Source organism: Nuphar pumila, chromosome 16, assembly GCF_984573655.1.
Source record: "Nuphar pumila chromosome 16, dmNupPumi1.hap1.1, whole genome shotgun sequence".
Taxonomy (NCBI): Eukaryota; Viridiplantae; Streptophyta; class Magnoliopsida; order Nymphaeales; family Nymphaeaceae; genus Nuphar; species Nuphar pumila.
In genome coordinates, this window is record NC_143264.1 from 1,641,883 (window position 1) to 1,713,971 (window position 72,089).

General features: G+C 40.0%; 4 protein-coding genes across 6 annotated transcripts; 1 reads left to right on the forward strand and 3 right to left on the reverse strand.

Annotated features, from left to right (window-relative positions):
* The first annotated feature begins 2,353 nt into the window (after nt 1-2,353).
* LOC149812629 (uncharacterized) lies at nt 2,354-11,736 on the forward strand. Of its 2 annotated transcripts, none has more exons than XM_089990935.1 (4): nt 2,354-2,714; nt 2,797-2,987; nt 3,078-3,150; nt 11,427-11,736. In XM_089990935.1, the coding sequence occupies exons 1-4, from the start codon at nt 2,489-2,491 to the stop codon at nt 11,582-11,584; spliced, it is 648 nt and encodes a 215-aa protein (XP_089847061.1). In that variant the 5' UTR covers nt 2,354-2,488; the 3' UTR covers nt 11,585-11,736. The 2 variants fall into 2 exon arrangements, with proteins under 2 accessions (XP_089847061.1, XP_089847062.1); XM_089990936.1 differs by having other exon boundaries at nt 3,078-3,146.
* A 9,803-nt stretch (nt 11,737-21,539) lies between these two features.
* On the reverse strand, nt 21,540-26,673 carry LOC149812630 (putative galacturonosyltransferase 4). Of its 2 annotated transcripts, none has more exons than XM_089991955.1 (9): nt 26,359-26,673; nt 25,219-25,253; nt 25,051-25,092; nt 24,852-24,948; nt 24,355-24,701; nt 23,314-23,564; nt 22,845-23,202; nt 22,154-22,729; nt 21,540-22,028 (listed from the first exon to the last, which is right to left on the reverse strand). In XM_089991955.1, exons 1-9 carry the CDS (start codon nt 26,474-26,476, stop codon nt 21,753-21,755), a joined length of 2,100 nt encoding a protein of 699 aa, XP_089848081.1. In that variant the 5' UTR covers nt 26,477-26,673; the 3' UTR covers nt 21,540-21,752. The 2 variants fall into 2 exon arrangements, with proteins under 2 accessions (XP_089848081.1, XP_089848080.1); XM_089991954.1 differs by having other exon boundaries at nt 24,355-24,719; nt 26,359-26,670.
* Nucleotides 26,674-41,671: 14,998 nt separating this feature from the next.
* LOC149812631 (oleosin H1-like) lies at nt 41,672-42,073 on the reverse strand. The gene has a single exon (XM_089992262.1). It carries the CDS (start codon nt 42,071-42,073, stop codon nt 41,672-41,674), a length of 402 nt encoding a protein of 133 aa, XP_089848388.1.
* Nucleotides 42,074-59,408: 17,335 nt separating this feature from the next.
* LOC149812632 (putative galactinol--sucrose galactosyltransferase 1) lies at nt 59,409-66,752 on the reverse strand. Its single transcript, XM_089992263.1, has 7 exons — nt 66,548-66,752; nt 66,321-66,411; nt 64,225-64,626; nt 62,473-62,607; nt 62,157-62,374; nt 61,664-62,025; nt 59,409-59,480 (listed from the first exon to the last, which is right to left on the reverse strand). The coding sequence occupies exons 1-7, from the start codon at nt 66,750-66,752 to the stop codon at nt 59,409-59,411; spliced, it is 1,485 nt and encodes a 494-aa protein (XP_089848389.1).
* Between the last annotated feature and the right edge of the window lie 5,337 nt (nt 66,753-72,089).

The following is a 72,089-nucleotide window of genomic DNA, read 5'->3' on the forward strand; positions in this document are numbered from 1 at the left end:
ATATCAATTAGTGTTTGCAGCAAAATAGCAAACAAATCGATATTAACTAACAAAGATATATCTCACAAAAATAGGAGTATGTTACTAATACAGGGGTTTGAGATACAATGCATATAATGAGTGAATGTAGGATACCTGATGGGGTAGAGGCCTTTCCTAGCACGTGTAAACAAGCATTCTTGTCAACAGGTCCCAGCGTCTTACAAATATCGATAAGTTTCCAACCATCGTAAGAACAAGATCTACCTGCAATAACCAAACAATGCCTTAATGGCACACAAGACGACATGCCTTCTTCATCGATAGCATGATGAGATGGAAAGCTACTCACGCCGCCTTAATGGCACTGGTTGGAATGTTTGTGCATAATTGCTTTCTTCCATAATGCCTAACAACAACGAAAAAGAAGAGAAAAAAGTGGAATGTTTTGTAAGCAATATATCAAGCGCATACGTTTACTATGATTTAATCAGGATGCATATAACAACAGATACCGATAAGGTTAAGCAAGTCAAAGCAATGATTTAATGAATGACAGTATCAAAGCAAGTGTGGTTTGATATTTGCTTATACTGAGCATAGAGTTGTCACTTACCGTGCCAATAAAAGATACATGTCGTACATGTGTGTTGACGATAACGCTCTCATTATATCCACGAGGCTGTAAAGCGAGTTCAATAGAAATCATTGACAGAGCAGCGGTATGAATGCGAAAATCGCCCCCGCATGCGTGTAACGATGTGTTTCTGCACGCACACATTTTCATAGTCTGTGTACAAATATCTTAGAAATACATATTACAAAATATATAATATCTTACAAAGCGGTATGAATATCGAATAATATATTGAAAATCGATACGACAGTTCAGCATAATAACTTACAACTCGACAATACAAAACCATAATATCTAAAAGGTCGATAAATATATCGCACAATAAATTACAAATCGATACGGAAGAAATCGAGCAAAATAGTAAACAAATCGATATTAACTAACAAAGATATATCTCACAAAAATGGGAGTATGTTACTAATACAGGGGTTTGAGATACAATGCATATAATGAGTGAATGTAGGATACCGGATGGGGTAGAGGCCCTTCCTAGCACGTGTAAACAAGAATTCTTGTCAACAGGTCCCAACGTCTTACAAATATCGATAAGTTTCCAACCATCGTAAGAAAAAAATCTACCTGCAATAACCAAACAATGCCTTAATGACACACAAGACGACATGCCTTCTTCATCGATAGCATGATGAGATGGAAAGCTACTCACGCCGCCTTAATGGCACTGGTTGGAATGTTTGTGCATCATTGTTTTCTTCCATAATGCCTAACAACAACGAAAAAGAAGAGAAGAAAGTGGAATGTTTTGTAACACAAGGTAGGCACGAGAAGGCGACAATGTGTTGTAAAACAGGATAAAAAACAAGGCGGAAACCTCGACTGGAGACGAAGGCAAAGTTTGGGTTGATAATGAGAGTTACTGTTACAACAAATGGCGCATGAGTTTAATGAATAGGGAACGTCTCCACTTTAAATTGTTAACATCAAACTTTCTAGATGGAGGATTTTTTTGTCCTTTTCTCGAACCGTAGTTTCCCAACTTTTGAATAAAGGATATTTTTGTCATTTCCTCGAACCATCATTTCAGGTCAAGAAAAGCAAGTAAGGGTGATTAAGTCTTTGCAACAACACCAGAGTCCGATGCAAAGTTATGTCATCATACACGGGAATACGAGCCCCATATGCATAAATACGTGGCGCTCATTCGACCCCCGAACACAAACGTGGGATTCAATGAATCATCGGGGGCGAACATACACCACCCTCTCCCACCATCCTGTTTTCTTTCGGATAGACTTCTCTATATCGGCCCTCTAGATTTTCACCCTCAATGTCACCGGCAATTGTCTGCACATCGTCACCAAACAACAGACATTTGGCACATAGCATTTGAGTACGGTCCAAATAAATATTGAACTTGAAACTGATAGAAAAGAACTAATGTTCTGTTGTCTTTTTTGGTCATTTAGTTATTCATTGGACAAGTCTTCAAACATACCTTGATCACCTGCATAGTATATCCATGAAAATATTTTGGACCAGTCAATTATATGATCACATCACGGAAGTAAAATTTCTGAAAAGCTTTAAAAAAAACAATTACAATTTACAGGGATAGATCGGTCACATGAACTTGACAACCTCGCCTCTCTACTAGAAGGTACGGTACAATCGAGTGCACCAACAACGATCGAGATGAAATGAAAATGGAGAGCCACAGAATATGTTTAAGGATCGCAATCCACAAGGAATTCAAGCCACTCGTTTTTGTCCTTTGAGAGAGAGAGAGAGAACCCGGAAAGTTTCAACACCAACAGTATCTCAACTTTCACCAGCAACAGATGCTGCCGGAATTCCAAATCTAAATCCGACCACTCTTTTTTCCGGCGTGATTTTCCGGTGCGGAGAGACCGGCAAATGGCCACCCATTCAATAAACGTCCACTCCCCATCTTTAAGATGCGCCAAGTTGGGAAGACCAACCGGTCTCCCGGCCACCTCTTCCTGTTTTCCGTCAAACGAAGACCACAGATGCAGGGGACTCAGAACATCCCGAAAAGCGATGGTGGTATCCTGGCAACGGATTCGCACTGAAGCCTTCGTCTGCTCTGCTGTACAGCAAGAGTCCTCATCGGCTTCAACTGGTAAGATGACGGGAATATGCCTTGACTTTTGCTGTTTCAGAAGATCGACCCTTACAATTTCGTTTATGGCATGATCTTTTAGTTGCCGAGGCGAAGGAAGAGAAGCTGGCCGTGAAAGAAGCTCCGGCGAAGCTGAAGCGTGCACCTCCGGCGAAGCTTCCGGAGAAGCCCTTGCCGGAGCTGATGGTGGAAGACGTCATCCCTCCTCTGAAGGCGATACTTGAGGCAGAGGAGGAGCTCTCGGAAGTGGAGCTCTCCTTCCATGACAATCAGGTTGGTCGCTGTTGGTCTCTTCTTTTCTTGTTTTGTGAGTGTTTGGTTGCTCTGTTTTCAGTGTTTTAACTCCTGTTGGTGGTGTTGCAGTTAGAGGGTTCGTTTGTGAACAATGGTGTGCGTTATACTTTTTGGGCGTTCTTCCCTAGTGGTGCTCTTGTAGGTACTGCTCTCTCTCTCTCTCTCTCTCTCTCTCTCTCTCTCTATATATATATATATATATATATATATATATATATATATATATAGATTAAAGAATTGCATCTTCATGTAGTTGCATTTATGCATATACTGAAATGGTTTTAATGGGAAACTGTTAGCTACACTACAAAGTTACCAAGAAATAAAATTGATATAAGAAGCAAGTGGCACAAAAGAGAGAGCGTTAGAAAGTAGTGTGAAGCGGAAAGTAGGACATACAGGCATATTAGCATAAACAAAACCTAAATATAAATGCATACCTGTAGACACCATTAAAACAATGAGTGTGTACTAGGCATTCTCCTCGGCCTATCAACACCCACGATGAGCTTAGGCCTTAGGTCAATGATGAGGAGGACCCTGAACCCAATATTAATACTAGAATGTGAGCAATATGGATGTTGGTGGCTGATGGCTCTCATCATACGCATAACCCCACCCCTCTTTTTTTATAATGGGAGATAAGAGTGGTTACATGAATGTGGTCTCTCCACATTCACGTAACCTCTACCCACTAACTCTTCTTAACTCTTCACTAACCAGCCCACTAATAGTGTCAAATCGGGTCACTTGATGGGTTGGACTCAGACCTCAAATGTTTAACATTTTCCCACTTGACCCATTGACACTAAAAGTGCACTAAATCGAGGTCACTACAGTTATCTCGATTTAATGGGTTCACATGTTATCCTGTATCATAAGAAATGAATCATAAGTTATGGAGATGAACATCTTTTTATGAAATATCATATTTTCATGTACTATAATATAATTCATTTTCAATGCTTTAACATGTTAAGATTACCTTTATGAATAGGTTGGTCTCTAACCCATTTTATTGATCATTTAATATTGTTATTCTGTTATTCTCTCTAACCAAATGAGAGATCCTTTATGCAAAATCAATAATACATAATCCAATTAATATTGTTATTCTGCTATTCTCTTTAACCATATGAGAGATCCTTTATGCAATATCAACAATACATAAAGTCATAGAGAATTCATTCACAAATGGGATCACATATAATGTATTGTTATACATCAGAAAGAATAAAAAAAGACACATCTCCTTTACATGTTGAGAATACAATCTCGGTGCTAACCCTTTAGTAAGGAGATATGCAGTCATTTCTTTCGTACCAATTATATCAATATATGCAAGATGATTCTCAGTCCTTTCTTGAATAATAAAATATTTTAACTCAATGTGACGTTACGAGGTTGAGCAATTGTTATTTGAGAAGAACACGACTGCTTCATTATCACAAAAGATCTTTAGTGGTCTCTCAATAGAATTCACAATAACAAGACCCATAATGAAGTTTCTTATCCAAATGGCCTAAAACGAAGTCTTGTATAGAGCAATAAATTTTGCCTCCATGGTATGAGCAACAATTATAGATTGCTTTTCACTTCTCCATGAGACGACACCACCTGCTAATAGGAAGATGTATCCAGTAGTGGATTTTCTACTGTCAAGACATTCTCCTAAGTTCGCATTAGAGTATCCAATGACCTCTAGGTAGTCAGCTTTTCTTTAGGTCAACATGTAGTCCTTCGTTTCTTGTAGATAGCGCATGACTTTTTTCACTGCTTTCTAGTACGCAATGCATGAGTTTGACTCATATCAAACAAACATTCTTACAACAAATGCTATATCAGGTCGTGTGCAGGTCTGCGCGTACTGCAAACTCCCAACCGTTGTAGCATATGGGACAATTGTCATCTAAGCATTTTTATTATCATCTTGAGAACAATCCTTTAAGCTCAATTTATCTCCTTTCACTATGGGTGACGAACCACGAGAACAATTCTCTATCCCATATCCTTTAAGAACCTTAAGGATATAAGATTTTTGAGAGAAGCCAAGAACACCCTTAGTTATGTCACAACAAATATTGAATCTAAGGATATAAGTGGCCTCACCCATGTTCTTCATATCAAAATAAGAAAAAAAAAATCTTTTGTCTCGTGTAATAAACTTAAATTATTAGTTACAAGAAAAATATCGTCAACGTATAAAATCAAAATTATGAACTTACTCCCACTAGTCTTTATATAAATACACTAATCAACAATATTTTTAGTGAATCCAAAGTTCATAATTACCTGATTGAACTTTTTATACCACTGGTGGGAGGCCTATTTAAGTCTATAAATTGACTTATTCAATTTGTAAACTAAATGATTTGAGTCATCTACACTGACACCATGAGGTTTTTGCATGTATACCTCATCTTTCAGATTCTGATTCAGGAAGACAGTTTTTACATCTATTTGATGTAGCTTTAAGTCAAAATGAGTTACGAGGGTCATGATTATTCTCAATGATTCCTTAGTTGAGACAGGAGAAAAAGTTTCATTATAATCAATGCTCTCTATCTGTGTGAAATATTTTGCAACAAACCTAACCTTGTATCTCTTCACTTAACCTTTAGAGTATGTTTTAGTCTTATATACCCACTTACAACAAACAAGTCTAACTCCATCAGGTTGAGGTGCAAGATCTCATACTTGATTATTTGTCATAAAGTAAAGTTCTTTCTTCATGGCATTGATTCAATGTGTTAATCTTTCACTTTTAATGGTTTCTGCAAAGGTAAATGAATCATCATCAATATCTATGAAATTATTACTCTTGCAAATACAACACATAGTTTGGATGGAAAGCAGATTTTTTGGTCTTCATAGACCTCCATACACGTGCTATAGGTGGTTAAAAATGAACTTATGTATCATGTTGTTGTTGTATATTCTCATGAATAACTTGCTCTATTTAGGATTGATGTTCATTGACTGAACTTTCACTACAAGAAAATCATGGATTAGCGACGGCTTATATCCATCGTTAATCCATCGCTAAGCCGTCGCTAAACAGTTTAGCTACGGATTAGCGACGGATTAGCGATGGATAGAGGCCATCGCGAATTTTTGCTCGCTAATTAGCGAAAAAACTTATTTGTCGTTAATTCCGTCGCTAATTTGCGACAGATTAGCGACGGACATTATCCGTCGCTAATCCGTCGCTAAATTTAAAAAATAAAAAATAAAAAAAAATGATCCCTGTCGGGCGGTATTCCGGCAGCAATAAGCCGGACTTATACCGCACCCGACAGGCATCGTCGTCCTCTGTGAACCAGCGTCGTCGTCCTCCGTGAACCGGAGGACGACGACGCCGAAGGCAGACCTTGCGTGGCACCGCCTTCGGGGGCAAGGGCTCGCACCCCTTGATCATCAGCCGCTGCGCAAAGATGTCGTCCGCCGGGCACGTCCCCCCGATGTCGTACGACATGTACTGCTTCAGCTCCTCCTGGAACCGTCGGCAGGCGTGACCCACCGGTGGGTAGATCTCCTCGGAGCCGAAGGTGGGCGAGAAACCCAGCGGCAGCTTGTGCGGACCCACCACGTTCCTCACCTCGTCGGGGACATCGGGGCCCCAACCAGCCAGGTGATCTGTCTTGGCACCATCATATTGTTCAAGGACCACGGGGTCGTTCTGGCCGCTATTGCTCCCCCGTTCCGGCAGCGACTCCTTCAGCCGAGCCAGCTCCGTGAGCAGGTTCTCGAGGAGGGTGTTGGAGGAGTGAAGCTGGTTCTGCACCTCGGAGAGATGGGCCTCGGTCGTGACGAGGCGATTTTGCGTGGTGTTGAGCTCATGGAGAAGCTCATGGGCGTCAAGCACGATTTCCTTCCCTTTCCTGCTTTTCAACACCGCGGCCTGCTTCGTTGAATGCAACACGCCGATGAGTCCGCCCTCGTTCACTTCACAAAAAGGAAAGCGATCTGTTGAATAATAATAATAAAGAAAGAGATCGAGTGCGATCGATTTAAATCGAGTGTGATCGATTTAAATTTCGAAAGGGAGAGAGGGAAAATTTCGCGCTCGGTTTAAATCGAAAATTAGCGAGGGATTTAGCGACGGAATTTTTCCGTCGCTAATCCGTCGCTAATTAGCGACGGATTAGCGACGGAAAAATTCCGTCGCTAAATCCCTCGCTAAAATGTTTTTTCGGTATTGAGAATTAGCGACGAAACAATTGTTGTCGTTAATCCGTCGCTAATTAGCGACGGATTAGCTAGAGAAAACTTTCATCGCTAATCTGTCGCTACTTAGCGACGGATTCATGAAGAAAGTTTTCTCTAGCTAATCCGTCGCTAATTTGCGACGGAAAAAATCCGTCGCAAATTTCCGTCGCTAATTAACATTTTTCTTGTAGTGTTTCTCTAACATTATCTAAATGAACAATGACAAGAAAACTAGGTTATTCTCCTTTGCAGGTATGGAACCTGAATCCTGCATTTTCTCAAAATCAATATTTTGAGGTGCATCTATCTCAATAGAACTATTGTCAAGAAATCTCGCTTTATCTATTTTCACTATCGATGGTGTATGAGATGGACAATAAAACCTAAAACTCTTTGACCTTCCTAGATATGTGCATATATGATAAAATCCACTAATCGTCTTAGGATCAAAAGCTTTTATATGTGGATTATACAATTTAGCTTCAGCTGGACATCCCCATATGCACATATATGATAAAGAAGGTTCTCTACCTTTCCATAACTCGTAAGGAGTCTTCTGAACAATCTTCGTAGGAACCTTATTCAAAATATGCAATGTTGTCTTAAGAGCTTCACCCCACAAGGTCAGGGGAAGGTTTGAGTGATTTAATATCACTTGAACTATTTCTGGTAAGCCCTACCAGGCATGGTATATTGAGGTACAATGCTTTTCTCTTTTAGAAACCGCGCTAATGACCCTATAACCCAATATAGATGTATTTGTATGAACAAAACTGAAATATAAATGCATACCTATAGATGTCATTAAAATGATGTGCGAGTGCTCAACGTTCTCTTCAATCTATCAACGCCCACGATGAGCCTAGGCCTTAAGTCGATGGTGAGCAGGACCCTGAACCCAATACTAATACCAGAATGTGGGCAATATGGGTGTTGGTGGCTGACGGCTCTCATCATATGTACAACCCCACCCTTCTCCTTTTATAATGGGAGATAGGGGTGGTTATGTGAATGTGTTCTCACCACATTCACTTAACCTCCACCCACCAACTCCTCTTAACTCCCCGGATGGGTTGGACCCATACCCAAAATGTCCAACAGGACACGCATGAAAAATGAAAAGAAAATATATACAAAGCAATATGAAGAGGGGGGCAGAAGTAAATAAGAAATGATAAGAACACAATGTGCAAAATGTAAGAAGTGAGGGAAAACTTTAAGAAAGCACAGTGAAATCAATTTAGGAAACGAAGAGGAAATGAGCTTCCCATTAAAGAGAAACAAGTTTCTCATCTTTTGAAAGCATGTTTCCCAAAGCTTTCCTTCTTTTTGGGAAAGCCAGAAGTTTTCTGCTTCTAAAGCTTCGGGTAAGCAAGTTTTCCCATGTAGCAGGAAGTTTCAGGTTATTATAATATGAGGTAAAATACTCTTTGGCTGAATCTTTCATGTGCGACCTTTATTTGACCAATTTGACCCCACCATTGTATTCAACGTGGTCCATTTATCAGGACATGCACTTTCAATAAGGTGGTTTTGATGAAAAAGTATGATTGCTTTAATACTGAAATTTTGATGCATTGTACTTTTGATTTTTGTAGTCCTTAAAATATCAGTTCACACAACACAATTGAATGATCTAAACATGTTTTTGACGGAAAAAATAATATAGATCATATTCGTAAAGCTTGATCCACAAAAAAATATGTGAATGAATGGGTTAAATCCTCCTAGAGAGTACGGTACACTCGAGGGTAGTTCCCTTGTCACTCAATAGATTGGCGTGCCCTCAAGATAATGTTTGATGCCAAGAGAGAATTTTGACTTGTTTTCGTCTTGGCATGATTTAATTACTTGAGAGATGTCAGCCTTTGTAGGTTCCCAAATAGCCTAGACGTAAAACAGAGTAAAAAAGAAGCATAGAAGATCTATAGTAGCGTGTTTGATTCATTTGAATTGAACAGCTCATTTCATGGAATAGAGAATTTTATCCCTCTCAAATACCTAGAAGTACAGAATTCCTGATTTAAGGAAAGATGGCAACCTTAGGAGCTGGTTAAGAATGCATTCCCTCGTTTTCCATGGGATGTTGAGCTCAAAATAAATGCTAGAAAATCTCTTTATTGGCTCGAAAATCTCTCCAATAAAGAGATTTTTATTGGTAAAGGCTTTACTGACAAGATCTACTATGGCGTAGCACGAGTAAAGCCTTTTACTGGCGTTAGCCATGCCTTTACTGGCGTGATTTTCGTGCCAATAAAGATGAAATTTTTTGTAGTGAAAGTTTCTTTCCTTGGAATTTGCTTTGAATCTAAAGGTCCCAAAAGGGAGGAGGCCTAAGGTGCTTGAAAAATTGGAAGGAGGTTATGACAGGCTGTATGAAATGAAGACAAGTGGAATGATTCAAATGTTTTATACATAGGAAAGGAGAGAGAATCGACTAGATGAGTGTATCACTTGTAGATGGAAAAAGGCATGATGATGATGATGATGATGATAAACCCGTATATAATTGTCCTCAACCAAAAGGATATTGCATAATTCTCGGTTCTTTTTTTGCCAGTGGTTGGTTAGTTCAATCTATAGTTTTGTCTTTAAGATTCCACCATGGGAAAACTAAACCTCCCAAGCTTTGGAGCCACAACATCTTGCCTGTTCTTCATCTTGTTTCAATTGATTATATTTGATTGTAGATCTAGACTAGCCCTTATAGATGCAATTTTCAAAGGAAAGTTAATTTCCTCAAGCTAAAACGTTGTAGTTTGTGTTATAGTTGCATTGGTACTCAATACACCCATATCAGGCATACTTTCACCTGATAACGTTATGAAACTCACTTTGGAAACTGTAAATGGAAGTATCGAACTTTTAAGAAACTCATTCCAATTATTCAACCAGCACGTACCATCTGCCATAGAAACTTGTTTCTATTACATTATAAATGACTATCAAAATCGTTTCTATTAACATCTCTGCATGCAAACAATGCTTTTTATTTTATGAAGACACTATTTTCAGTAAGACTTCTAAATGTTATGATTTATTAAGAATTTACTGTACAATAATGAATGATTTTATATGTATATTTAATTATTTTAATTTATATGCATCTTTACAAGAATATATACTTTGTATGAGCTTTTTAGAAACTTGTACCAATTCTTTTAGAAACCATATCAATGTTTGTTATAAACTCATTTCAATATGCGTTTCAAATAAAAACGTACCTGAAACTTTTTAAGCTCTCATGTACCCATACCTTGCACTCGTGTGACAACTATGGTTTGTACCAAGGTTATCAGACTAGAAAGTGGAAGCAAAAAAGATACTGGCAGTGAAAGCGAGAAATGCTGCATTTTAAAATGTATAGAAAACAGAAGACGAGGAATCAAAAAAGAAATATAAGAATTGAATGGGAATCAAAATGAAATACAAATAAAAACTAAAATAAAAGTGACTAATATTATATTTCATGATTTTTTTAGTGTAAGAATTAAATTTTAACAAAATCTAAAAATGACAACTACTTAAAGAAAGCGAGTGGAAGTGAGTGAGAAGAGAGAAAATACATAAAAAACATAAAAAGTTGAGTAAGAGAACATATGAAAAGAATAGATAAAGCGTGTGAAAAGTATAGGAGAAGCCTGAGGGAATCGAGGTTCTCATCAAGTTTCAAAAGCGAGGAGTACCGCGCTTCCAAAACGAGTTTCCGGGAAGTGAGCTTCCTACCTATCTAAGAAGCTTCCCAACTGGTTTGTACTTAAATAATCTTTGCTGCTGAGATAAAAATGAACAGCTAAGTTTACTTCGTTGAACAATCGTGCAGATTCTTAGCCTCTTTATTAGCAGTAGCAACATGACAGTAGCTGGTACACTTCCTAAAGCCTCCACGATAGTAGCTTTTGATGTGAACAACTTTCCAGAGTATGAGACGTTATTAAGCTCAAAACTGAAGAAACCAAAAACTCTCACAATAGGCTGTGTTTCATTAGTAAAGGAATGGTTAATGACAGAATTTACAACAGTAATAACTCACATATTCCTTAAAGTTCTCTTTAAAATAGGCTCTGTAGGGTCCTTTTCCCATCCTATATTCCTTTGTGACAGCTTCTGACAGATCAGTAATACTTCAAGCAATTAATTTGAATGCTTTGTGTGTGTGTGTGTGTGTGTGTGTGTGTGCGTTCCCCTCACTTGTGCTGTTACTGGCAGGTCCAAAAGGGTTTTCCTTGTCTTCATATGGTTCTGGACCTAGCACTGTAGAGCCCTTCCTGGTTGATGAAAAGAAAATCACTGCCAAACATGTAATCTTCTGGGTGGAGAAAAGGTTGGCTGCTCAAGGCATTCTCTCCGTTTGGAGAGAGACATAATCAGCTTGTCTGTGGACAGGGAAGATGAAAAGGTTTCATATGATATGTATAAATGTTGGTGATTATTCACATTGTTTCCTTTTGTAATATCTACTTCAAATCATACAATGAGAAAAAGAAAATCCAATCACTTTATTTTTTTTGCTCTCTTTATCACTCTCCCAAGTCTTTAAAGTCCTTAATGGTTTCATGATCCACTTCTCCAGATCCAAAACTCGAGCACCATTCAATTCCATGTAGATTTGGATCCTGACCTTATCAAAACCTTTATAAAGATGAGAAGTATGCTGTGTTTTTGCAATCAGGCCAAAATTTTATGGGTCCATATTGAGTCAAAATGGATCTAGTTCGTTTTAAAACCATGCCATCATCAGCCCGAATTCAGGTTCTATTTGTGCAGGCAAGACATCAGAGTACCGACGGGGCCTCCACGTGATTGGTAGGAGCTGTCAGTGCACGTCTCTTTGTAGTGGGACATTGCAGGTTCAAACCCCAGTGGTACGTTAAATAATAACTGGCAGGGGTCTGCCTAACCGGAGCTTGCCTTTCAAAAAAATGGTCACGAGAGATATGCCACTCTTATTGCGTATAGAAAATTTGCATTCAATCGGCTCATGAGGGCTACATTCATCTGGTGGGACCAACTTGTGAATGTTACTAAGCTGAAGGGATGTCATGAGTTCAAAAACCCATGAGTGCACGTCATTTGCAGCAAGACTAAAGTTGGGTGTACTCCCTGGTGGGTGAAGGAGACCTAGAGCTTTTTACACCAATGAGCTCACGAGTGAGTGAAGTTACTTTCTCTAGTTATCCAAAAAAGTAAAAAAAATAAAAATGAGCATTCAACCAGGTGCATTGCTATTCAGAGCAAGGATTGGGATCCATAACCAAAAAGCACACAACCAATCGAGTGCCAGTATTTCATCAAACCAGCAAGTGTATTTTGGGGTGTCAACGGGTCAGGTTTGGTTCAGACCCAGGTGGAACCAGACCTAGCCTCGATTTTCGGGTATAGTATCAGTTCTGAACCCAAGTCTAATCGGAGTCACCATAAGTGAAACCATACCCGGACCCGATAAGAACTACATGAACCAGACCCAGGTCATATCTTGTAAAACAATATTTGTTTATCATGTTTACATGCCAGCATTGCATGAGGCCCACAGTTTCAGAGTGCAGGCCTCACATGAAATGCTGTGGCTATGGCACTTAGCCATGGCACATAGCCCCTCCCTGGATCCCTGCTCATATCTTTCCTACCCTACCACTTGAATTGGGGGTTATTTGGTATTTAAGTAGGTTCGGGTGCATGACGGGTTGGATGCCCAACTTATTGACAGCCCTAAATCTTGGTCATAGTTGGCGATAATCTTCTAATAAGTACCATTATCCACAATTATTGCCTCCACCATTATCACCACCACTTGTGGCTATCTGTAGCTCGCCTGTTACTCCATTTCAAAATTATTGTTTTTTTATGACAAAGGAACCTTCACCGAGATCCAGGTCACTTAATGGGTAAAACTCCGGGTTGAGGACACGATCGGTGGGGTCATCGACACCCAAGACCTCACGGAGTCCACCAGTTGAAAGCACCTGCACACAAGTAGGGCTGGTAAATGAACCAAGCGGATGCAGGAGCGAAGCAATGCAAACCTAGTCTAGTAGGGTGCATTCAGATCCATCTTAGATATGGGTTATTTTATTGTTCAGAACTTTGTATTTGGATATTGGATCATTGTGGCTGATTCATATTTTTAGGATAAGTTTTATCTTTAAAGCAGACTAAGAAGCTTTGAACCTCACCGAGGACATGGCATTGGATAGAAATGATTGGAGGAGAAGGATTCATGTGGAAGACCCAGAATGATTTTCTTTTTTGGTTCATATCGCCGACCCCAATTGTTTTGGGATGAAGGTGTTGTTGTTGTTGTTGTTGGATAGGTAAGAGATTTTGTAGTTAATCAGTTGATTGAATTCAGTTTTACTTTAATCTCTCATTATTTTCCTAAATTAATTTCAGTTATTTTTCTGCATTTTCTTTCATAGCTAGTTCCTGTTTTTTCCTAAATAACCTCGTAGTTGGTTAGATTTTTATGTAAATCTGAGATCAGATTTACATTAGTTGGTATTAGAGTGGGTTTGTCACCTCGATTCATTTGCACGAACGATTCGAGGGATGGTCCTGTTGGATTTTTAGATTCATCAAGCAAACTCATCGCATCAAACCATGGCAACTTCCCAGAGCCGTACCTATGTTTTATGGGGCCTGAGACGGAAGGAAAAAATGGGTCCCCTATTAATAGTAGGAGTTCGGGGGCAGCGCCTCCGAATTTTTTTTAAAGAATCAAAATAACAATAAGATTTGCATTCACATTAAACAAATATAATATTCCAAATATTTATATTATATTAAATAAAAATAGGGGAGCTCGGACCTTAAAAATGGGCCCCTAAAATTTTTTTGGGCCCAGGGGCCCTGAGGCCCAAGCCTCATTGGCCTCTTTACAGGTCCATCTGTCATTGTTGCTGGTCTTCTTTCATGGCAAATTAGTTCGTGCAAGGGCATTCTAAAGTTGCAGCAGCAAGCCAATCTTTGGTGCCCGCTTTCCTGATTGGGGCCAACCTTGGTCCCCAACGTAATGGCCTGCATGGGCTAGTGCTGTTCTAATCAACCCCAACACCTACCTATACACCTATCCGATATGCCCTAAATATAGCTCAAATCCCTATCCAACCCAACTAGATCAAGCCAATAAAAAAAAAACCGTTGTGGACTCAAGCCCTTGCACCGTCACGGCGGATAGCATCCGTCGCCATTGCGTATTTTTCTTGCAGTGCTACTTGTTCAAGCCCTAACCCGATTCAAGATCGGCCCGGGTTTACCTTGTAGGGGCAGGCCCATTAAGTGACCCGGTTCTTGGTGAGGGTACTTCGCCATAAAAAAAAAAAAAACTCCTTGTCACCCTGACTAGGCTGAAATTAGGGTGGCAATCGGGTCGGGTTGGCGGGTTGGCGTGTCAGCATACCTCAACCCGAACTCGACCCGTTTATTAAACGGGTCGGCTGTGGCAAACACGAACCCGACCCATTTAATAAACGGGTAACCCGACACGACCCGCCAACCCATTTAATAAATGGGTTGGGTCGGGTAAACGGGTTTTCAGGTTGGCGGGTTGACGGATCGGGTTGGCAGGTAGGCAGGTTGGCGGGTCGGGTTGACGGGTTGACGGGTCGGGTTGATGGGTCGGGCAGGCGGGTTGGCGGGTCGGGTTGGCGGGTCGGGCAGACGGGTTGGCGGGTTGACCCACCCGCCTAACCCGTTTATTAAACGGGTCAGCCGGGTTGGCATACCCCCAACCCGAACCCGACCTGTTTAATAAACGGGTTACGCGGGTCGACCCGTTTATTAAACGGGTTGGCTTAAGCCCAACCCGAACCCGCCTAAGAGGCGGGTTGGCGGGTCGTGTCAGAAATTGCCACCCCTAGCTGAAATATAGGCCAGGACTATTCCAAGTTCCCCAAGGGGTCTTGCCAATGCCAAACACGCCTCAAGTTTTTAGGTCAAACACACATTCCATTTTAGGAGCATAGGTTAGTAGATCTATTAGACCGGGTGGATTTTGGTATTAACCAGTATTGGATCATGACCCATAGGCCATGGTCAACAGCACGCCAAGTCAACTGCTTGACTCAGGATAGATGGACCCGGTCTCTCCATTAACCAAGTCTTCAGATATCTTGGTCTTAATTTTGACTTCAACCTACGACAACAATTTCATTTGTATCGAAGTACTTGAACGAGTCCTAATCTATGTATGTTTTAACACATTATCAGCAAGCACTTTTTCACTGCAGAAGCCTTAATGATCTGTTTGGAAACCGGTAGCTGGGATTGAATCGAGTTTAAGCATTTGGTAAAAACTTGGTCCAACTACCTTAGTCGTGGCTGTTTGGAAGGATGACGTTGAGGAGGCAGTTTATGCATTTATAAAAGGAGGTGAGACCATTTCCCCCCTTGTATTTGAACTAAAATCTGGATTTTGGTAACCACCACCTCCCATAGTTGGTAGTTGCCAAATCCAGGAATTTGCAGCTGCCACTTTTCCAAATGCGTAAATCTTCTTATGACAGTAAATCAGCCTGAGCCTGATAAAAGGACCACTTGCTCGGACCTGACTTGGGTGGATGGACCTGCCAGTATGGCAGGCAAAGCCAGCGCGGTTAGGTCTCTGTTCTTGAGGGTGGTTTCTCTGTGTAAATATCAAAAAAAAAATGTAGGTCTGTCAACAAATTGAACCTGATCCGGAACAGGTGGATCCAAATCCAGACAAAGGTCCACCTCTGCTCGGATCTTGTGGATTCAAACCAATTAATTGTCAGACCCATTACATTAAGCCCAAATCTGGGTATCCAATCTGGATCAGTATATCTGTCATACTTGACCCATTAACAGCCTAGGTCCATAACCCATAAGATTCAGATATGGACCCTATATATCGGATCATCTATTCTTGATCCTACTCATTCAATCATCCATTTTCCACCACAAAAACAAACGCATTATCTGAATACCGTATATGATAGAGTCAAGCCCTAAACCATATCCGTATCTCTAAAACCGTATACCTGGACCATACGTCGGCAGAAAAGCAGAAAATGACAGTTATGTCCCCACAGGGAATTTGAGCGAGACAGAATCCCTGGGGCCCCACCACCAGGAGGTGGGACCGTTGGAGCTGACAGGTTCAACGACAAACACAGCAAGAGGGTCCGGCCCACACAATTTTAGTAAGCATGTGTGGGCCCACCCTTGTGGTCCAGGTTGCCCGGAACTGCATGTGACTGATGCTTTTGCATTGAATCTAATCGAACAATCTGTCACTTGGCCCTACTCTTTCTCTCTCTCTCTTAATTTTTTTTCTGTAGGGATGGCAGTGGATTTGAGGAAACGGATATTAGTCTAAACCCGTTCGCCATGGGGCTGAGAAGGAGGACATGAAATGGAGAATGGATCAGGAATGGAGGTGAAAATCAAAACCCGTGCAGGGACGAAAGAGAGGTTGGACTTACTCTTTCCCCCACCCCGATCCCCGTTATTAAAATTATTAATATACTTTTAATATTTTACAAAATAATATTTAAATCTTATATATATATATATATTCATTTTTTAACTTTAAGTGTCACGATTCTTTTCTCTCATCTTTCCTCCCTCCAACAAGTCTGACCTAGTGACCAGTGTTGTGAGAGGCGTACGCCTCAGTACCTGAAGCGTACGCCTCAGAGGCGAGGCGCACGCTCAAGGTGATGCGCAAATTGCCCCTCATCAACTTTCAGAACCCCCTCCTTCATTCCCAAGTCTTCCTCCTCCGCCCGATTCGTCGGCTGTGCTAACCCCAAGTGCCGGTGGATCCACCGCCACGTGACAGCCAACTGCTCCTCCGCCGCTCCCTGCCTCCCCTCCCACCGCTTCACTTCCATACCAGTTGTGAGAGGCGTACGCCTCAGAGGCGAAGCGAGGCGTTCGCTTCGCCTCATCGCATTTAACAACCTTGCTAGTGACATAGGGATGGCAGTGGACCGAAGAAAAAACGAAGATCCATCTAAATCTGCTTCGTTTGGAACGAAGATGAAGGACATGAAACGAAGAATGAACCGAGGATGGAGGTGAAAATCAAAACTCATGAAAAGGCAAAATTTTGAGACGGAACAGGGGTGGAGAGCTTGTCCCCCACACAGCCGCGGTCCACTGCCACCCCTATTTTTTAAGAAAAGAGGCTTACACTATATTTCTCTCTCAAAACCTAAATCATGCTTACTAAATATTTTTTATGTGAAAATAAACCTAAACCCAAACCCAAACCCAAACCCAAACCAAAACCATGTTTATTAAATAGTTGACAACATTGTAATTTATACTGTTTAGAAAAAGTATATGCACGGGGGTATTAATTGGAAAATTATTCTCTTTACGGCTGTTTTTAAACCGACATGTCACGTTAAAACATTTAAAGAAATTTTGAATTTATGTAGTCCTTACTCTTATAGAAAAGATGTTACCCGCGTCCTCCTACCCAGAAGGCACACAACTACTATTTATTATTATTTTATTTTCATTTTGACTAAAATATTGCATATTTTTTGAGGCACTTCCCTACGAAAGGGGCTCTATTAATAGGAAATAGGGCATTTTTTTAAGGCAAGTTGGGGCTAGTCTGTACCTACCAGTTATACAACTGTACCATTGGGTTTTGAATCTACAACGTCCCAATTAATGTTATCAGTATCGGTGTCTATAGCCTGTATCGGTATAGGCCTAGTTTTGATAAGCTGCAGACCTGAATCTGCTATTTTTTAATAAATATAAAAATATATAAAAAATATTTTTTAATATTATTCTAAGAATTTTAACATGTGTCATGTAATGATTGACACAATCATTTTTTATTATTTTTGAGTATCAGTATCCGATACAGCTGAATCGGTGGCCCAACGATTGAGGGCTGATACTGATACAGATAACATTGGTCCGAACTAGCTGCTCCTACCAGAAAAGTGGAGCCCTTCTACAAAGATAAAACAAACATATTTATGATCAAATATGATGAACTCATACAATAAATGCAAAAAAAAAAAACAGTTTTTTTATCAAAAAAGGTTCATACCTCTCTTCCTAGAGAAGCACTTTCTCAATAAGCCTTTCAAAAGAAAGAGGCTTCCTCTTGAGTGGGAGGTAACAAACGCCCCACAAGAGCCCCCTAGCACTTCATGAGCATTAATATTTTTTTATACAGTTTTTAACATGGTTGCTTCAAAGAGCTCTCTCTCTCTCTCTCTCTCTCTCTCTCTCTCCTGTGGACAGGTGAAGGTTGGACAAGAAAGCCTTATAGGTTTTTTAAAATTTTGCTACAGTTTTCTTGTACTTAATCAAATGGCATAAAAATGCATTATTTAATTTTATTTTGTTTAATAACAAAGAAAACCACTTCACTCACTCGTTAGTAAAATACAATCTCGTTTTTTCATGAGAAACTGAAAAACCACCTCCCAGATAATAGACCTAATTGCGCTAGCTATGCCTCTTGCTGCACTTACTGTTGTTTTCTCAGCGATGTAAACATGTGATGAACCCTTGTCCTAGAGAGTCGCCTTGCTTGGGCACCAGCAAAAAACATAATGCCCTTGCACCTTCTTCTATGCAAAGGGGTCTAATTAGGGGTGTCAACTGGTCGGGTTTGGTTTGGACCCAAGTAGAACTAAACTTAGGCCCAATTTTCGGGTATGGTATCGGGTCTAGACTAGAGTCTAATCGGATCCACTAAAAGAGAAACCATACCCAAACCCGATATGAACTACATGAACCAGACCCAGACCATATCCACTAAAATAATATTTTTTATCATTTTTACATTGAAAATTTACGGGTCTTAATCGAAACTCGGGTCGAGCCCAGGTCTAATATAAAATTTCACAAACTATACCCGAATCCATGTATTAATCAGACATTTGGGTCCGGACCCAGGTCTTTATTGGGTCTTATTATTTATCACCTTACTCGGACCCTGTAGGGTTTGGTCAGGGTAAACCAGACCCGTTGACACCCCTAGGTCTAATGGCCAAGGCCCCCTCCCACTACAACAAACCCCTTGAGGCTTTTAAAAAAAATCCCCTTGCCCACCAACCGAAGAGGACACCCACCCAGCTTTTGGCCTTGAAGCAAGGTACACAAACCAGTGGATCTTAAACAAGTGTGATCTCTTCAACTTTGATGACATTCATGGGTTGCCCCTGCTAGATGAGTGGAGCCCACATGAATGATTTCAATTTGCTTCAATCTTTCTTTTGTTAGCGATGTAACTTTAATCATTTGATTTTTCATCTAAACGAAAGTTTTGCTTAGTTACAAGTAATCAATCCCTTCTTTCAATAGCTAGGTTAGAATAATTACTTGCAGTGGATGCTATGATATGCAATCAAACAAATCCACAGAAAAAGAGAAACCCATATTCTCTGGTTAGTGTCTAATTAATGTGATTCCTTATGAGAACACAATACTTAATTTGTAAAAATGACGGTAGAAACAGTTTGACAAATTCATAGACCCACCTATGCCACCTTGTTATGAAAACTTTTGTAGTTTTCTTGTGTTCAATCTGCCTCTGACACAATACATAATTTTTAACACATTATTGGAATGGACAGTATGTACAGATGGCCTTTCTGGTACCAAAGACTTGGCTAATAATAATTGTGAAGAAATGCAAAATTGCTTGTTGAAGAAAGATACAAGAGAAGCAGAAGGAAAACCAATAAAACTTTGGCGTGTCTGAAAAGATGATCCAGGACTCCCTGCAGTGAAAAGAAGGGTGCAGTGGATCAGGTAGAATTGAATATGAATTTCAAAAGATGAACACCACAAACTGTTGGAGAAGAAGGTACCAATCTTGTGTCATTTATTGCCATCATACTATTATACCTTTTACAACACCCTCCTGTTTATTACTCCTCAACAGTATCATACAATTTTAAAGAAGGGATCATGAAATAGGAGTGGTGGTTAAGCGGCTGCTTCTGAACATAATAGATGTGATCATGACATAGGAGAATGGTTAGACCAGAAGGGTTTTACAGTCTGCCATTGAGGGTCCACACCTGTACCCTAATTTACTGGCTTAGTGTTGACGCCACCATATGCCTCATGAGCTGGGTTAGAATATAATATACATGTTTGATATCACAGAATAACAGAATTGATTCACTTAAGCAGCTACTTCTGACCATTGATCCCCATTATATTATAGTCCCAAGGTTTCAACCTTTTCTTGGAGAGAGAGAGAGAGAGAAACGAAAGTAAAGTAAAAGATAAGGAAGAAATCAAGTTGTCAATCAGATCTTTTATAAAGTATATGGAGGAAGGACAATGAAATTTAAGAAATCAAGTGGTCAGATTATCAAACAAATATCTTGAGAAAGTTCAACGATTACCTTCCCAATACAAAATTGTTGTAGAGAGTCTATAAGTCTGTAAGATTATACAGAATTCAGAATGAACATTTGAGGAAGTAAATACTCATTAAAAAGAAAAAGAGGATAAGGTTACCATCATCATCGTCATCAAGAACCACAAGCAATAATCACATCAACATCTACCCATTATCCGAGTAGACTAAGTTTACAATCATTCTTAAATCTGTGTGCAGCTCTACTTTCCCTACTCGCTTCTATTGTGACAAATATCTCGTTAAATCTCATGAAAATATTGCAAGAAATAAACCAAAAGTTTTAAACTTTTATTTATCACGATATTTTCAAAATATCGGACGCTTTTCCTTAAAAACATAAATATCATGTTTAAAACCCGATATTTATGTTTTTATCTGCTATTTATCGTTTAAAAATGTGTTTTATTTTTTTTAATTTATTTGTATTTATTTGTAAAAAAATATTTTTATATTTTTAACTTACCTTTTATTGATGATGTTTTGCCAAAAAAAAACTCAAGATTTCAAAAAAATCTATTTCTTGCGAGATTTTGGCTGCCGATATTTTGCATTTTTTAACTTTTGTCACTATGCTCACTTCTCAAAGTCTGTGTCCCCTTTCTCATTGTCTAACTGTTGCTGGTTCAACGGAATGCGTTGGGGTTAAAAGAAATTCTGAATTTCTAGAAATCACATGGATAAAATGACAAAGATCACAATGTCAACATATTTAATTACTGTGATTTGGGCTATGACCTTAAGCTTGACAAAAACAGTATTCAGCCAAACGCAATTCACAAAACAAAAAGCTAAAAACTGGCCTAAGCTGAAACCCAGAACAATTATCAACAATTTACAATCTTATCTGCACTTTCGGAAGAACAGAAGCAAAAAATATTACAGAAATTAGATTAAAGGTCGAATAAGGGCTGTAGACACAAATCAATAAAGGGCATCTGCATGATCAAGATAAAAAAAGAAGATTTTGATGAACTAGAGCTCTCAATTCTCAAATATACACAAGGAAACCAAACCTGCAAAGTTATAAATTCTTGGCGCCACAAATATCTAAAAGAAAAGAATCCACGATGCCTCACGGATTGATAGTGCAGTTCCGAAGACATACTTGGTCATAACTGACCGATGGTGGCAGTACACAATGATCTAAAAGGATCCACGATGCCTCACGGATTGATATTGCAGTCCCGAAGATATGCTTGGTTATAGTTGACATACTTCGACCAATAATCGCGATATTTTGGCATGCCGATCTCCAGCCAGGGCTTCATGTTTCCATTGTAGTGTATGACTGCTGCGTGCTCAATTTCCTTTTGATCAACATTTGGATTATAACCAAGGCCCAGAACATGCCATGACTTATCCAACACATATGTTCGCTTCCAAAATGTTATCAAACCCGGTGGCAATGTTCCCAGTTTCCATAGCTGCCTTTCACGATTCTGCAAAAATCAAGCCATACTATGAGATCATCTTAAATACGATTCTTTTAATGCTCAAAGCTCAAAACATACTCAGACTGCATATTAGGGATGAAAAAATGTCACAGTGAAACCCAATTTCTTACCAGTTTCTGCCATGAATGATACACCTCTGTCACTTTCTGCTTCTTCCATTCTTCCAAATCAAAGATGTTCATTCCATAAGCCCAACCACATGAACGAGGATTGAAGTTCTTGGCAATTAGGGGATTTGAAAAGTTGAGATATCTATCAAACCGATGAAAGCTCTCTTGACATGTTTCGACTGCCCCATTGATCATGCCTTTCAGATCAATCTTCCAAAGTGCAGTCAGATCCTTGTGAACAACAATGTCATCATCCAAGAAAAGCACCTTGTAGAGTTTTGGGAAGATCTCAGGCAGATAGAACCGGAGATGGTTTAGGATTGAAAGGTACTTTGGATTCCGAAACTTCAAGTTTGAATCAGAATTTGCACGGTGAGTTCTGAAGTAATAATCCATCATAGCTGAGGAAGAAAGTTGCTTGAGAACTGGGCTGTAACTTGAATTCAGCCATGTAAATTCATCCACATTTTGAACCTGGATGGCAGCTTTGCCAGGGGGATTGGCCAGAAACCACATCCTCATAGCCGCATAGTTTAGCTTATCGGTAACAACATGGAAAACATGCTTCTCAGGTTCCTGCAAAACAAATGAGAAACGTGTACCATTTTGTGAGAATTTGGTTCCACACAGGCTGTCAAAGAAACAACTGTACATTCTTGTAGAAACAAGCAGCTTCCTATTAGCTTAGTACCTTAGCATGACTTATAGTTGAGTTCACGACTACAGAGGCAGCCAATATGTTATCTGAGAATAATGCATAATGATAGAGTGTGGAGTCTTCCAGCTTCTCTTTGTTGGGGAATTCACGCTGGCTCAAATTCAGTGAGTAGTATTCTGTAGAAAGACGGAGTGGGAGGCAGTGAAGGCCTTTTGGAAGTGTTTTTGCAGCAAGCTGAGTTAAAAACATAGCCTGCTTTTTATGCGCTCGCAGCTGCTCTTCTGTAGAGTGAAGCATGGCTCGGAGTTTTTTCACAACAGAAGAGCAATCATCCTGAATCTGCTTACCCTTCTCCAACGTCTGCTCCATTGCCTTCAGTTTATCATAGGCACTACACAAGAAAAGCATCATCAAGAACTTAAGATTAACATTAACTAAACAAAAACACTACTATGTTTTTTCATGAACCGCATTATTAACATGGATCAAAGAACCTGCTTACTTTCTGGGCAGCTCAGAGTCTTTTGTTGCATCACCAAGTGCGCGCTGAACTTCCCTTATCCTAAGTCTAAGCTCCCTAATAAAGTGAGGATTGTTTCGGGTTGGTCCAAGACTTTGATAAACCCTTGCCCTGATCAACTGATCTCTCATCTGCCGAACACGAACATCTGTCATCGGTGGTGGATTGCTTTGTCTTTCATTACTGACCTTCTGAGATCCTCTTCGGCCACCTTTCTCCAATTTAGTTTCTTCCTGCTACCCATGACAAGGACAAGGTTGTTGTCAATGCAAGAAAACCAGTATTTAACTTTATGTCTAGGAATTTAGTGTTCAACTGAATTTCTACATAAGCATGATCTTATTTAGTGCATGGCATTTTAACTGGCATACCAGCAATGTCCACATATATAAATATATGCATGTGTGCGTGGAGATGAAGCAGGTAAAGGAAAACAAAGCCCAAGTTCATGTTTATAAATAAACTTAGAAAATCATAATCACAAAAAGAATATCCATTCGATATCCAAGTGAGAAACAAGGCAAAACAAAGCATCAAACAAAGTGAACCAAAATCAACACAGAAAACCTATGTTAACAAGAAAGAAAAGATTTGACAACAGCATCAGTGAAGAAGACAATTGTCATTTATCATAATTTGATATCGACATGCTTCTTACTATGTTAGGCCCTTATTTTCCTTGTTCAAAAACAATGTGCCCTGGACCAATCCATGGTCCATCTCCAACAAGGGGAGGACAACATGTGTATGTTGTGCAGTGTCACTCCCTTTTGAGATTGAGAACAGTGTATTTTGGGATTGACAATAGATTATAAGATGAAGTAAAAATTCATCGCTAAAATTTATTTGATTTAGTTCAACATTTTCGTAATCACAAATTGCACCTGGTTTTGTTGGGAACACGCATGGTATGTTGTCAATATCCTAGTTTTGAGGATTCAACATACTTTACACCCCCAATAGAAACTGCAGTATGACCAACGAACACAACTACATGGAGAGGCAGGAAATGATAAACTTTACCATTTTTGTAGGCGTGACTTTAGCTGTCGGTTCTGCTTTCTGTGTGTTTGGAAGAACTTCAAGTGCCACTACCTTTTCTTCCTTATTTTCTTCATCCCCGGAAGAGAGATCCTCCTTTTCTTTGCTCTCCTCTCCAGAAAAACCAAATGATTCTTTACTTTCTTCCTCAATTTCTGCAACTGCATCAGATTCTTGTTCACTATGAACTCGATCCGTTACTTGTTCAATATGTGCATTCTCCTCAATTTTGTCTGTTACTTGCTCGTTATGATTTTCACCTTCATTAGTGGTCCTGCCTGACTGTACACCATCAGCAGCAGCAGACAAAACCCTAGATTTGTGATCTCCTGAATTTAAAGCAGAATCTGAAAATTTAAGAACATATTTAACACAAAGCAGTAAGAAGGAAATCTCTATTATGATAACAAAATTACAGAAACCAATAAGTAAATGTCTAAAATCATCAGAAACCAATAAGAAAATGTCTGCAAATATACCATTTTCCACCAAGTTCTCCTTAGAACTCAATAAGGAATCACCCGACTTCTCCAGATAAACAATTCCAATAGGCTCTTTCACCTTACTTTGGGACTCCTGCGTAACAATAAAAAAGGAATTAAGCCAAAATGTACGATTTAGACAAATGGATCTGCAATTTAAACTGGGTTTAGTGAAAAGAATCTGTAAAAGAAATACCTGTTGAACTGCATTCAATCTGTCGGTTTCGCTCCCAAAGCTCTGAAAAATTAATTAAAAGGAACAAGAAAATATTTAATTTGATCAATATCAAGTATTCCTCAAACCAGTAATCAAGAATCAACATAAACAGATAAGATCAAGAACTGGCACAAGGAATGGACTTACCACCGCTGAGATCTCTTCACCAAATCCTTGGTTCGCTGAAAACAGCCAACGAAACAAAAATGAGAAATTCGTCAATTTTTCGAACCAGATGGAAAAAATGGAGTTGCAAATCAACGCGTAAGATCCCTTTACCAAAAACCAAAATTGAAATAGAAAATAAATTACAAATATTTTAAAGATCTAAAGTTGAAAACAGAATGAAGGAAAATGTTCATCAAACTCCCCCAAATCTATTTAATTAGAATAAAAATAGAATCAAAAGCGGAAAAAGGAAATTTGCAAAAGGAACGAAGAAAAATTCGCTAGAATCTTCATTTTATTCCGCCTAAATTTAGGGGGGGGGGGGGGGGGGGAGAAGGTAGAAAGAGATGCTGAAAGACGAAAAAAGGAAAGAGATGTTGAAAGACGAGAGGAGGAAGCTTACACCCTAAGATTCCAGTTTATCCCTTTCCAAAAATCAAAATTTATGAAGTAACAAACAACGCAATTTTTACGAACCCTACTCTATTTTATCTGCATTCTCAGCAAGAAATCTCAGAAAAAAATCACATAAAATAAGTTAAAAATACTTTTAAAAAGCCTACAATAAAAGATTTTTATGCAAAATTAAAAGATATATAATTTGTATGAATTTAATCCCTTCACTCAGAGAAGGAACTACTGGGCGCAAAAATCACAAACAAGAAACAGATTTTTTTTTTAATAAACTGCCTAAAACAACAAAACGGAATTGATGCTATTTCTGCATGTTCTAAAGTCTAAACACGTGTAATCACCAAAATGACTACCGGAAGTTCCAAATCTCTGTAACAGAGATAGAAATAAGAACCCGGATAAGAAAGAAAACAAACAGAAAAATTGTCACAAACAAGGGGACAGAAGGTGAGCTAAAACCTCCTAATTCCCTCCAAATCACGAACTTTATCCTATTTCCTTGAATCCAGACCCATTCGTTCACAGAAACAACAACTCAACGCTCCTAATCTCCAGAAGAAGAGATAAAAGCAGGAAATCCGAAAGAAAACACATGCAGAAAAAGTTAAATCACGAACAGAGCAAAGAAACCGCCCAAGACTCCCTAATGCCCACCAAAACGCGAAAATTTACGCGATTTCTGTACATCAGGGTCCCTTCACTCACCGAAAGAGGAAGTGAACGTCCCTAGTCTCTCTGTGAAGAGAACGATAGGAGAGACGACGGTGATGAAGAGCAAGAACAAGACGAGCTTCCTCGAAATCATGCTTCCTCCCTTTCCCATCTCCTCTCCGCCACAAAACCGCTCGCGATGTCTTCGCCTCAACTAGAAACCACTTACGGAGACCTCTGTGAGGCCAAGACCAGTCATGTTCCGGGAGGGATACGACTGAAAACCGCTCCGGCAAACCGCCTCTCTCTCTCTCTCTCCGGAGCCACTTATGTGCTGGACTCCTCTCTCTCTCTCTCTCTCTCTCTCTCTCTCTGGAGTAAAATGAATCGGATCCGGTCCGGTGAATGGCTGATATTGATCCATAGCTTGCGTTTTTGGAATGGATCCGAATCTGGATCAATGACACAGCGTGACGAATGCAACCGTGTGTTGTTTTGGATCTAGATGTGGTAATCCAGAATGTCAGCAAAAATGAATCCGGATTTCATAGGTCCTTCCGGATATGAATGCAAACGGATTGGATATGGTCAGATATCTGATCCGTGTTTGACAAGTTTTTCCAGATTAAGTAAGATCGGAATGTACATTCGGATCGGATTCCAATTCGTTCAATAGGATTACTTCCGGATTCAGATCATCATTTTAAGTCGGATCTCCAAATGAACCGATCTAAAATCCCAACCGATTACATTTTTTTACACGTAAATGTCTAGCTTATGTTCTATTTTTTCAGATCCAGTATTACCACATGTATTTTGGATTTGGATTCAACGCTGTCATCTGGTAAGGAAAGATAGCAATCAGATTTGGATCTGGTAAGAAGCCATGGAAGTCCGAAATTAGATCCTAACCATTTAAATCGGTTGTTACAAAGAAAAAATCATTGGATCCATTTTGGTTTTGACAGTACGCAGACTGGAAACCAAAGTACTATCATATAAGACATATGCAAGCCAGATCCAAATAATGGTGAAAACGGATCAACTAACACCTAATCCAAATTTTAAGTACTGCATTTGAATCTGAATCCGAACCCAAAATTAATCCGATAAAGTAGTTCTTAATACTGATCCAAAAACTCTACGCAGCTGTCGCATCTGGAAAAAATAGGTTGAAAGCATGCACGTTTTATTAAATGATATTATGGATCGGATTTATCCATGATCCAAACATAGATCAGAGATGAAATGTTGATCAAATCGTAGTCTGTCTGAAAAAGAGTCCACCCGTGAAACTCTGAATTCGATCCAGAAAAAAACACATCTGGGTTAGAAAACAGTGTATTGGATTCGGGTCAAAGAAGAAAAAAATCCGATCCATTTTATCCCAGAACCGAATATGCAGAACTGCAGATGAACTGAAACTCTATTTCCTGGTCCACATCTGGAAAAGGGATGTCGGTTTCGGGTCAGAAACCAGTCAAACCCGATCCGATTTAGCCGCGATTGCCGCCGGAGGCGGCGTGCATTCATTCACTGCCAGCTCAGCGCAAAACAACCGTTGGGAGCCCATGGACGTCCCACGTCAGCGTTGACGTATACTACGGATTCGTATGTATTGGATGCGTATCCATACGTAGAGCGTATGGAATAGCGTGCCGTCGGCAGAGACTGTCGGCGAAGATAATGTTGATGAGCGCACGCTCGGTATGGTCCACATCCTCTTTACACCCCCCACAAAAAGTTATTAAAACGGGTCGGATATGGGTCGGGTCATGCTCATTTCAAACTAGATCTAATTTGAAAAGCAAGTCGCTTTTTGGATCTGGATTTGATTATGATCCCATGGTAGAGGCCAGTATCTCATTATGATTAGGGGTATCAATGGGCCTGGTTTACCCGGACCCGACCCAAACTAAACCCTATAGGGTCTGGGTATGGTGATAAATAATAAGACCCGAGTTCAGACCCAAAGGTTCGATTAATACATAGACCCAGTATAGTTTGTGAAATTTTATACCAGACCTAGACACGACCTGAGTTCTGATTAAGACCCACAAATTTTCAATGTAAAAATGATAAAAAATATGTTTTTACCGTGTATGGTTCAGGTCTAGTTCATGTATTTCTTATTGGTTCTCGGTATGATTTTTCTTATAGTGGACCTGATTAAAACCGAGTCTGAACCTGATACCATACCCGAAAACCAAGTCAAAGTCTAGTTCCACTTAGGTCCAAACCAAACCAGACCCCTTAACACCCCTAGTTATGATATTAAGAACCATCACACTGGATCCACTGAAAACAAACAGGTAAAATCTATTGGCTTTTGACCCAAGGGGTTTGGAGTAGTGGGATGGGTCCTAGGCTGCTTGACGGGCAGTTTAGGTTCAAATCCCATGGGTATCACCCCCTGCGTATGCCCGAAGCTTGGCGACTCCCTGGGGTGGATCTATTAAGTCAACTGGTTCTCAGTGAGGGTTCTTACTTGACATAAAAAAAAAAAACTATTGCTTTTCAAAGTAAAAAGATGAAATGGGCTGGGTTATGCTCAATATCAATATGGATCCGAGTGTTTATTTTTGACCTGATTACAACCCGGATCTCAATAGACCCGACTAAATCAGCTCCAAAGTCGGCAAGAATTGGGATGTATATACTATCCGGAGCCAACAATATGGGATGTATACTAATTACCCACTAAGTTGTGTCGATCGGTCAGATTTGGAATTCCATTTTTTCGGTTAGATAGAACCCAAATCCAAAACCAAATGGTTGTTGCTTGAGTGAGTTTTCAGTAGGGGTGTAACTTTGTTGGGTATACCCGACCTGAGCCGCTGTCTCAAATAGGGGTGACAATCGGCTCGGGTTGGCGGGTTGGCGGGTCGGGTTGACGGGTTGGCGTGTCAGCATACCTCAACCCGAACCCGACCCGTTTATTAAATGGGTCGGCTGTGGCAAACACGAACCCGACCCGTTTAATAAACGGGTAACCCGACACGACCCGCCAACCCATTTAATAAATGGGTTGGGTCGGGTAAACGGGTTTTCAGGTTGGCGGGTCAGGTTGGCGGGTCGGGTTGGCGGGTTGACCCACCCGCCTAACCCATTTATTAAACGGGTCAGCCGGGTTGGCATACCCCCAACCCGAACCCGACCTGTTTAATAAACGGGTTACACGGGTCGACCCGTTTATTAAACGGGTTGGCTTAAGCCCAACCCGAACCCGCCTAAGAGGCGGGTTGGCGGGTGGTGTCAGAAATTGCCACCCCTAGTCTCAAACAGATTATACTTTACCCGAACTGATATTAGTGGACCCATGAGTTTGAGCAGGGTCCAAAATATAGACTCATACAGTCATACTGAAAACATGTTGGGTCTTGGGTATTGTAAATGAAGAACCGAATCCAACCCAATTATGTACCCAAACTCAAATAATTTTTCATATTATAAAACAGAACCGACCCTTTGTACCTGAACTGACCCGTTCCCAAACACAAGCAGTCCGATCCATCTGAAAGTTTCTAAAATGATTGGTTGGCATGAAAACATTTTTTTATATTGAGATTTTGACATTATTGAGAATAGTTAATAAGTTTTTGATTTGTGAGCATATAATTTTAATAAATAGTTTATTCTATTAATTTACATATTTTTTTATTAACCAGTAATTAAGTCTAGAATACCAATCATATCACGACCTAAACCGATATTGGTGGACCCAGATGGGCCTACTTTTTCAGTCATGCCCAGACCCAAACCCAAACCCAACCCAAATCAAAATGGATCTATTAAAGACCCTAATAATGAATACCCAAACCTGTTAACCCATATGGACCCATAGTTTCTACATGTACGAATGAGTTTGGATCAGATTTGGGTCTTACTTTTAGACCTGATTCAAAATCAGATCTGATAAGACCTGACCCGGTTACACTCTAGTTTTTAGTTCACTCTGATGGCAAGGCAAACCCAATTGACAACCCTAAATTTGTTATGGTGCTACAAAGCTATCCCCCATCTGCCATATGTGAGAGATTGGACTTCCCAAACGTGGAATTTATGTGGGATCTTAGTGTTTGCGTAGCCATGGTGGGGCCCATGAAAACTCGTGCTTTGTGCATTTCTGCGAAAACCCCGATGTTTTCATAGGACACAAATGTGCCTAGAAATTAAATACCACATAGGAGAGAAAACTTTTTTTCAGGGTTTTATTTGATGCATGACATGAGATACATAATCCACATTACGTGAAAGAATAAAGGGGAGTTTTGTTAGGAAAAGCAACATGGAGGTGCCATTAAGGATGTAAATGGGTTGGATCTAGACATTTACCAAATCAGACTTAAACAAATTTAGACATTTGGCGACTAATGATGCTTCAGTTAGAACGATGGAGAAATGAGAAAATATATTAGTTAAAAGAGGTCGGGGTAGGCCTAGGAAGACATGGATAGAGGTGATAGGAAAGGATTTGAATGCTTTGAACCTCACCGAGGACATGGCATTGGATAGAAATGATTGGAGGAGAAGGATTCATGTGAAAGACCCAGAATGATTTTCTTGTTTGGTTTATATCACCGACTCCAATTATTTTGAGATGAAGGCGTAGTTGTTGTTGTAGCCTTAATCAAACCTAGTCATATGGATCCAGCAGAATCTGGCATTTACATTTACATTTTACTCAAAGTCTCGCTTTGTTTCATTCAACACTTCATTCATCGTGCCCAAAGACATAAGACAAAGGTATTTCCCCAAACCAAAATCTAATTTAAGACTAATGAATGTTTCACGTTCATTGTGGATAAAGAAAAACCACGTTTGGCATATGCTTTGGAAGGCAGGAAAGCTATGGTACCCGGACACTCAATTTTGCCCTTTGTACCCGTGTCAACACGAGTATCCCCGTGTCGACACCCGGACACGCCATTTTACCTTCCGTACATAAAAGTTTGTATTCAATTTATAATTTATAATTTATAATTATATTTTCAGTATATAATATATATTTTAGATATAGCATATATATTTAAATGATATCCAGTTTATTTTTGAATTTATGTGATATATATATATATATATATATATATATATATATATATATATATATATATATATATATATATATATATATATATATATATATATATATATATATATATATGCTTCGTTTGCACATCTGTGGTGGGTAATAAACCTCCAAGATTTGTAAATCTCCTCCCAAAAGTTTCAATCATATTATATAGCCCGCAAAAAAAGTGCATATTATAAAACAGTTTTTTGGTGTAGCTGAGATTCATAAAAAATGTGATGAAATATCTTGCTTAGCATTAATTTTGAAGTTCATTTAAACTATCACTAGATGGGCCCAATGGGTGATAAGTGTAAGATGCTCAAAACAGCAAATGCTTGCAAGTGACACAGGTGCAATCACATTACACACTTTAGTGTGCTGCTGCACCTAATATGTCCTCAGTTGACGGGTTGTACCCCACAGATGGTCAGCGGCGCATTCAAAGTGTGCAATGTGATTGTACCTGATTTGCCCTCTTTGCAAGCTTAGTTGCGGGATAGCATTCACAATCTAAGAGAAATACAAGTATATATATATATATATGTGTGTGTGTTTTAATGTGAGAACCCGTGTTTATTTTTTTGGATTTATAACTCGAAACTGTTGATATGTTATAGACCTCATGGGTGCAACTCAAATAACTAATGCTATCCATTTCATTGGTTTCAATTTTAGTTCTATTAGACATTGATCGGGATGGTGTGATTGGTCGAAACCCGATCCATTGACATATTCACTCATATTGATAGACATATGGTCCTAACTGATGCATCAAAGAGTAAGATGTTGGAAATTGGTTTCTGACCCTAATTGATCTTCAAAATGATTTAGGGAATCGGCCGCTGCTCGCCAACTTGAATCGGGCCGAGTAAGTTGATTTATTTTTTAAATTCAAAAAATCATAGCAATTTACAAGAAAAGGGACTGATTCAATCTTGAATCAGCTTGAACTGGGGCGATTCAGCCCAATTCGGATGATTTCAGATTGAATCAGCGAAATTTTAAGTAGGGCTTGATTCAACCTTGAAGCCAATCGATGTGGTGTGGTGGCTATTTGATTTGGTTCTGATAATATCTCATAAGAGAGTTGCAAATGGGTTTGAGACGTTGACCTGGCATTGGATCAAGCTTTCAATGATTGGGTCAAGTTTGTATCTGGATCTGACTTGCAACACATGCTAGAATTCTGGATACAAACACAATTGACCATACATGGACATGACAGTAGAGAAGGATGGAAATGGTGTCGGGAAGCGGCGGATTCTGGCATCGTTGGAGCACAAGCTGCACTATGCGACGAAGAGGGCATAGGCGGAGGAAATGAGAAAGAAGACGTTTGTACCCGACATCAAACAACGGATATTTGAAACATAGCATCTAAGTACAGTCCAAACAAACGTTGGACTTAGAACAGTTGTTACTGAACAAAGAGAACCAATGTTCAGTTCTATCTTTTTTTGTTCGTTTCATGGACAAGCCATCAAACATACCCTTGCTTAACCTATAGGTGAGATCAAGTGGCACACCAAATTATGCAATGTGATTGCACATGATCTGCACTCCCTTTCCTCAGTGAGTGGACCGTGTACCTTGCAAGGTACTTGGTATAATGACTAGATCGAGAGGGTGGTGTATGTTCTCCCTCGATGATTCACTGAATCCCACGTCTGTGTTTGGGGGTCTGAATAAGCATCACATATACAAACACATGGGGCTCGTATTCCCATGTATGTTGACATCACTTAGCATTGAAGTCTGGTGTGATTGCAAAGACTTAAGTACCCTTTCTTGCTATTCTTCTCATAAAACGATGGTTTGAGAAAATGACAAAAATGCCCTTCATTCAAAAAAAAAATGGTTCAAAAAAAGGACAAACATGTCCTCCATCCAGAAAGTCGAGGATGATGTTGACTCTTCAAAGTCTACACAGTGAAACGAACCTTAATCGTTTCGCCGATGGTGATCCGGCGAAACGAACCAGAGCCATCAAAAATATCTGTTTGAACTTTTCATCGTCATCTTCTTCCTCTTCCTTCTCCGTAAAACATTGTAAAACTCTCTCTCTCTCTCTCTCTCTCTCTCTCTCTCTCTCTCTCTCTCTCTCTTTCTCTTTCTCTCTCTAGAGGAGAAATCAAGAGAGGCAAAGAGTTCCCCCTAGAGAAGGCTATGAACATCAACCCTCTCACTCTCTATCCCTTCTCTTTCTACTTCTGTGCACATCCAACAGACGATCCTACATTGCTCCATCAAACACCGACTGACCTGCACACTGACTGTAGCATCCTTCAACTTGATGAGTTGTGGAGCTTGATTCAGAGTTTTTGCCCTTACAAGAGGGGGGTCCGGGGGCTCCTCCCCGGCACAGGTTCCGTTGCGCGGTCAACAAGTGAGGGTCAGGGGGGCTGCCCCTGGCGGGGGGCAGCGCCCCCCAGACCAAAATGTTTTGGGGCCTTGTATAATTTTGATTTATAGTGTTATTTGGCCTTTCAACAACGATTTGTAGTATTATCGGGCCTTTCTATAGCGATTTGTACTGTTTTAGGGTCTCCAACAAGCCTCACAACGATTTATAATGTTATTCGGTCTTCCAACAGCGATTTGTAGTGTCTTCCGCAAATCACTATAGCGATTTGTAGTATTTTTGGGTCTTCATCGAGCCCCACAACGATTTATAGTGTTGTTAGATCTCACTATAGCGATTTGTAGTGTCTTTCGCAAATCACTATAGCGATTTGTAGTGTAATTCAGTAAGCAAATCGCTACTCGAATTAGGACCAACTTGTCAGGGTCATATCTCCCTAACCGGAGGTCATATTCCAAATCCTTAAAAAGTGGTGTCTTCGTTATTGAGTCTAGTTTATTCTTGTAAATTTCAGTGATTTCTATGGTCATTTCATTCTCTATTTTAACTAAAAACCAGACCCATATTATTTTGTGTTGTGCAACCCACGCTAGAAGGAGCCCCCAAACCCTCCTCCTGAAAGGGCAAAAACTCTAAATCAGGCTCCACAAGTCATCAAGTTGAATGATGCTATCCACGCTGGGAGGAGCCCCCAAACCCTTCTCCTGTAAAGGCAAAAAATTCTGAATCAGGCTCCACAACTCATCAAGTTGAATGATGCTATCCACGCTGGGAGGAGCCCCCAAACCCTCCTCCTGTAAGGGCAAAAACTCTGAATCAAACTCCACAACTCATCAAGTTGAATGATGCTACACACGCTGGGAGGAGCCATCAGACCTCTCTTCTGTAAGGGTAAAAACTCTGAATCAGGCTCCACAACTCTTCAAGTTGAATGATGCTACCCACGCTAGAAGGAGCCCTCAGACCCCTCTCCTGTAAGGGTAAAAACTCTGAATCAGGATCCGCGACTCATTTAGTTGAATGATGCTACCTACGCTGGGAGGAGCCCTCAAACCCTCCTCCTGTAAGGGTAAAAACTCGGAATCAGACTCTACAACAGTCAATGTACAGGTCAGTCGGTGCTTGATGGAGCAATGTAGGATCTTCTGCTGGATGTGCACAGAAGCAGAAAGAGAACAGAGAGAGTGTGTGAGAGGGTTGATGTTCATGGCCTCCTCCAGGGGAGATTTCTTTCTCGGATAATCCTACGGTGCAGAGACTGAGTCTTAAATAATCATCTTCGGGGGCACTTAAGTCTTTACAATCATTCATTTTCTAGAATCGTCATTTTTTTGGCACCAATGGAGGAGAGGGTACTTAAGTCTTTGCAATCGCATCAAACTCCAACGCTAATTAATGCTGACAAACATGGGGATACGAGACGCTCTTGCTTAAATACGTGGTGCTTTTTGGGACCCCCGAGCATGAGATGCCCTGTTCGGGGGGGGTTAACATATAACCTGCTTCGGACTAGATCTCTAAATTGTCCCATAGCGTGCACCCTTTCTCAAAAATTGAAACTCGTGCTATGTCCACCTTGAGATAGCAAACATGAAAAGTTGTATGCAGCTCATGCTTATTAAATTTAAATTTGATTAATCACTTAAAAAATTTTGTTGGGTCCCTAAATAATGAGCAGTTTAGATCTCAAAAAGCAATATTGGGATAGAAAAATGTAAGTTCTTCTCAAATTAGTTCCAAATACAAAAACCAAGCACACCATCGAGGTGGTATCCCATGTGGTAACCGGGGTCCTGTGCCAAGCTAAAGGCTCAAGATCAAATCCCTTAGCCACATGGGGCAGCGGTTGTTCTGGTAGGAGTCCGTTAGAGCTACACTTTGGAGGATGTTTGGAATCAGGGAATTGGGAAAAACTTTTCAGCCACAAAGAAGAATTTAGAAAATTAAAATTTCAATTGCACTGAATTTGTTGAAACCAAACACCTTATGGGACAAGGAAGGTTTGAAGCAACCCAATTTTTTTGCTTTTTCTTGGAGATCATGCCAACTGGGATAAACCATTAAAGCTTTCTCTTCATCTTTATTTCTGTCACTAACTTTCCCAACAAAGTAGATAATCCAAAAGAATTGGTAACTTAAATCCTTTGAGGAACAATTCCCTCCAAATAATTTTCATCAATTCTCTCCACCTACCTCTTCTCACCAAGTAGAACTCCCAAGAAACCATCCTTGTAGGTACTAAACTCGTGACGCCTTTACAACTTGAAACTATATACTAAATGAAACCCTAGCAAAAGGTGTGAGCCCTTGTTATAAATATAGGGAAATGAAAACCTACGAAATGGGCACACAATGCTAAATGAAACATGCTATTGAAATTTTGATATTTTTTTGAAATGTTGACCCCATAGATGTGTTCAGCGTGATTAATTTACTAGAAATCGATACTTGGATCATGAATTTTGAATGAAAAAAATGATATTTAGAGCCTCAAAATTTTATAAAAATTGTAGACCATTGATTTTGAAACCTTATAAAAACCTATCCATTCATTCAAAATGCAACAAGCATATAGTTCACATCTGTACGGTCAAAATCTTGAAAAAACACCAAAAATCAAATAACATGTTTCATTTAGCACGACACTCATTTTGTAGGTTTTCATTTCCACACACACACACACACACACACACACACACACACACATATATATATATAGGTTTATGTTTGCTTCGGTCATTTGTTAATGCAGACTAGCAAATGGGGGTAGAACCCATTTGTTTGGGGTTTTTCTCACATATAACATCAATGTGATCTACAGGTTTTGTTTAGTGGGAACCTGTTTTTTGAATAGCCAGAATCCGAACTGTAGAAAGGCTTTTCGATGATTCAAATACTAATGGCTACGAAGGCATCAATGTTTTTCAACTCATAAAAATATGTTTTTTCGTCAAAAAAATATGATCCAAGAATTGCCAAAAAGAGAAATGGAAATGCATAGGAAACATCTTGGAAAACAGTAACGGGAAATAAGATTTTCAGGAGCATGTGAAATGGGAAATGAACCGGAAAACACATGGAAAATGTTTAAGAAAAAGTAATATAATAAATTAATAAAACAAAAAATAAAAAATATGTATCTCACTAAAGGAAAATGCTTGGGAAATATGAGGAAAACACATGGGTACAATTTTTCATAGTATGAGAAATGTGTTTCCCAAATATGAGATGAGAAACACATTTTGCAGAGCATGGGAAACACGTTTCCCATTGGTTTTTGGGTGTTTCCCAAAAGTTTCAGAAACACAGTGTTTCCAGTTTTCGAAATGGTTTCCCAAAAAATGTGTTTCCCACTCTCGTATGGTGTTTCCTATAACTATGTGGAAGAGTTTACCACCATCAAGTTTGTTGTTAAATGTGGAGGACGAGCTAGAGCTTGGCTCATGGGAGAGAGAGAGATTATGCATGGAAAGGACGACGATGGAAGAGAGATGAACGGGATGGCAGGAGAGACGGCTAGCAATAGCGGAAGTTCAGACCATGTTTTTTGGCCTCCCTTGGGTGGCTCTAACGCATTGAAGAAGGAAGTTAAAGCCCTTACGGAAAAGGATAGTGAGAAAGTTAATGCTGCAACCCCCTCCCTCACAATACATCAATAAGACTTGGGCATAGGGATGGCAGTGGACCGGGGGAAAGCGGGGCCCCGCCTTGCCCCGTTTGGATCGAGGATGAAGTGTATGAAACAGGGATGGAGGCAGGGACGAAGGTTAAAATCCATCCCCGCATGGGGATGGACGTACACTTTTCCCCACCCCGCCCCGTTCCCGCCACTTTTCCTCGCAATAGTCCCGTCCCGCCTCATCCCCGTTTGAACCGGGGATGGAGGACATGAAACGGGGATGAAGGCGGGGGTGGAGGTTAAAATCCATCCTCGTGTGGGGATGGAGGCGGGGATGGAGGTTCTAATCTTAAGGCGGTGTGGGGGTGGAGACCTTCTCACCCGCCCCGCCCCACCCCACTGCCATCCCTACTTGGGCAAATATTATAGAAGGGTATGGTGATTCAGTGCCTGATTTTGTCATGGTTGTTAAGGTGGATGTTGTCACGGTATATTCGAAGATCAAAATCTCAGCTAACCGATAAAATCCATCCCCGTTCGGGGATGGAGGCGGGGATGGACTTACACTTTTCCCCGCCCCGCCCCGCCTCGCCCCGTCCCCGCCACGATCCCCGCCCCGCCCCAGCCCCAGTCCTTCTAAAGGATGGCAATAGACTACGGGGAAACGGAGCCCCGCCCCGCCTCATCCCCGTTTGAACCGGGGATGGAGGACATGAAATGGGGATGAAGGCAGCGGTGGAGGTTAAAATCCATCCCCGTGCTGAGATGGAGGCGGGGATGAAGGTTCTAATCTTGAGACGGGGAGGGGGTGAAGACCCTGTCCCCCGCCCCCGCCCCGGTCCATTGCCATCCCTACCCTTAACTGCCCCAGAGAGGGTTGACGTAGTGGGGTGAGGCCTTGGCTGGGCAGTCAAGATTCGATTCTCATGAGTGTCATCTCTCAAAACAAGACAACGCCTAGCATAAACCCCGGGAGTAAAGGTCCCAGCCTTGGAGTTTTATGTTGTCGGCACGATGAACATATGTATGAAAAGCTGAGCCAGTGGCAGCGCCACCAGGTCTTGGTGCCAGGTGTGGCTTCTTCGGGCCAACTGAAACTTATCAATAACTATATCAACCAAGCCCCCAACTGATTCTTACCCGAAGCCCACAAAGGGTTGCTACTTTCGGGCCATGGGTTGTTTTCTAAAATAAAATGACAGTTCAAATCCCAAACTACAAGCATTATCCCTTACCGGAAAGGAAAAGAAGATCGGATCAAGTGATATACCCATATTCTTTCAAATATAAATAAATAAATAATATATATATAACAAAGGTCACCCTGCCTACTGGCAAGCTCCTGCGTTCCAAACTTGTGAATTGGTGACATTCACAAATCGCCTTTACCATATGAGTGAAACCCTTCTTTTATCACCATTAGGTATGGCAGTGGGGCGGGGCGGGGGACAAGGTCTCCACCCCCGCCCCGCCTCAAAATTTTATCCTCCACCCCCGCCTTCATCCCCGTTTCATGTCCTCCATCCCCGGTTCAAACGGGGATGAGGCGGGGCGGGGCGGGGATATTGCGGGGAAAAGTGGTCGAGGCGAGGATCGTGGCGGGGACGGGATGGGGCGGGGCGGGGAAAAGTGCATGTCCATCCCCGCCTCCATCCCCGGTCCAAACGGGGCGAGGCAGGGTGGGGCCCGGCTTTCCACCGGTCCACTGCCATCCCTAATCACCATTAATTGTGCAAATAGTTAAATCCATACTTACCAGAAAATAAAATGGGTATTAAAAGCTATGTGTGAAGCAGAAGCCAGTGCTAAAAAGTGGTATGAAGCGAAAGCAGGACACACGGTTATGAAGTGATTACGCAAGTGCATGAAAGGTAAATATAACACATAAAAAACAATATGGAGCATGGGTGAAAGCAAACAAGAAATGACATAAACACAAATATAATACGATGCAAAACCAACATGCATATAATTTTTTAATATGAAAATGTAGAAAGTGTAGGAAAAGCTTATAATTTTTTAATATGAAAATGTAGAAAGTGAAGGAAAAGTTAGTGAAAAGTGACGGAAAGAAAGTGAGATAGAACCAACATGCGAGCTTGTTATAAAAAACTTATAATTTTCTAATATGAAAAATGTAAAAAGTCAAGGAAAAGTGAGTGGAAAGTGACATAAAGTGAGAGATAAACTGTAATAAAACTAAAAAAAATCTATTTGAAGCAAGCTTCTCACTAAAAGAAATCTAAGTTTCCAATATTCCCAAAGTTTTATCAAGTTTTTCCACCTTTAGAAAAGGCAAGGTGTTTCCTGCTTCAGAAATGAGCTTCTAAGAAAGAAGAGTTAATTTCTCCTTGTAGCAAAAGCTTCTGGTAACTCACCACCGAGGTGGTATCCCATGTGGTAAGACGGGTCCTGTGCCAAGCTGAAGGCCCAGGTTCGAATCCCTCTCCCACATGGGGGCTTAAGAGGTATCTGGTAGGGGTCTGCCTAACCCCAGCTTGCCTATAAAAAAAAAACATCTGGTAACTCGGGTTAAATCCACCCAAAAAATGACAATATGCCATCAAAGAAGGTGTTGATGAAAGCCACGAAAGCTTTAGTGGTAACTGGTGACCTCAAAACACAAATATATATATATATATAATGTATTTTTAGCATATCACATGATTCGATCTCAAGTACGTCGATAATAGAAAAGATGGTGTTTTACAACCCCAAAGGCTACAAATATGTGGTTGGTGACTAAAAGATTTTCCTTGGCTTATCTCCCGAAAAACTAAAACAAAAAATTAAATTCCTACCCTAATTTGATTGTGTCGGCTAAAAGATATCAATATATCGGATTTTATCCGATATCCGACCAACTCGGACTCCATTTAATGGATCTTTTTTCTTTTTTTTAAATAGAGAAAAAAAACATAATGCTAAGTTAGAATTATGGAGACAGACATTGGAAGCAAAAGATTTTAAGTTGAGTAAGAGTAAGACAGAATACATGGAATGTCGATTTAGTAAGCAACGAAGTAGTGATGGGAGTGTAGTGAAGCTTGGTGAGCACGAAATACCGGTAGATGATTCTTTCAAATATTTGGGATCTATCATTCAAAAGTATGGAGAAATTGATGGAGATGTAAATCATAGGATAAAGGTTGGGTGGATGAAATGGAAGAGTGCAACTGGAGTGTTGTGCGATCGTAGAATGCTATTGCGGTTGAAGAGAAAGTTTTATAGGATGACTATTAGGCCCGCTTTATTATATAGTACGGAATGTTGTGCTGCCAAGAGACACCATATTCAAAAAATGAGTGTAGCTGAGATGCATATGCTGAGATGGATGTGTGAAAATACAATAAAAGATAAGATTCGGAACGAGGAGATACGTAAGAAGGTAGGCGTTGCTCCCATTGAAAATAAGATGAGAGAGAATCGTTTACGGTGGTTTGGACATATTCGACGAAGGCCTAATGATGCTCCAGTTAGAAGGATGGAGAAATGGGAAAATATATTAGTTAAAAGAGGTCGGGGTAGGCCTAGGAAGACATGGATGGAGGTGATAAGAAAGGATATGAATGATTTGAACCTCACCGAGGACATGGCATTGGATAGAAATGAATGGAGGAGAAGGATTCATGTGAAAGACCCATAATGATTTTCTTTGTTGGTTCATATCGCCGACCCCAATTGTTTTGGGATGAAGGCGTAGTTGTTGTTGTTGTTGTAAAAAAAACATCACCTACAGCACATTGGCTGGCCTCCGGATGCAATATGTTTTTTTTTGTTTTTTTATCATCGAATCCGATAGATATTCAGATTTGATGAATGTTTGAATCTGATTACATGTAAAAATCGGATTTAGTTCTGTTTAACTAACACCCAATTTAGTTGGATTGGATGTTGACCACATCCGACCCGAATCCAAATCATTTGCAACACCATTCCCCACCGTCGGGCTATCAACGATTAACGGTTCAGGTTGGATTTTGTCAACTAAACCTCAAACCCTCAATTCAAGGCGAGGAAGATCCAACTTCAAGAACAGAATATTCGATGTTGTACTTACTCAATCTTCGGCTCAGTTTACACCTATACAATAAATAACAGAGATCCAAATACGTTTTTATCCCAAAAAGTTCATCACTCATAAAAAGGGAAATATAGCATTATACTGCACAAAGAAAAAAAAAACAAAAAGTTATATCATATTACCAACACAATAATATAGCATCTCCCTTGCAAAACAAACACAAAAGTACAAACAATGCAGCCAACTGAGCAGTGTGCATATGCAGAACATTGCACCATTTTGTTTAATTCAGAAAGCACCAAGCTGCACCTTATTAGTCTGCAATTCATCATCCACAAACGTCGCAGACGGCCCCTTCACCTCCCCAGACTCTGATACCAAACTCGGGCCCCGGCCGACGTCGCGAATTGCGATCCCCAGAGGCGGTTTCCTAGCGAAAGATCGATAGATCCATGCGAAAGCCGATAAGCCGGCGACCGCCATCAGGGCGGCGAAAGCGAAGGCGAAGACGGCACCGGCAAGGAAGATGGCAGCAGGGACCAGCACAGGGCTGAAGAGCAGCAAGAAGGGGGATGCTAACAGCAAGACGGTGAATGAAGCCAAGAGTGAAACGCCTATCATGCCCAGCAGTGGGCAGGCTATGGCAAGAGAGAACAGTGTGGCACACAATATGGTGCAACCTCCTCTCATTTAGGGCCTACTCCCTGTCTTAGCTCTTTGCAGTTGCACCCTTTGGTCTGCCATTGAAATCTCTCTCTCTCTCTCCTCTCTTCTCTCTTCTCTCTTCTCTCTTCTCTCTCTCTTGCAGGTTTGTCTTTTATCATAGACATCTCGTGTCAGTCTGTGACACGTTTCAAGAAAGGTGACACAGGTGTTGGCTGATCGTGAGTACCCAAATATGGAGGGGGACTAAACCGGGTCGGACCCTATAGATAGGGAACTGGGTCAACTCACACAATGTTCATGATACAGGGTACAGATCCAAATAATACTGATTAAGGTCCAATCCAATAAAATGGGTTTTTCCTACTATAAGATTCAAACATTGTATTCAAAGCATTAAATCCACTCCTTACGAGCAAACACTTCAGACTGTTACTGCATTATGTGATACAAATTACAAAAAATACATATAAAATATGTTACTACTTAGCAAACCATTTTGTTTGTGTTTGGTTCGTTGGGCCGATTTTCCTGTCTATCGAGATATAGTGTATTTTTCATCTCCAGATGCACAAATAAGTTCCATGTATATCTCACTAGTTTTAGTTAGTTCATTTGCCACGCTCGGGTTGGCAGGTCGTGTCAGGTTTTGCCACCCCTAGTTGCCATCCACAATGAGATTAAGACTCTGTTTGGGAGGCAGTGTTGGAGAGGAGACGAGAGTGAAGAAAAATGGGAGATGAGGTAGTTGTTGTTGAGCACAACTTTGAACAGTAAATAGTAAATTTGCTCTCATTAAGGCTTTGAATTTCACTCTAAGACGAAGATTACAATACAAATTGCAATATAAGAAAAAACTTTCAAATAAAATTTTAATGCTAAACTCTCAAACAACTCGCACACAACTCACCAAACTCTCATAAACACTCGAGGACCTCAACTCACGTCTCACTCTGACTTGGTGCGTTTGAGGGTCCATTTGCTCTCTATTTATAAAGAGCTCCCTAGTTGTCCATGTGATAAATGTTTCAACTCCACTAACCGTACGAGTCAAAGAATATGACTGGGTTCACACTTTTCTTAATCACACTAGCCCAACATATGTAGCCCACCTTGGCCCAAGTATTTCATATTAAGGCTAACTATTTTGGTAAAATATTCACATTGAAAGTGAGGGTCATATCAACAATCTCTACATTTGCCCAAATCTTTTCAAGCACAAATATTTAGTAGATTCAAACACTGCTTAACATTTTCCACCATTGCATCTTTCTCTATGAAGATCTTATTTGCATTTGTTACATCTCTCTGGAAGTGATATCTTACTTTAATGTGTTTAGTTCTTGACTAAAATAATTGATTCTTCCTCACGTATATAGCATTTTGATTATCACATTATAATATGATGATCCCTTGTTTTCCAATAATCTCAGTCACAAGCCCTTTCAGCTAGAGTGCTTTCTTTGTAGCTTCACACGTTGTCATGTATTCAGCATCAGTAGTTAATAGTGTCGCCAGACAAAAGTGTTGATTTACAATTAAATCTCTAATAAAATAGAAATCAATATATTCGATCAAATTTACTAACAATTTTTCATCGCCATTGCCTTCAAACAATATTTCAATATTTTTTGTACCTTTTAAGTATAGAAAAATTCACTTGACAACTAACCAATGTTCCTTTCCTGAATTAACCATGAACCTACTGATGACACTCACAGCATGTGAAATGTCAGGCCACTTACATATCATTGCATACATCAAGCTCCTTACTACATTTGCATAAGTGACATTTTTCATCTCCACCATTTCAACTTATGTTTTAGGGCACATTTCTGTTGATATCTTAAAATGTGGTGCTAAAGGAGTACTTGCATGATCAATATTGCTCATGTGAAATCTTATGAGAATCTTTTTGATATAGTTGTATTTAGTCTGCTACAACTTTCTCGATTTTCTATCTCACTTGATCTCCATCCCATGGATCATCTTGGCAGCACTGAGGTCCATCTCAAAAAATTTCCTCAGTTGCACCTTCAGTTGATTAATATCTAACTTTTTTTATTTGCTCATTTTTCTTTAAGAGCAATATCTTGCCCATTTTTATACCAAGTCATATACTTTGACTTGCCACATGCCAAAGTTAGCCTTTCGTGAGAATCTCTCCATTTCAAAATTTTCAGCAATAGCTTCCTCTGTCATTAAGAAAGTATTCAGAAAGTTAAGAAATATAGCTTTACAAACAAAGAACAAAAACAGTACTTTATGCCAACACCTTCTGACTAGAACAAAAACCTGGCTCCCATACCACTTGTTGAGGACAGGAATAAGCAACAAATAGCAATGGGTTGAAATCAGACAATTCATATCAAATTGGCTTAAAATTGATTTAATAAAGAGGTCCAGTTAGCTCCCTTATAAAATCATCTGATTACCTCGAATCAAGCATAAAAAACTGGAATCAGCCTGAATTGGGGTTGACTTAGTCGTCTTCTTAATATTTTTTATGTTTGATATTGTATGATCCCACAGGTCTTGAGGCCAGATGGCTACAAATGAGGCAAATGTGTGCATGGCTCAAAAGTTGGGTGATAAGACACACACAACTTCTTTATTATGAATATACAAGCATCAAGAAGACAGATTTCACAATCACACTCAAAGATGCAAAGTTGATGCAATCGACTTATCTCTCAGTGTGGTTAAAATATTGAATTCAGAAAGAGAGTCCAAACTGCAACTCTTTCAATATATAAGAAGGCTTCATGCGATTTGCAATACACATGGACACCATGTCTTGTCCTATCCTATTTGTGTGTGTCCTTGTTCAATGTGGACAAGAACACATTTTTTTCAAGTGTACAGGGTGTCATGTAGTTCCCTACTCCAAGGAGAATAGTGGAACTCCCCTGAACATGAAAAATCATCCCAAAGGGATGCACTGGATGTGGTGTCCCACTTGTTCATGCCTCCAGCATTCACGTGGGAGTGTGGGCCTCACCATTGTGCAAACAACTGACATGATCGTCCGTTCAAGCAAACACACCCAAGAGGGGTCAGTTTTGGCTTGAATGCAGTCATTACTAAATCTGTCATAACCAAATCGAGCCCAATTTGCCCACCGGACTGTACACCCAGCTTCAACCTTGCACCAAGGGACACCCCTATAGATTTCAAACTCGTGGCACTCCTTGTCAGATGATGCCGGCTTCTTGGTATTGGACTTGGTCATTCCTCAAAAACAAAAAGTGAACGAAAATTCAAACATATGTCATGTTAATTCATTGAGGCACACAAAACATAATCAAATTCACAAACTTTTCTCAAGTGGCATAGGCCAGGAAGTCATGAACATTGTTGAGGATTTCCAAATGTTCCTACAACCATTGAATTTCATGAGCTTGGTAGATGTTTATGTCAACACCATACACTTTTTTTCATGTTTATTGCACTAAGTAACTTCATTCGAAATCGGAGACCTGGTTATGCTGGTCGGTTGCTTTTTCAATGATATATAACTCTGTAAGTGACCCTTCAACCTTATGAAGCCTTCAACTTGGTCTTTTAAGAAAGGAGTGTTGGAATATGGATTGGGATTCAACCAGATGTGATCTAGTTTGACATGGGTACATCATAGGATGGCATGACTCATGAGAATTATACACTACAAGAAGCCTATGGATTAGCGACGACTTAAATTCGTCGCTAATCTGACGCTAAACTGTTTAGCGACAGATAACTTTCATCACAAATTTTTCGACGCTAAGTAGTGCCAGAACTTATCCGTCGCTAATTAGCGACGGATATGATTCATCGTGAGTCCTTCACTATTTTAAATTAGCGATGAATAATATATGTCGCTAATTCGTCGTTAAATTTAAAAAAAAATACTCGTTGATGGCGCGTTCTCCGGTAAAGAACAATTTTTTTTAAACAGAACTGACGCGTTTCAACGTCGAGACATTCTTCCGCAATGAGCCAGTCACGGCGGGAGAAGGGGTCGTAGTGGAGACGCGATTCGACGAGGGAGAGGCGGGACGGGCGGTGGAGACTGGCGAGGGGCACCGCCGGGAGGAGCGGTCAAGGCAGGCGGCGTAGCTAGGGTTGACGGGGGAGAACTTTCAGGAGGCGTCAGACTAGACGACGATGCGGAGGATGGAGGTGTCGTTGGTGCCCGAGCATGAGGAAACGGGGACGGAGGGATCACTGCAGAGCACCAACTAGCAACATCTCTATCCATTAAACAAAAATAAAAATTTAGCGAATTATTTCAAATCATCGCAACAGTACTTACCCAACATTCCACGGTTGCGATCGAAGAACCCATAGAACGAACCTGGAAACACAAGCACCACCCCTATCCTTTAACGAAAAAAAATAAGCAAATTAGTTGCGCGTGGTGCGAGAGGTGCCTGAGAAGGTCGACCTAAGTGGTGCGGGAGGTCGTTGCGCGTCGTCAAAGGAAGGGCGGGGCTTCTAGCGTTCTGAGAAGCGCCTCAGGTGGGGATGGTTTAAATCGAACGGGGGGAGAGAAAAACAGAGGTAGAAAAATATTTGAACGGGGGGAGGAAAAATTTCGCGCCTCAGGCGGGACAGTTTAAATCGAAAATTAGCGATGAAATTAGCGAGGAAATTTTTTCGTCCCTAATCCGTCGCTAATTAGCGACAGATTAGGGCTGAAAAAATTTTATCGCTAATTATCATTTTTGTAGTGTTTTGGCGACGAAAAAATATTGTCGCTAATTAGCGACGGATTTAGCGATAGAGATATTTTCGTTGCTAATTTTGCAAATATTTCAAATGTTAGCGACAAATAGTTTTTGCTCGCTAATCTGTCGCTAATTTGCGACGGAAAAAATATGTCACAAATTTTCATCGCTAACTAGCATTTTTCTTGTAGTGATAAGGCACTTATTACACCTGCCCATGCAGGAAGCGGATCAGGTCATGCTGAACATGAGAGTTTTTGCTCATGCCCGTGCGATTTGCATTTTAAAAAACTCAAAAGTCAACAAAACCATGTGGCATTCATCCAAAATGCAAACAGACAGCCACGATGTCCGCATGAGCAAAAACGCTCATGCTCAGCATGACCTGATCCGCAACTGCCCATGCAAGGTAACCACCTATTGTGGAAACCGCTCACTCGTCTCACTACAAGCTTCTCTCAGAAGTCTATAAAGAGTTTGATTGCTTGATGAGAACAACCAAAGAGTGTTCTCTCTTTCTCTCATATGAGTTTAGGGTCCTGCTCACCATCGACATGATGTTTTGGGCTCATCGTGGGCATCGATAGGCTGAGGAGAACACCAAATACCTGTGTGCTCCAGTTTCATCTATGGCGTCTACCTATATGTATTTTGACTTTTATATTTCGGTTTTATTTGATAAACACCAACAAGGAGTGCCTACATAAGGATTCGAACATGCTCCTTATCAATAAGTCCAAGGCCATGTGAACAACCCCTTGGGGTTTGGCAGTAGAAATTATTTCAAAAAGATAATATTCAAGAAAGCCCATTTGGCAGTAATCTGTTTCACTATTAAACAGTACTTGTCTGCAGTTGACTTGCTAATTTGGTCATGTTTTTGAGAGAGGCCAGATAGGTTTACTAGAAACCAACAATAATTGAGGGCCAAGTTGGTATGATGGGCATGTGCATCAGACCCCGTGCAACCAATGCTAACCCATGTGATGATGTGTCCCCTCATTCACATGCTCCACCGTTTTTTCATTCTTTTCTTACGGTTCTTGGTTCTTACGTACAGTCTCATTGATTACCCTCATTTCTTAGGCTCGCCTTGGTTCTTGAATCCAATTTGAGATCCTCAATTCGATTCTCAAATCTGATTTAAGGTCCTCGGATTCGGATCCGAGAAATGTGAATCTCTAGTCCAACCCGCCAGGTTTGGGAAAAGAAGTGAGGATCTCTCTTTGATATATATATTACGTAAATCATAAAAAAAAAAAATGAGGATTTGAGATACGTTGCTTGAGAGCCTCGGATATGGCTTCGTCCCTAGCTAACCTTGCCACATTCAATCCTCGGGTTTGAGATCAGAGGCTCTCTCTCTCTCATCTTGGGTTCGGTCTGTCTTTGGCGCAGCAAGCGGTGGCGATTAATCTAAAGGTCGTAGTTGTTTACCACTTGGTGGTTCATTTGGATGGCGTGCAACGATGCCTTTTTTCGAAAATCTCTAGTCAACATTAATCATCTTGAGCAAACAAATTTAATGGACGTTTATGTGATTCTGTGTATTCATCTTCCCGATCTAACGTCTCCTTCTATTGTCGCTCTGCTCCGTCCAAACCTTATTGGTTTTGCGGCTCCTAAGTGAGCCGCTTGTTTCTGATCTGTTTTTGTTCTCTTTGAGTTCAATTTTGTTGACCCTTCTTGTGACTATATATATATATATATATGAGTGTTCGTAAGGGCAATTGTTGAAGATTTGTTCATTTGATTTTGCGCAAAATGAACATTTAGTCGCGACCACCGCTAAGTCGATTTTTGCGCAAAAAATGACCAGTCTCTCTCTCTCTCTCTCTCTCTCTCTCTCTCTCTCTCTCTCTCTCTCTCTCTCTCTCTATATATATATATATATATATATATATATATATATATATATATATATATCAGCAATGGAAAATCTTTGGTTAACTAGAATATGTTAACCAACGAAAATTTAAAAAGGAATCAAATCCAAGCTGGATTTTGTACTTGATCCAAACAAAACCCTGGCCCGAGCGATGTGTGAGTCCATTTAATGATACCATAAATGAACCTGAATCAAATGAGAGTACGAGCACTTTTCAAGAGTTAAAACAGCAGAGAACATTATAACTGATTGTGGATCCAGCGAGGCCCTTGTAGATCCATCATATCCTGGATCAGGTTCAATTCATCCTTTCCAACCCGGGTCTGTTTGTGTGTCATGGAAGCCCCCCCAGCAGAAAGTATTGCCACGGAAATTCTGCAGGGAAAGAGGAGTTCGTGTTTGCATCACCATGGTGGGGCCCAAGGAAATGCACGGGTTGCATGCCTTTCTAGGACACACAAACGGGCCCAAAATATGACCCACTAGATTCCACGTGTAGGACTGTAAAAAAAAAAAATTCAAATGTAGGACCAATGCTGTCAGTATCGGTATCAGCCCTGTATCATTTGGCCAACGATTCAGGTGAATTCATCCGATACCGGTACTCAAGTGAATCGTTCTGAATTGGCCAAAAAATAATTAAAAATATTACGTGTCAATAAGAACGTAACATGTGTTAAAGTCATTAAAATAATATTAAAAACAATTTTATGTATTTTTTATTTATTAAAAAATAGCCGATTCAGGGGTGATGCTATCAATTTTCTGCCGATATACATATCGGCCGATACTGACAACTTTGTGTAGGACTGTAAAATAGTTTAACATGAGTTGAGAAAGACAAAAAACCCTAGCGAGTAGGATCAATATCTAACTAAACAGGGACAATTCATATCTGGATCCAGATAAACCTGGACCCACCTTGATTCTCAGTGGATCCTACCCTTTTACAGACATGCATAAAAGAGTTACGCCCTTTGGATCAATGTTGTCAGAATCAGTTTCTGAACCTATTAATTTTTTAAATTCAGAGAAACTGCCTGAGTCGCATAGTTTTGAGTTGGCCTTCTTTAGATTTTGATTTTAATGCAAATTCAAACAATCTTAAAAGCAAAAATAAAATAAAAAATAAAAAACAGGAAATTGTATGAAAATACAAGAATAATGTAAATGATGACTTATAAGGCCAACCAAATTTTAGAATATGCATTTAATGCGTAAGCAATATAATACTCAAAAATTATCATAGTTGTCGTAAAAGGTATAAAATAAAAGAAAAATTTACAAACGCCCACCTAAGTTTTTGTAGTAATTATAAACACCCGCTTAACCTTTGAGATATTACAAATAGGTGCTTAGATTAAGAAAATAACTAAAAAAAAGACCACCTAAACCAATCATGTACCTGTAACTATAGTTAGACCCTAGTTAACTTGTACCACAAGACTATTGTACCCTTCTATGCCTGAAAATGATAACCCCACCTAACAGATCCTCTTCTACATTGTGACATTTTCATATTTGTTGGATTCCAATTAGGGCTGGTAAACAAGCCAAATGAGCCTAGCTTTGGCTATTTGGCTTGGCTCGTTAAGGATACACCCCAGCTCGAGCGAGCTCCGCTCATAAGCTCATCATCAGCCAAGCTTTGCGAGCTGGTCATGAGCTGGCTCATTTTCTTTAAACAAAATTAAGTATGTATACTATATAATGCATATAATACATATATAATATATGTATAAAATATATAATGTATAAATGAGCTTATACGAGCCTAGACAAGCTGAGCCGAAGCGAGCTTTTCATGTTCATGCTCAGATCATTTAGCTAAACAAGCTGGCTCGTAGCTCGGCTCATGGAGCTCAATTTCTAAGCTGAGCTGAAGATTGCACTCTCAAGAGTCCCAAACACAGTGTGCTCAGTCTCCTTTGTGGGCCACAAACCTATATCATCTATATTGAGATCATGCAATGGAGATGGGCTAAGGTGATGCACACCTTGCAACAGCAGAAGAGGGAAGAGGTTTGGATTAAAAAAAAATTTGGTGCTTCTTCATTTTGAACCATCATGTGGTTTATTGATTACCCCAAAAAAAATGATGAGAAAAATTGCACCTAACCCTTGCACAAAAAGGGAACGCTGCATAAATATTAGTGGGAAGCTGAACGTGACCGAAAGATAATGAAATCACAAAAAACACTCCAATAGTAAAATCCTTTTATAAGTAAGAAACAAAAAGAACATAGAGACAAAAAGTTGAAACCCATAGCACATTTCAAAGAATATGAAGACTTTTACCAAGGAGAAAAAGAGAGTAGGGGTGGCTCGTGTAGGCGGGTTGGCGGGTCAGCTATACCTCAATACAAACCTGACCCGTTTATTAAACGGGTCGGCTGTCACGAACTTGACTCATTTATTAAACGGGTAACCCGACACAACATGGTTAACCTGTTTAATAAGCGGATCGAGTCGGGTAAAAGGGTTGGTGGGTTGGTGGGCAGGTTGGTGGGTCGGGTTCGGGTAAACGGGTTGGCGGACGAGTTGCTACATCTGCTCGAGAAAACCCTAAGTTTGAACGAGCTATATCTCTAGAAGCAACCTACGAAAGCAATGCAGGTAATTCATAACAGAAAAAAGGAAAGAAACATAGTCTTTCTTGAACAAGACTCACAGAACGCGGGGCCGTCGGCATTCTCTCCACAGCCCTCGGCTCCAGAAACCATCAGCCAAAATCCCCTACCATAGGCCGGAAAGCTCCTACCTTAGGCCGAAACCAGTCGATCTCCGACCTCAACTCGGACAACGGCTGCAAAGCGAGCGAGAAGCAGTTCTCCACCCTAATTTTCAGGACCGAAGAAGCCATCGCATTGAGCATCCGGCTCTCCCATTGGAGCACAAGCTCTCACTCGAGCGCAATCTCCCTGCGGACCTCCTCATCGATCTGGCACCTTCTCTTGACGTCTGCCGCGATCAACTCCGCGCGGATCTTCTGTTTCTCGATCTTCCATCGTAGAGCATCCCTCGAACTTAGGGTTTTCTTGAGCAGATGTTCGGGTTTAATAAACGGGTTGACGGGCGGGTTGGAGGGTCGAGTTCGGGTAAACGGGATGGGTTGACTCGCCCGCCTAACCCGCTTATTAAACGGGTCAGACGGGTTGGCATACCCCTAACACGAATCTAACCCATTTAATAAATGGGTTAGGCGGGTTGACCCGTTTACGACACGAACCCGTTTAAGCCAAACCTGAACCCGACTAAGAAGCGGGTTGGCGGGTCGTGTCAGATTTTTTCACCCCTAAAAGAGAGACAACACTGGTGGCCAGGGCTCTGGCTAGTGGCTCCTCAGTAGATGTGCCCAACCACTTTAAGGCTCTGTTTGGAAACTAAGCGTGGGAGGTAGCTGGAATGAGAAGTGTGCCAAAGTCATTTGGGATGGATCTAGCAGTAGGAAATTGTAGAAATGGGAGTATTTGACACCTCCAATTTCACTGTTCACTTTTACCTAGATAGGGATGGCATGGGCCGGGGGGAAGTGGGGGACAATGTCTTCACCTTTGTCCCGTTTTAAAATTTTGTCTTTCATCTTTGCACGGGTTTTGATTTTAACCTCCATACCTAGTTCATTCTCAATTTCATGTCTTTCATTTTAGGTTCAAATGGGACGAGATGGGGCATGACCTTATTTTTTTACTCTTTTTGCCATTGCCATTGTCACCATCTGCCATTAGAAGAAAGAGAGAAGAGTAATAGAAGCTAGTGTAGCTTGTTAAAAGGAGAAGAAGAAAAGAGAAGAGATTCAAAAAAGGGTTTTATGTTATATATATATATATATATATATATATATATATATATATATATATATATATATATTTTGTAATATGTATAAGAGTATAATAGTAATTTATTTTAACAAAAATTGTGGATTTTGATTTTAACATCTCATCTCCCATCAATTCTCGGTTTCATTTCTATCTCCCATCTAAGCAAGGCGAGGCAAGGCCAGGCAGGGTGGGCCCCTATTTTCCCCAATCCACTGCCATCCCTGCACCTCGATGAGGTGGTAGTTGCCAAATACTGTACCGGTGCTTATTTTGATGACCTTCTCAATGCTCTTTCCGTATTAATTTCAGCTTTTCAAATACATTTCAACAGTTGTACAAGGGAAAGTGGTAAATCCCCAACTGAACCGTTCCATTTATCCCAAACAAATATGTGGATTTGCTAAAGCCACAAACTTTTAGGGATTTTATAATTGCATCATTAGATACCACCGACCTGAAGTTTCCAAACAAGGCCTAAGTGAAACCCTAGCATATAGAGAGAGAAAAGTTGGGCCAGTGGAGCCAAATTTTGGTGAGGGTGGAGAACAATTCCCCGATCAAAACTCCGGCGGGAAAAAAACAACAGAAACCTTTTCCATTGGGTAGGGTAAAATGGTCTTTTGGCATAAGTTAAGAGTTGAGAATAGACTAGGCGGTTGTTTATGAGTTGTTTCCTTTACTCAAGTGCCTATTTGTAATAACTCAATGGTTAGGTGGTTTTTTATAATTAGGTCAAAACCTAGGTGGGTATTTGTAAATTGTTCAAAATAAAAATAAAAAGTTAGTTTAACCGAAAAAAAAAAGTGAAAAGACGATCCTATTTGAATCAGCCAATTCAGACCAATTTGATTCAATTATAACAACATTGCTCTGCAGGTTCTATGGAAGAGAGAGAAAGACTAGAATATAAGAACTGATTTTTTTTTTTTTTTTATAACCGAAAGAAACCACACCCCACACGAAGAGCTAATCGCATTGGCTCAACCTGTCATACTTATGGTCATCGTGCCGGTGGCGTAAAACTACAAGGCTGGGACCCTGTCCTCGGGACCTATGTTGGGCATAGATTGTGCAGAGGGAAGACCCCTATGAAAATCCAACCTTCACCACTCATCTAGCGGCCAAGGCCCCACCCCACTTAGCCATTCCCCTTGGGGCATGAGAACTGAAAATATGATAACTAGTGTGAACCATGGTTTTCATGAATTTTTTGTTTTTTTGTTTTTAATCTATTCATATGAATGTGATCTACATGCCAGCTCTTGAATCATCCAATTATAAAGTATAAACAAGATTTTTTAAGGCTTTAAAATCAATGGCTCATAATCTTCTTAAATATTCAAGCATTCAAAGATCACAATTTTCATCAAAAATAAACAAGCCAATGGTTGATTCCGAGCAATTTTACCATGTCGAACACATCTACATTGTTGGATTTGAAAAAAAACAACATAGTTGCCATATTTCTACTTCTCATATTCTACTCTCTCTCTCTCTCTCTTACATTTAAAATGGGATTCCACTAGATAATTGCACCTCAATTATGGAGAACCATCTTTATCTTGGTATTGAGAATAATTGTACTTCCCTTGTGATAATGAATATATTATTGGTCAAGGAATGCATCTTAGTTATTGATAAAAGGACTTGCTATTAAAAATTTGGACAAGAAGTGGCAATACCCATAAATACCGGGGGCTCCATGCCACTCTCCTTCTAGTCTCTCGTCTCAAAGACATGATTGTCCGTGTGGGGCCTACCTGCTAATCATAGAGCTTATACACTGAATTACCAAGATGCCCTCACATCTTGCTGCTGCTTCAAATTCTACAAAAAAAAAAATGAGCAAATTGATCCTTGTTTCATGGGCTACCAGTCAATGGCAAGCAACTTACAAGCACCAAACATGCTGCAACATAATAATATCACCTTTTTGTAAAGGCAGTTCTACTTTTTATTTTTTTTCTCATTGTTGATACAATGCCCAAAGTTCATGTAGCAAGTTGGTGTATGTTGAATGGTTTATGCATAGTGACAAAAGTTTAAAACGAGAAAATAATGCCAACGTTTTCTGTGAGAATTTTGATTTTTTTATTTTCTTGGGGTTTTAATGGCAAAATGTTGGCAATAAAACCAATTGAAAATTTTGAAAAGGATTTTCTATGAAAGAAAAAAGAAAAAGGACAAGAATAATTTTTACAATAAAATTTCTACTGATATTAGTGTTTTTATGGGCTTAGTAAAATGTCAACTTTTTTGGCATTTAAGAAAAAAATGCTTATATTTGTCATGGTGATTCAAGCAACTTGGCTAGAGTTTGTTCACAACCATCTCCAATCTATTATTATTCCCAACTTGGATACACAACTTGAGTCTCAAATTTACTTCAAAGCGCTTCTTTAGGCCATGTTTGCAAATGCTTGAGAAAACCTCATTCACGTGTGAAATTTTGAATATTCTCCTATTACTACGCAAACAAGAGAGATTTTTCATCTCAAAAAAAAACAAAACAAAAGAGTGATTTTTATATGAAAAGCTTTCACAAAAGCCTTTTCTTTTTCATACCAATATGCAAATTTTCTCTAACATAGAGAGTGGAGAAAGAAATTTCCGCATATGAAAGTTTTTTCTTTTCCCATAAAATCTTTCCTACTTCTAAACATGGCCTTAATTAACTTTTGGTGCATAGCAGTAAAAATTTTGAAAAGTCATTTCAAGTTTTAAATTAATTATGCCCATGAGAGCTCTGCGCATCTGGTAGAGGCAACCTGTGCATGCCACTAAGATGAAGAGACATCACGAGTTCGAAACAGCGAGCTTTACCACGAGTCTAAAACTGGGTGTACTTTTTGGTGAAAGGGAAACTGAGTTTTTTACACAAATAAGCTTGTGAATAGGGATGGCAGTGGGGCGGGGGACAAGGTCTCCACCCCCGCCCCGCCTCAAGATTTTATCCTCCACCCCCGGTGGGGAATGGATTTTATCCTCCATCCCCTGTTCAAACGGGGATGAGGCGGGGCGGGGCGGGGAAAAGTGCACGTCCATCCCCACCTCCACCCCCGGACGGGGATGGATTTTAACCTTCGTCCCCACCTCCATCCCCATTTCATACCCTTCATCCCCGGTCCAAACGGGGTGAAGCGGGGCGGGGCCCCTCTTTCCCCCGGTCCACTGCCATCCCTACTTGTGAATGATTGAGGTGGTTTTCCCTGATTACCCAATAAAGAAAAAAGTTTTAGATTAACCCATAAGGGCTCCGCTAATCCGGTAGGGGCGATTTCCAAATGTCACAAGTTGATAGGACGTCAAAGTTTCAAACCCATGGATGGGTGTACTCTCTGGTGCTCAAGGGGACCTAAAGGGTTTTACCAACCTGAGGCCAGCCAATGTGGAGAGGTTTTTGCTTCGGATTATCTAAAAATAAATAAAGTTTTAAATTAATGAGGGTAGTTGAGTCATTTAGCTCTATTTTGAACTGCACCCGTCCCGGTTTTCTAGCATTGGATCCTTGGCTTCTGGAATACAAACGCTCCTCGAAATCTTCATCTATTGTCTGCTTCCTTTTTTATCTCTACGGATTCTGCTCTCTATATTTATGCATTAGGTAACGTCCGTTACTATATTTTATCTCTACGGTTTTCTTCTTTATTGTTTAATAGAAATGGTTCATGTAGAGAAACAACAGCCCACTTAGTTTCTTTTTTCTGTTGTTTTTTTTCACTTTCTTTGGCTTGCTTTCTCAGAAGAACAGGACTATAAAAGAGCAGATTGGAGCAGTGCTTCCTAATGGGTTCTGGCAGCAGTAAATGTTTCAGTGCATCAGCATCACATATTCAAGAAGATATGTCAGGAAGAAATGATGCCCAACATGGTTCCTCTGTAAGTCTTTATCCAAGCTGATTGTCTCTTTTTTGGTGTTTTGTGAAATTTGGTTTTTGGGGTTCATCACAAGGCTAACATGCATCTGTGGTAGTCCGTTATAGTCCTCCTTTTTAGTTCTAATAGATTGGGATTAGCACTTTAGCTGCTTGCAAATATTCACCATGGTCATGCATGATCCTTTTGATGTCTGCAGTTATTTAGTGGAGTCTTGTGAGAATGTTTTTAACTTTTGATTTAGGTGTTCTCTTATAGAGATTGGGGACTTGAGCAATACCATGTGCAAAGCTCAATGATCGGTATCTTCATCTCTGTTCTCCAAGTACAGGAACTTGCATTGAATGGTTATATTGCTAACAAAGAGTGAATGTTGGTCAAATATGACTGAAATAAATATGAGAATATTTGGGGCTTTCAATGGATGGTTTGTGATTTACATATTTGTGGAAGTGTTAAAAGGCAATTAGCATCTAAAGTGTGCAAGAATCCATGGAAACAAGGATGTGAACCAAGTGTGTTTCACCAACTGAAGTTTCTGTAGATACAAAGTTGTAGCAGATTTGAACTTCCTTACTGCTTGATATCTGAGCGCATAAAAATTTGCAAGCAAATCAATTGTTGTCTGAGATATACAACCCCTGATTGAAATCTAGCTAGAATTGCCACCTTTCTTTGCTTTTTCCTGCAAGAATGTATATGGTATTCTCCAAATTATTGACACGCGAGGGGGACTTTTCTATAATCCAAAATCTGATTGCGGGAAACTTTTTGTTAATCCAAATTCTGGAGGTCTCTAATAATTCAAAATTAACATCTCACAATTGATTCGCACATTCTGCCTTGTAATGTAGGCTCATGTTTGTGATAGTCTAGTTACACACATAAAAAAGGAACAGTGAATACAATAAATATCTGCAAATATGCACTAAGGAATACATCTAGAAGATTACTCAAAATTGTATGCACAAATGGATGTAAATTTGATACACCCTAAAACTATATCCATAAAAAAAAATTGCAACTTGCAACTATTTGCTGGGATTTGAGTTTTCTCTGCAAAGATGAGTTACTGGAATTCAGGAAGCATAATATTCTAGCATCTAATTGGTGTTCTGCTGCTGATTCTTCAAAAAGTCTAATAACTGATCACTGGGGAAAACTATTAACACTTTCAGAATCCTCTCTACCAACCAACAATAGCATCAATGGTTGCCTCCCGAGCACAGGGCTCAATGCGAAGAAACATCAAGTGTCCAAAAGTATCAAAATATCAGGAAGAAAGAGATCCAAGGAAACATAGACGATATGATGGCAGCAGCAGCTCAAATCACTCTAGGCTCACTCTTTCTGCGCAACTCAGAACTTCAAGAAGTTTGAGATCAGACAGCTTAAACAGAGGCCAATTCAGAGCTCTCCCAAGTAACCATGAACATGTTAACGGTACCTGTAATCAATCTACCGGTAACACTAGTAGCTTCCAATTGCAACGATCAAAGCGCTTGAGCCAATCAGTTTCTCGTTCATTACCAAGAAGACCAAAACTCCAGTGCAACTCTTCAAATGCTGATTCCTTTGACAATGTACCAAACTCATCACCAAGTCATTTTCTGAGCAAACATGCCAGATGGTGTAGAATCCACAGAATGGCTGGTGATCGGGGAGAACACGCCATAGGTACACAGGAAAGCCTAGAGCCTGAATTCCACAGCAGGGATCCTTCAGAGATGCAGCAAGCCCCACTAAGTAGGAACCGACTCAGTGGATCTTCATCTGTGCAATTCCAATCAATTCCTCAGATTTTCAATCATGAGGGGCGACATGAACATTCCAGAATAGAGGAAGTTGCACATCATATGGATAACTTGAATCTCAACCGATCTCAAAGTGTTGGGCATCAGCGGATTTTGCGATCATCAATAAATGATACATTCCATCTCTGGCATCGCAATTCTGTTAATGGAGGAATTCCTCATAATTCTGGTCGCAGGTTGGGGAATGGTTTCCCAAGAATGTCTGCAGATCAACATGTAAATGAAGAGCCGTTTACCTACAGCCGTGAAAACACACGCAGTAGGGAGGTTTCAGAGCAAGGAAGATGGCAGATGCAATCACAGGTTTGTTACTAGGAAGAGTACCCTTAGCTGAGTGGAAAGTGATGTATAGATTTGATTTCTAATTATAGTTATGTTTCATGTTCAGGCTCTCCAGCTTTTGCGTAATAGACTTGAAAATCTGTCAAGAAATGAGAGAGCAAGCTCTTGTTTGAGAAGTGAAAGGAACGTCAGAAATAATTCCTCTACGAGCATATCAAGGATAATAATGCTTGCAGAAGCACTTTTTGAGGTATGTAATAATGTAAAGCTGCTCTATGTTGCTGCACTCTGTTATGTGATCACCTTCCGAATTATTATGTACTGTTTTGAAGTGTTTGTTAATAATCACGAGTGTCATTTCCTCTGGTATAGGTACTAGATGAGCTTCACAGCCAGAATGAGGCCTTATCTTCAAGGTCTTATGGTTATGCTCCTGGATCACTGCCTGCTCCAGAACATATTGTCAAGTCCTTGCCAACCATGGTATTCCTGAAAGATGAAAATGCTGGAGGAACGGAGGTTTCTCAGTATGTCTCTCTCTCTCTCCACACACACACACACAATGCATATTTGAGACACGGAAACAAATATAAAGTCTAAGATCGTTGAGAAATACATCACATTTGTGTTCATATGTCAGATGCTATGTATGCCTGATGGAGTATGAAGAAGGAGATATTATGAGGTTATTGCCTTGTCAACACAAGTTTCACCAATCATGCATCGACAAATGGCTGAAAGAGATTCACAGGTAAAAATCCTTGATGCTCAAAAACCTGAGCACAAATACACACACACACACACTCTGTGCCTGCATATGCATGTGTCTTTGTGTGTGTGTGTGTGTGTGTGTGTTGGAACTCCTGATCATAAAGAAATTTGGTTTTACAGGATCTGCCCTCTATGTCGGGGTAATGTTTGCTGTACCACCATCTCCAAGAAATCCTGATGAATCATGGCGTCTGAGATCACTTAATCCTTGTATGCAAACAGTGCAACAAAGCACCTGTTCAAGATCTCCTTGATGCATGACTCAAGAGAATTCTGCAAAGTTAATCACATTTCAGATTGATATAAAGCAAACAAAATCATAACATGATTATGGACCAATGAAAGTAGTGGCACTAAGATATGGGATCTTATATTTCAGCCTAGTTCTAGGAAATTCTTCAGGATAAGCCTTGTAATATATGCTGCCGTTGTAAAATATCTGGGTTGAGCTCTCTATCAGAGGGCAATGCTGTTTGCTCATTTATATCGACACTGAACATGAGTTGTTTGTTCACAATCAGTCAATATTTACGCTTATCTGTATTATCGTATTTTGCACATTACAAGTTTCAATATTCTCTACGTTCGCTAAAGTTTCAAAACTTCATTATTCTGCTGCTGCTGCTTCATCAGTATCCTGACAACTACAATTGGTACAGTTAAAAGGTTTCCATTGCGGTTATTCATTCTACTGTATATTGCTCACTAAAGTGGAGCAACAAATCTGATGTAATTATTGTGGAATTCATATTGGTTTGCACTGTTAAAATTTGATTTTAGTATGTTTTACCTTGTTCAATCTGGGAGTTGATCATGTATCAGACAAGCAAATTCATGGATAGAGCACCACAATTATTTCGGGGAGCTGGGCAGAAGGAAAAGAGGCTTTTGAAAGTACTAAAATCGGTGTCAGATAGAGAGGCTCTATGGGGGTAGATGTTCTTTTTCTTTGGGGTAGATTTATAATTACTGAACTTTTCTGGCCGACAATAGTGGTTGGAAGAAAGCTATTGATGTGTGGAAGTTTGTCATAACCGACTATCATGTGAACATCCTCTGCAGAATAACTTTCAAATCCAAAATGTGGGCCATTGTGAATCAAATGCTTCTTCCCTTACTTTTATACCACAAAACCGAGCCTAAACTGCAAATATGAGAAAACTCAACCCGTTCAACGGCACTAGAAAAAGATCTGCATTTAATAAATGCTCTTTTGTAAATGTTGGCTTGGTCATGAAATTAATCCAGGGTGTGAAAGGGTGAATAAAATCTGTCATGGCATGGTCAAAATGTAGTATGTTCTAAAGAACATACAACTAGTAACTGTGATTGAAAGGAATATCTGAATTATTTTAACTAATAAATTCAAAGGAAGTAGTTTAAAACAGAATCTCCACTATTATGGCCATTCTTTTGCTGATTCTAGGTCCTGAAGGCATTTCAGTCAACTATCTTAGCAAAACTACCCCAAAAGAACACAAGCTACCAAGTACCTGAACAAAAGTAGCTTTCCCCTGGAAAGCACGTCTGTTTCTCTAACTACAATGGAGTTCAGTCAGAAAAAGGATAACACGTATATAATACATTAAGTGCTGAATACCCATGTGAAGGTCACATATCACCTGTGCAATGGGAGATTGGACAATACCATTAACTAACCCTACAAGTGACCATGTTGCAAAATACTCTACGGTGAAAAGTCTGCAATCAGCATTTATGATTTTACTTCATAATCAAGTAGACGGTATTATGATATAAATGCATCTTTGTAGTGAGGATATTTTTCAGCACCAAGGCAACATGTTTAAAGGGGACTTGATAATGCTGGTGATGTCAGGTGGGAGGCCAAGGCTGAGATCCAGTAAGACTATCTTTTTGAAAGCTTTAGGCCCTGTTTGCATGCTGGACAGGCATTCAGTGCCAGAGTTAGACTCCAGGGGGTGCAACTCCAGTGTCCCCTTCTTTGGAGCAAGGTGGTGCGCTCGTGCTTTGCAAATGCTGGATAACCCACCAGCAGGGACAGTTGTGTCCCTGGGTTGGTTTTCTCCTGCATTTCAAATGCACCCTCCCTCATGGACTGAATTAGTCATGTTCACGCAACCATCAAGGTCCTCTTTGCATGTAGTAAAAATAAATTCTCGTCCAACAATAAAGTACAACTGGATACAAGTACAGTTGGATGCAAGATTTTGTTTTCCTCAATCCCACTAAACATAAAACTCACTAGCTTCTCTTTGCCCACAATGCCCCAGTTAAAAAGCTAATACAGACTAACTCCAAAGTATGCTATCCAACATCAAACTTGCTAAAAGTTAATTTATTGAATGGAAGAATCTGAAGATTTGTCTCTCAGAGGAAAGTACATGGCAATCTCTTTTTCCTGTAGGAATTGGAGGAACTTTGAGGCCCAAAACTTCCATTCAATAATAGGTCTGTAATCACTCAAACTCAATTACTATGTCCCACAAGTATAACTCCTTTTCTGGAATTTCCAGTACAAGTTTAATCATCCCAGAGTTTTCATCATATTCATACACTATTTCTTTAGAATCCACTGTAATTCTCTTAGGAACTACAGATGAGTATGCACCAAAAATGCCGCATCCTCGAACTTTCATAAATACACTTGAGCTTCTTGTAGGCTCACATATCAAGTCCATGATGGCACCTCCAGAATTGAACATCTTGATCAATCCAATTGGAGCAAAAGAAGCACCATTAGGCAATTTCCCGACAGGAGTGATGGTGAAAACTTCATATTCCCGTGATTTCAGTGTAATGGAGAGAGAAGCATTTTTCCGAACATAAACTAGTTCTCCTGCAAGAAGTAGATGTCAGTTATTAAATATGTATACTTGCCTCTTCTCACCCAACAATCATAAATCTAGACAGTATTTGACACACATCACTGTCATATGTAATCTTCTTACTCTGGTCAGAAAAGCATACCTGCTACATGGGAATATATAACAGAATCACCACTCCAATCTTTCTCCGCTATACTTGGCAGATATTCAACATCTTTTGAGCATACACTCTCAGTGATCATGCCAGGATCCTTATCGTGAATTAGATTCTTTTTTTCTATCCTACACCAGCCAGCTCCTTGGCAGTTGAACACACCTACAACTCCTGAGTGCTCATTTAGATTCCATATTTTCAGCAGACTGGAAAATATGCAACACAATAAGTGTAGTACATTACATAAATATGATACAAAATCTTTGTTACTGTCTCAACCATGAGCACAAAAGAAAGCTTTCACCTCTTCCCATCTCTTGCAGGGTCTGAGAATAAGCAATCTTTTGTGGGTCTTCCTGGAAGTTTAGCTCTCAATATGGATCCATCTGGAAGAACAAGCTTCTTTAACAGATCAAGGTCATGGTGACCAGGTTTATCACTGAAAACGGTGAAAACAGTATTTCAATTGTTAGTAATTAATTGGTGAAAAATTATTCGGTAAAAAGCTTCATGTAAAGCTCAAACCTGACATATATGGCACATCCTCCAACTGCTCGTGTGGCTCCATGGTATCCAGGCATTGGGTGAAGACTCCGGTAAAGGTGATAGAAAACATTGTCAGACATGCAGAATGTACGTATATATGCAGATACAATTAATATAGTTAATGATAGTAACCAATGTCCGCACTTGTGGAGGGGTGACAACCAATTTTCCTATAACGGTTGGGTTACATCAAGGATCTGCTTTAAGCCCTTTCCTATTTGCTATAGTGATGGATGAGCTTACGAGATCAATTCAAGAAAATGTGTCGTAGTGTATGTTGTTTGCTGATGATATTGTTTTGATTGATGAGTCTAGAGTTGGGGTTAATGCTAAGTTAGAATTATGGAGACAGACATTGGAAGCAAGGGGTTTTAAGTTGAGTAAGAGTAAGACAAAATATATGGAATGTCGGTTTAGTAAGCAACGAAGTAGTGATGGGAGTGTAGTGAAGCTTGGTGAGCAAGAAATACCGGTGGATGATTGTTTCAAATATTTGGGATCTATCATTCAAAAGTATGGAGAAATTGATGGAGATGTAAATCATAGGATAAAGGTTGGGTGGATAAAATGGAAAAGTGCAACTGAAGTGTTGTGCGATCGTAGAATGTCATTGCGGTTGAAGGGAAAGTTTTATAGGACGACTATTAGACCCGCTTTACTATATGGTACGGAATGTTGGGCTGCCAAGAGACATCATATTCAAAAAATGAGTGTAGCTGAGATGCGGATGCTTAGATGGATGTGTGGAAATACGATAAAAGATAAGATTCGGAACGAGGAGATACGTAAGAAGGTAGGAGTTGCACTCATTGAAAATAAGATGAGAGAGAATCGTTTACGGTGGTTTGGACATATTCGGCGAAGGCCTAATGATGCTCCAGTTAGAAGGATGGAGAAATGGGAAAATATATTAGTTAAAAGAGGTCGGGGTAGGCCTAAGAAGACATGGATGGAGACGATAGGAAAGGATATGAATGCTTTGAACCTCACCGAGGACATGGCATTGGATAGAAATGATTGGAGGAGAAGGATTCATGTGGAAGACCCAGAATGATTTTCTTTTTTGGTTCATATCGCCGACCCCAATTGTTTTGGGATGAAGGCGTAGTTGTTGTTGTTGTTGTTGTTGTTGTTGTTGTTGTAATGATATCTTCTTACATGGAACATGTCCCAATCAGGTTGCATAAATTCTCCAAGGAAAACAGTATTATAGGCAACAGACACGATGTGAATTGTGTGAGTCACTGGATCTCTAGGCCAAAAATCATCTGATGCCCTTATCACTGCAGTATATTTTGAGCTGCAAAAGAAGATTGATTCAAATTAATCTCTCATACCTTGACTGACACTGGACCGTTGAGTCAAACTAAAACTTATTGCAGTAAATAAAAAGTGAATTGCAGTGGCAGTATTAAAAAGGAAAGATTATTAAGCTAATCAAAGATTCCTTATCAAATACTTAGGGAAATCACAGGGAATTTAATATCTGAAAATTGTGAATATTTCATACCTGTATAAACCATCAGTATTGTGACTCATGCAAGCTATTATTCCATTATCAGAAAGGTTTCTTGCAATGGAAGCTTCCAATGCTTGATGATATTGTCTAGTAAGTTTCACTCGGCCACCATAGCCTGCTCCCAATGTCTCAAGAATGTTCTGCACATCCACCTTGACCCCATCAATTCCAGCTGAGGCAAGATACGAGTGCAACTCATTGTAGAAACTAAATACTTTCTCTGGGTTGACCAAGCCAAGGCCATTGGCTGCAATGTTATTCAAGGCTTCACAATGTTCGTTTGACATAACCCCTGTGGATGCAACAGGGTATGTCATCTTTGAATCATAATGCTCCATCTCAGAAACACCAGGCCTTACTCCTCCCCAATATCCAGTTATTGCATGCCAAACTCTGAAATGAACAGAATGAGTGCAAAAAAAATTGGTCATGATGAGAAGATCCACTAAAAGTTAGAAGATAAATTGCCTGAACAGGGATAAATTACAGAGAAATGATTGGACAATTAAGGCTATGTTAGGAAGCCTTGCAGTGGGACGAAAACACGGTTTCAGTGTGTTGTCAAAATATTGTTTTGCCAATGTGTGATGTTGAGAGAGATACCAAAAACATCCTCCCATGAAAGGTGTTTAAATGTGGTGTTGGGCCTGCCAACACCAATCCTAATGCATTGTTTCAGCAACACCACTGCTCCCAAACAGCAAGAGACTATGAGAGCATGGTGGAAACCACAATGCAACCTCCGATTCAAGGCTCCCAAACATAGCCTAAATGACTTCTATAAGCTAATCATATAGAAGACCCAGACAGTTAGTAACTGGTCAAATGAGTTTTTAGATACCAATGGATAAGCTCAAGAAATTTGAACTACTAAAAGGATTTGGAAGTGATGGAGAGCATGGCAGAAACCACAATGCAACCTCCGACTCAAGGCTCCCAAACATAGCCTAAATGACTTCTGTAAGCTAATCATATAGGAGTTCCAGACAGTTAGTAACTGGTCAAATGAGTTTTTAGATACCAAAGGATGAGATCAAGAAATTTGAGCTACTAAAAGGATTTGGACATGATGATCCTACTTTACATCATGTTTGTCTTTTATTTCAGTGACAATGTGGCGAAGGCCCAAGGCCAGATCCTCCTCTCTGTGCCCCTCCCTTCCATTTTTCTGAAATTTGTGGTTTTCTTTAATATGAATAAGCCTGTTTGCAAAGCTGAAACTGAAAGGAAAAGGTTTCTTTACAAGAAAATTCATATATCATGATTGCTATAATAACAAAATAAAGAGGTCAAAATCAAAAAACAATTTCATGAAACCATCTGCTTGCTACCAGTCCCACAAATGGGATCTCCTAAATTCTACTCTGAACACAAAGGGATACACAATTTGAAAAAGAAAAAGGAAATAAATTTCTTTCTTTGCTGCATTTTTCCCTTCAGATGCAATTCCAGTTGCATCTATACCAACAGATTGCCAACCATCATCAATTATTACAAACTTTGAGGGTATCCCACCTTTCTCAAGACTGCACGATGAAAGTGCACTAAGGTTCAATATGATATGTGGCATCTAAATCTTCAGTAGGTTTATATATAATTGCCTAAAACTTCATACATTTCTAATCCTTGCTTCACACCATCTGCAGTAACTTCAGTATAAAATGCATCCCATGTACACCACCCAAACCAGTTTAAAATGTCTGGCATCTATCATCAAAGCATGAAGGACATCCGTAAGTACACTTCAAACAAATAGTATATGTTCCTTGAAATGACGGTGTCCATTCCTCCCTCCTTTCGCGATGGGCAAAAGTCTGTGAGTGAGTTTCAAACGATCTGGAAATTTAAGAGGGAAATCACTTCAACAAAAAAGCTTTCACAGGGTTACATACCTGGATCAACGTCAATCCAAAGAGCATCTGGAGATGATTTGAATTGTCATGATCCAAACATTTTTCACATAGTTTTTAATGCAGAATTCATGGCACAGTAAGATTTCTCTATGGACAAGGTTGTGAAGATTCAGAGGTTAATGCTGTTGTGCCAAATGAAGGTGAAACCTAGCAATAAGTGGAGTGCATTCTTACTTTACTGCACTTGTGATGACATCAAAAGGGTTTGTTCCACCAGCCACAAAAACCAAGCGGGTTCCATCAAATTTCCCAACAGCAAGGTCACCTGAAAGTTGAAAAAAAGTCATTTTAAGAACCGATACTAATGAAGCAGAACCATTACGATTAGGTTTTTTGCGTTAACTACACCACGTCTCAATATCGTTCAAAATTAGACTGAAAAAGAATCTTGTGAGTCTCACCGCTTTCCAAGCAGATCTCAAGTTCGTTATTTGGATTCCCCTGTAGAACAGTACGAAAGGATCCTTCAAGAACTGGCAAGAACACCACATAGACTCCAGACTGGTCTGCTCCACTCTCTCCTTCCCCACCACCATTTGATTCATCACTCCCTTCAACGATTAAAAACTGTGTTTCAAAAGGAATATCTTTGCCGAAAGAACCCATTCTCTGTGTCATCCACCATAACTTGAAACGGAAAGTACACAAAACACAGATCCCTGTGAATTCAAATCAAAATATGAACTGAAAAGAAAAGATAGCAGCCGGAGTAGAATCATACTGGGTTTCCATACAGTAGATTCCACTCTTCATGAGACTTGTAGCCAATGTCTTAAAAAATTAGACACCTATCTGTTTGTATTCGCAAAAACAGAGCCCAAATGTAAATGCGTAGACGCCATTAAAACGATGAGCAGGTGCTCGGCGTTGTCCTCAACTTATCGACGCCCATGATGAGCCGAGCATGTTAGGTCGACGGTGAGCGGAACCCTGAACCCAATGCTAATACTATGCGGGCAATATGGGCTGTTAGGTGGCTGATGGCTCTCATAGTACGTACAGCCTCACTTCACGTAACCTTCACCCGGTGACTAATCAGCTTATTAATAGAGTCAATTCGGGTTACTTGATGGGTTGAACTTAGACCTAAAATATCTAATAATCTTTCACTTGACCTATTGACATTAAAAATATATTAAATCAAGGCTTATATCGTTATTTCAATTTAATAGATTCATATGTTATCTTGTATCATATTTTTATTAAATATCATATTTTTATGTACTATAATACAATTCATTATCGTACTTTAGCATATTAAGATTATCTTTATAAATAGATTGGTTTCTAACTCATTCTATTAGTTCTTTAATATTGTTATTTTGTTATTCTCTCTAACCAAATGATAGATCCTTTATGCAAAATAAACAATACACAATTTCATTAATATAGTTATTCTACTATTCTCTCTAATCATACGTGAGATTCTTTATGCAAAATCAATAATACACAAAGTCATAGAGAATCAATTCATTTTCACAAATGTCATCACATATAATGTATTGTCATACATCTGAAAGAATAAAAAAGACTCATCCCTTTACATGTTGAAAATATAATCCGCGTGCTAGCCTTTTAGTAAGGGGATCCACAGTCATTTCCTTCATCTCAATTGTATCAATATATATTAGATGATTCCCGATTATTTTTTTAACAAAAAAATATTTTAACTCTATGTGTCAACACAAGGTTGAGCTCTTGTTATTATTTAAAAAGGACATGGCTGCTTCATTGTCACAAAAGATCTTTAATGATCTCTCAATAGAGTTCACAATACCAAGACCGATAATGAAGTTTCTTATCCAAATGACCTAAGACGAAGTCTCGTATAGAGCAATAAATTTTGCTTCCATGATGTGAGCAGCAGTTGTAGACTGCTTTCTACTTCTCCATAAGACGGCACCACCTGCTAATAGGAAGATGTATTCAGTAGTGGATTTTCTATTGTTAAGACATCATCTTAAGTCTGCATCAGATTTTCCAATGACCTCTAGGTGGTCAGCTTTTCTGTAGGTCAATATGTTGTCTTTCATTCCTTGTAAATAGCGTATGACTTTCTTTGTTACCTTTCAGCATGCAATGCCTGGATTTGACTGATATCTACCAAGCATTCCTACAGTAAATGCTATATCAGGTCATGTGCAGGTTTGCGCGTACTACAAACTCTCAACCGCTGAAGCATATGGGACAGTTGTCATCTAAGTCTTTTCATTATCATCCTAAAGACAGTCCTTTAAGCTCAATTTATCCTCATTCGCTATGGGTGCCGAATCAGGAAAATAATTATTTATCTCATATCTTGTAAGAACCTTAAGGATATAGGATTTCTCAGAGAGACCAAAGACACCCTTAATTCTATCACGACAGATCTTGATTCTAAAGACATATGCGGCCTCACCCATGTCCTACATATCAAAATAAGAGGAAAGAAAATATGTTGTCTCATGTAATAAACTCAAATCATTAGCTGCAAGAAGAATATCGTCAACATATATAAGACCAAAATTATGAACGGGTTCCCACTAGTCTTTATGTAAATGCATTAATCAACAATGTTTTCAATAAATCCAAAGTTCATAATCACCTTATTAAACTTTTTATACCACTGGCGGGAGACCTGTTTAAGTCCATAAATTGACTTCTTTAATTTACAAAGTAAATTATTCAAGTCATTTACACTGAAACTAGAAGGTTGTTGCATGTATACCTCATCTTTCAGATCCGCATTCAAGAAGGCAGTTTTCACATCCATTTGATGTAGCTCTAAATCAAAATGAGCTACGAGGGCCAAGATTATTCTTAAGGATTTCTTAGTTGAAACAAGATAAAAGGTCTCATTATAATCAATATCTTCTATTTATGTGAAACCTTTTGCAATAAGCCTAGCCTTGTACCTCTCAACTTGACCTTTAGAGTTTGTTTTGGTCTTATAGATCCACTTACAACCAATAAGTCTAAATCCATTAGGTTGAGGTACAAGATCTCACACTTGGTTCTTTGACATAGAGTCAAGCTCTTCCTTCATGGCATTGATCTAATGTGTTATCTTTCACTTTCAATGGCTTCTACAAAGATGAAGCGATTATCATCAATATCGATGAAATTATTAAACTTTTATAAATACACCACATAATTTAGATGGATAGCAGGTTTTTTGGCCTCGTAGACCCCCATATAGGTGTTACAGGTGGTTCAAAATAAACTTCAATAGCCTGTTGTTGTATATCCTCATCAACAACTGGCGCTATTTGGGATTGATGTCCATTGACCGGACTTTCCCTAACACTATCCAAAGGAAACATAAAAAACTAGGTCTTTATCCTTAGCAAGTATGGAACCTGAATCCTACATTTTCTCAAAATTAATATTTTGAGATGCATCTATCTCATTATCAAGAAATCTTGTTTTATTTGTTTTCACTATCTGTGGTGTATAAGATAGACAATAAAACCTAAAGTCTGTTGATCTTTCTGGATAACCAATGAAAAATCTATTAGTCATCCTAGGATCAAAGGCTTTTATATATGGGTTATATAATTTATCTTCAACTGGACATCCTCATATATGCATATATGACAAAGAAGGTTTTCTACCAGACCATAACTGTAACGCCCCAAAATTTCTTAACCTGACAATTAAAGTTTTATGAGGAAAATCCCTGAAAGTTTGAACTCTGTTGTTCTGAAAACCCTTCAAAAAGTATCTTTCTATTTTGAAAATCAAGTTTTGCAAATCCCAGGCACGTTAGCTCGACAATCCAAGCATGACCATGGCGATAAATAGCAAACAGCTGAAAAGAGTACTACATTCTTAATAAAAAGTCACTGTACAAGGAAAAACAACAGAAGGCCCAGCCCCCAGATCAAAACAAAAACCCAAAACTCAAAACCCTGCAACGACAGCCAGAAGTCTGGAAGAAAAAGTATAGCCTCGAGCCACGTTGCATGCACCGTTGACTGCCTGTCGCCGCTACTCATCACCTGCCCATAAAATGGGTCAGTCTCGCGAGAAACTAGTAGGAGTACAAAAAGAACAAGAACAACTAGCAGGTAAAGCAGTTAAGCATACCATGACAGCAACAATGAGAAAAGATATACCGCACAAGAAACTCACCACTATGCTAGCACGTAATATCACAAGTATGCAAAAACAACAGCTGAAGGGTGAGCATGCTTAATTTAGTTATCACTTGTTAACCGGCCATGTGGGTACGTACATGGCACACGAGCCGAAACAATCGAGACCAATTCGAGGGTTTATTATGCTACGTATCTTAAGATACCTCGGTTGACTGACTGAATCCTATCCTAATGGGACGACCGGTGGTTGAGAGAGCAAGCTCCCAAAGGCCCAATAGGAATGCATCCAACTTTTGCAGAAGTGTTAGGCTATCTAGTGCAGTCGCTTTCCCCCTAACCTCTGATGACCGGGGAAGCCGAGTCTTTTGCCCGTAAATAGCCATTAATGGTCTGTCCATCGAAGTTGGTACTCTTCGTCCTCCCCCTTGGAGAAGCTGAGTCGAATTGAGCGCGATGGGAGTTTCTTAACCGCCGCCTCATTCTTCATGCTCTGGTCCATTAGACCCAAATGAGCATCTTGCCTGTGAAGGCGCCTGAGACCCTTTTGGTGTATTATAAATCAGTATCATTGCAAGATCGAGGCCTAATCTGCCTCGTAGTACTCATTGCACCATACCAACTATATTAGCGCTGCAATAGTACCCAAAAACCAAACGTTTGCCCAAACTCAAGAAAAAAGCAGCTCTTCGTGCAACGAGGGTCTTGTCTCGAGTTAGGAAAACCAGTATCTCATTTCGTAATTCACTACAGAGTTTGAACGTTGATACTTACGCATGGCTAATTTCTGTTGTCGAACCCTACCAATCCATGGCAGAGTTGAGACTACGACAATAAAAAGAAGAGTGACATATATATGTATGAAATAGCAAAAAAAACAACAAATGAAATCAACAGGGATCAGGATCGCAAAACCGCATCCTAAAAGTAAAAGACAAGAAAGAAAAGTGCAAAAAGAAAAGCCTTGGCACATATAGCGCGATGGCAACGAAAAGTAAAGTGCAGAAAGGAAACGGGACCAAGATCGTGAAACCACATCCTGAAAGTAAAAGACAATAAAGAAAGGTACACAAAAAGACAAGCCTTGGCACATATAGCGCGACGGCAACGATAAGTAAAGTGCAGAAAAAGTAAAGTGCAGGAAATGACGTACATATATACTATATGTAAATGTTTTAATTTATTGGTTAAGTCCTTAGTTTTTAGCAGTTCATTGTTCATGTTCCTTTTTACGCAAACCACTACCTAGAAGGGGTGTGAGGGTCTATACACTTGCGAGCGTAAGTGATCACTGTCTCGGGCCATGTAGCACGAGAAGGCTTTGTGGTGCAACCTGCAAAGCTACAAGAAGTCAATACTCCATAATTCCATGATGAACGGGTCCGGTAAGACCGGCAGTGGTACCAGACCCCAGAAACTAGGGGACAGAGGCAGCAAGGCAGGGGAGAGAGCGGAGGCTCCCTGCCAAAACCACCTCAAAAGAAAACAGGACAGGGGGCAGAACCCCTCCTGACGGAAAGCAAAAAGGAGAGCAGGGGGAGCTTCGCCCTCTACTGGAAAGCACAAGGCAGGGGGCAAAGCCCCCTGCCGAGGAGCACAGGAAGGCACGGGCTCACCCCCTTGCCAGAAAATGCAAGGCAGGGGGGCGAAACTCCCTGCCTCAACACAAAAGAAGGCAGGGGGTGAAACCCCCTGCCGGAAAACACAAGAGGGCAGGGGGATTGCCCCCCTGCCGAAAGAAACAAGGCAGGGGGGTGAAACCCCCTGCCATAAAACCCAAGAAGGCAGGGGGCTAACCCCCCTGCCAGAAAACACAAAGCAGAGGGGCTAGCCCCCTGCCAGAAGCACAAGGCAGGGGGCGAAACCC

Coding starts and splice junctions, on each gene's coding strand:
- LOC149812629 (XM_089990935.1), top strand. CDS start 2,489: ATGGCCACCCATTCAATAAACGTCCACTCCCCATCTTTAAGATGCGCC. Junction 2,715..2,796: donor GTCCTCATCGGCTTCAACTG/GTAAGATGACGG, acceptor ATGATCTTTTAG/TTGCCGAGGCGAAGGAAGAG. Junction 3,151..11,426: donor CCCTAGTGGTGCTCTTGTAG/GTACTGCTCTCT, acceptor TGTTACTGGCAG/GTCCAAAAGGGTTTTCCTTG.
- LOC149812630 (XM_089991954.1), bottom strand. CDS start 26,476: ATGGGAAAGGGAGGAAGCATGATTTCGAGGAAGCTCGTCTTGTTCTTG. Junction 25,093..25,218: donor GTGAAGAGATCTCAGCGGTG/GTAAGTCCATTC, acceptor TTAATTTTTCAG/AGCTTTGGGAGCGAAACCGA. Junction 23,565..24,354: donor AAGTCACGCCTACAAAAATG/GTAAAGTTTATC, acceptor CATGGGTAGCAG/GAAGAAACTAAATTGGAGAA.
- LOC149812631 (XM_089992262.1), bottom strand. CDS start 42,073: ATGAGAGGAGGTTGCACCATATTGTGTGCCACACTGTTCTCTCTTGCC.
- LOC149812632 (XM_089992263.1), bottom strand. CDS start 66,752: ATGGGTTCTTTCGGCAAAGATATTCCTTTTGAAACACAGTTTTTAATC. Junction 64,627..66,320: donor GTCATCACAAGTGCAGTAAA/GTAAGAATGCAC, acceptor TGTTCATTTCAG/AGTTTGGCATGCAATAACTG. Junction 62,608..64,224: donor AATACTGATGGTTTATACAG/GTATGAAATATT, acceptor CACCGTTTTCAG/TGATAAACCTGGTCACCATG.